Genomic DNA, 72089 nt, shown 5'->3' with positions numbered 1-72089 from the left:
TTGTAGTTCCGATATTTGTTTCTTCTGAACTACTTTGGTCGTAGTAGGTCCTTCTGCTTCTGGATGTTCTAAACACCGGATTCTGTAGACGCAGTGCTGTCCACCAGTTCTGCCTTGCCTGGGTTATTCCATCATTGTGTTAGCTATCAGACGCAAGGCAGATGTTGCAAGAGTGTTGGCCTGCATTTAAACTGTCACTAGTTTGAGTTACCATCTGATTAAGTGAATACAACTCTTGGCTGCCTGTCTCATCCTTTACAAAGTTGAGCGACTTTCCCAGATCGATCCTTGGAGCACTGTCTGAGGCCCACTTCTCTCTTGATTTGGTTAGAGTGATTGTGATGATTGTCAATAAGGCCTTCAGCCGTGAATGCAATTTGTTTTAAGAATATTTAATTATATATTGTCTCTTAATAGTGAAAATTTGATGATTGTCCTTTTTATAATATTTTAGTATCTCTTGGAGAAGTTAACTCGTTCTTAAGAATTTGATATCTAGGTCTTCAGCCATCAATTTTTTTTTTTTGAGTTATTACTATTGGGGTCTTCAGCCGGCAAATAAGTTGAATTTATGGCTAATAAGGCCTTTAGCCATGAGTGCAACTTGCTTAAGAAATTTTTTATTTCATGGACTGTGCGGCTGGTCCCGGCAGAGGTTCGAGTTCTTCCTCGGGCATGGGTGTGTGTTATTGTCCATAGGATAATTTAGATTAAGTAGTGTGTAAGCTTAGGCACTGATGACCTTAGCAATTAAGTCCCATAAGATTTAATAACAAATTATTCGACATTGTGTCTTAACAGTCAAATTTGATAACTGTTCCTTATTGTCAACCTTATTTGCAATTGTTTCCAAATAAAGTGTACAGGATTTTTTTAAAAAAAACTGAGCAACCAACAGTAACTGAGTACGGCCCTTTCCACACTGAATACTGCCTTTCCCTAAGTACCACGACTCATCCTTTTACTTGCCAGTCATAAGTTCGACTTCCATTATGTTATTCAGTAGCTGTTTGACGATCATTCTTGTTCCGTTACATTCTTTTGGTGAGTTGAGATGTCTGGGTAGTATGATCAGAGATCGAATTGGTAGTCGAAGGCAGTGTAATGGGGTTCCTGGTACATGCAAAGAGTTTAGAAATTATTTTGGGAAGTTCACACTTTCTTCAACGTTTACCATCGTGTCGACCGATTTGTATAACCTCTCCTCACTGGGAATTTTCTATTGAAAATTGAAGTTGGTACAGTCGACAATATTATCTTTAGTTACCAATATTGTGCTTTCAAATAGCCAGTGCGTATTGGTACAGTTGTGAACTATGTTTGGATAAATTAGTTTTATGTGTCCGTTTTCAGCAGTGGCTCTGGTGCAGAAATCACTGTTGAGTTTAATGAGGCCGATCATCTGGTTAGTAGGGTATGTGCCTTCGGCTACCTGTAAAAGTTGTTGAGTAAAATGTAATGTTGTTTCGTTCTTCGATGGTTCAACTCGCATATTTCTTGTTTGTCGTATGTGTGTCTATAGATATATTTTTTTTAAGCATGCGCTGATCTCATCTGCTGGTGTTGACTTGCGGATGACTGGAAGTGTTTGCCGAAAATCTCATGAGAGTAAGCATAGAACTCGTACCACCACCTCAGAGTTCCTCGCAAGTATGGTAGTGTTCTGTCCATGGCCCCGAGTGATTTTTTGTTTGCCATTGTGCATTCCACCCAGAACATAGTTTTAGCTTGGTTTAGTATTTCACTCCATCCAAATGCCCTTGAGATTTTACATTTCGAGAATAGTTCATGGGCTATATTCAACGATAGTTGTAGGAAGGGCTGGGCACTTCGTCCTCCTTCTGCAAGTGTGGCTACAATGCCGGATGATGTCAGTGCAAATGTGATGTGCTGTTTAGCACGTATTTCCCCGTACCGGCTGGTGCGTCCAAGTAAATAATTCAGCCAGTGCTGTTGGTGACCCGGGACAAGATGAAGTTGTAAATTTCCGTTTGATTGTCATTAAGGAGTAGCTTGATGTGAGCAATGTATTTAAGTAGTTCGCTGATTCTGTAACTTTTTTCATTGTAATATCGGAGTTTAGCTCACTATAGCATCTTTTCATGGTGATGAAATCCTAAGTTTTACTAAGGTCTGGTTGTTCATTGCTAAACATTTATCTTCTAGGCGAATGATGTTTCACTGACGATGTTGTCGTTGAATTCGACGGTTAGTTCAGGATGAGCTTGTCGGATTTGGTACAATATGTGATCACTCACACTATCTTTGAAGAAGTTCCATAGCTGCTTTGGATTCGACGGGATACATGTTGTTAGAATTATGGCGAATAAGGCTTTCGTTTGTTCGGCCGAGGCTGTAAGTGAAGCTTCTTCTATTGTCAATTTCCAGTGGTTGTCGTTTTCCAGTAGTCCTAAGCGTTGGCTTGCTTCTGTGTACGTCTGGCATAGGTAGCTGTCAACTGTCCTGAGATCTCTGAAACTTGCTGGTCGCTGTATTTCGTGTAGCAGCATCCGGAGGAAGAAACATTCGGGTTGTTCAGACGTGCGGTGTGTACTAGACCTGTTGCACCAGTTTTCATGATTCTTGGCTGATCTTCCACTGGAATTCCTTGTTTTCGTCGTTGAAAGATTTTTCTTGTTGTGTTTCACTGTAATAGGTAGGGACGTCAACATATAGTAATGTTTTCGTGAATTGGTCCGTTTGGCACTGTTCGTAAAAAGCTGGTAATGTTGTGTTCTGAGACGGTTCGCTCGCAGTTATTCTTGTGGTGTCTTTTGTGAAGTAAACTCTCTGTCCATTCTCCAAATGTATTTTTAGATGTCGCACAGTTGGTTCGCGTTCGTGCAAGAGAAAACCGAAAATTCGCCAAGCTGATTCGTTACTGTTGGTGTATCTCCCCATTTGATCTCTTATGTTCTGTTGCTCGCTGTCTTTGGCTATTTGAAATACTGCTCACTGCCTTTATTCACATAGTTACAGATGTATTTGATCAATTTCACTGAATTGCAGTAGTCTACTCTTACGTGTGCTTGGAACGTTTTGGAAATTAGTGTGTTGTTCGGTATTACCCATTGATTATCTATTTCCACTTCGTCACTGCTTCGTATTCGTACTATTGCTGTGAAACCCCAGTTGTTGGGTGATCGTCTTCTGTATTTGGGATAGCCATCAACTCCGATTTGTGTGTCCTCCAAGTATGATTTTGGATATTTTTGTACATTTTCCATCACTCATAAATGACGAATTAGTGATTAATGGCCCGCATGTTCGGTGAATCATGTTTTTCACTAATATGTCATATGGTTTCGGACCTTCTTGGTGATTGGAAAATTCAGTTTGGATATCCGTGGGATAAATTCTGTTGTGTAGCCATACGAGATTGTGTGAATGAGGCAATCCTCGTTTTCGCCATTCGGTTGTGTACATCCAGCCTCTAACGGTTCCAAAGATGTGGTATTTTGTCATGACTTTAAGAAATCTCATTTGCTTTTATCGAAAAACCCCCGATATTATGTCGTATCGATGAACGTGGGCTTATCCGTATCTCAGGAAGGCTAAGGGTAAGATTACCATTGTTTCCATGTCAGTCAGTGTTTCCGTGATTAATGACTGAGTCTCGAAGGTGGATATATTCTCCCGTGTACAGTTTCATCTGATTCAGTCTTATGTAAAGCATCCATTCTGCTTCTATTCTTGCATACATGTCTACCAGAAATTGTTGGAATAAGTGGCAAGTGTTGGGAATCAGATGGTATATTTCATTGTCTCTGTCATTAAGCGGTAGGCATAGACCTCCTTGGAAGTGACTTTTTTGTTTTTTTCTACGCCTGTTTCAGGTTGGATTTGTTTCACATTAAAATGATATCCGTCATTCCCACGCAGAAATATTAATGGATATTGGAGGGCATCATGTGAACGGCTTGTTTCTGCAATGTATTGTAGTCCTTCTCATCTTCGTTGTACAACTGTCACGACCTTTGTTTTCATTGTCTATAGTTTCGATGGTGACTTCAGCTGTCTGAGGCGCATTAAATCGACATTCATGTCCTCCAGATGGTCGTTTGTCGGCTCGAATTATAGCTTTATAGTCATAAAAAATCGTTCGGTCTAGTGCTAATTTGAACATGTGTTGAGTGTATTTTTGTAAGATCCGCTATACATCTTGGGCTACTTCTCCTCTCAATAAATAAAAAAAATGGTTCAAATGGCTCTAAGCACTATGGGACTTAACATCTGAGGTTATCAGTCCCCTACATTTAGAACTACTTAAACCTAACTAACCTAACGACATCACACACATCCATGCCCGAGGAAGGATTCGAACCTGCGACCGTAGCAGCCGCGTAGTTCCGGACTGAAGCGCCTAAACCGCTCGGTCGCAGTGGCCGGTTCTTTTCAGTCCACGGATATCTTTGCACCAGTGATCAGTTTCTGTTTCTTCGTTTCCGATTAAATATACTTGCAGAAATTTGTGGTCGTCGTTGTGTAGTGGTAGTACTGATCCCATGTTGTGAAGAATTTGTCCTTGGAGTGGAAAAAAACATTATCGATTACATCTCTGTTAATGTTGACCGAAGTGACACCGAAAGAAGTCATTTGGAAGCAGGCAGGGTACGCTTTTATATTTTGAAGAAAGAGTTTCGATTCTGGAGTTTCACCTGTTATGTAATGTAAAAATTTCTGCGGAGGTGCTTCCAGTTGTGGTAATCGACTTTTTCCATTCATGCGACAGATTGCTGCTGTTTTTCTACTGATTGTTTTCGCTTTGTAAAATTGGCAGATGTTATTCGTTTTTCTGATTATGACACGTTTGTATTTGTTATATTCCTTCGTCGGGTCGTAGTGGAATGCTTTGTTTGTTAGATTATACTGTTTACCTGTCCGCGTTTGTCGTAGGGTGATATTTTCATGGCTGGCTTGGTTTCGCAGTCTTTTATTATAAGACTGTGTCGCAATTCTTGATTCTTCAATCCGTTCACTTCGTTGTTATTTGGTATCTCTGCTTCTCACAGTGCTCATTCTCGTTCGTTGGGAACTTAAAAGTGCTTTGCTCTCTTCGCTGATCTTTTTGTTTTCGACATTTTGCTTCAGGCTGGCAAGATCTCCTCTTTTATGTTTGGGCTTTGTCTTAAATCTAAATCAAATCAACTTTTTACTAACAAAGCTTAAGAATACTTTACACACTTTTACACTTTACTGACGTACGAACGCACGACGCGTCTTGCGTTACATACCCCTACACTTCAGTAAGTCAAGGTTGCAAAATACTAACATGGATTCTTTACAGGCGAAGGGAAAAATTAATAGGAGCTTATTTCGGGGAAGATCAGTTTGTAATCCGTGGAAATTTAGGCAATACTAACACTACGACTTCTCATAGCATTTGCAGACTTAAATAAAGCTTTAGACAATATTGACTGGAATAATCTCTTTCATGTTCTGAAGGTGGCGGGGGTAAAATATAGGGAAAGGCTATTTACAATTTTTAGAGAAACCAGATGGCAGTTATAAGAGTCGAGAGGTACAAAAGGGAAGCAGTGGTTGCGAAGGGAGTGAGACAGGGTTGTAGCCTATCCCCTATGTTATTCAATCTGTATATTGAGCAAGCAGTAAGGGAAACAAAAGTAAAATTTGGAGTAGGAATTATAGTCCAGGGAGAAGAAATAAAAAGCTTGGGGTTTGCTGATGACATTGTAACTGTGTCCGAGACTTGGAGGAAACAGTTGAATTCAATGGACAGTGTCTTCAAAGGAGGATTTAAGATGAACATCAACAAAAGCAAAGCGAGGGTGCCGCGCGAAGTGGCCGCGCGGCTAGAGGCGCCATGTATCGAATCGGGCGGCCACTCTCGCCGGAGGTCCCAGTCCTCTCTCACGCATGGGCATGGGTATGTGTGTGTGAATGTGTGTGTGTTGTCTTTAGCGGCAGTTAGTTTAAGTAGTGTGTAAGTCTAGGGACCGATGACCTCGTCCCATAGGAATTCACACGCATTTGAACATTTTGAAAACGAGGGTAATGGAATGTAATCGAATTAAATCAGGTGATGCTGAGGGAATCAGATGAGGAAATGAGACACTTAAAGTAGTAGATGAGTTATATTATCCTGGAAGCAGAATAACTGATGATGGTCGAAGAAGGGTGGACATAAAATATAGACTGGCAATGGCAAGAAAATAGTTTCTAAAAAAACTGAAATTTGTTAACATCGAGTATAGATTTAAGTGTTAGGAAGTCGTTTCTGAAAGTATTTGTATGGAGTGTAGCCATATATGGAAGTGAAACATGGTCGATAAACAGTTTAGACAAGAAAAGAATAGAAGATTTCGAATACGGTGCTACAGAAGAATGTTGAAGAATAGATAGGTAGATCACGTAACTAATGAGGACGTACTGTATAAAACAGGGGATAAGAGAAATTTGTGCCGCAACCTGACTAGACGAAGGGATCGATTGGTAGGACACATTCTGGGGCATCAAGGGATCACCGATTTAGTACTGGAGGGAAGTGTGGGGGCTAGAAATAGTAGAGGGAGCCCAAAAGATGAATGCAGTAAGCAGATCCGAAGCATGTAGGTTGCAGTAATTACTCGGGGATGAAGAGGCTTGCACAGGATGGAGTAGCATGGAGAGCTACATCAAACCAGTCTTTGGACTGAAGATCACCACCACAACAAAAACAACAACAACAACCAATGGGTTGCCCCGCCATTGGCGGATTCCAGAACATACCAACAGGCTTCGAACGGTCCACAATGTTCCAGAACATTCCAAAACATTCCGGAATGTTTCTCAATGATCTGAGATGTTCCGGGATGTTCCCGAACATTCTGGAATCTTCCTGAATGTTCAAAACTATTCACGAACATTACAGAACATCCTGAATCATTGTGGAACGTACCGGAACATTCTGGAATAAAAACTCTCGAACTCTGGAATCTTCTCGAATACCCTGAAATGTTCTAGAAATTCCTAGAGGGTGAAACTTCTCAGCACTTAGATTTTCCAAAGCACGCCCTTCAGGTAAAAACGGGAACCTTCTTCGTGGATGGGGGATAGAGGGCAACCATACAATATAACTCCCTTCATTGTACCTGAACTCGTTTCTGAATTTTCACTGCACGCACATTGTACACTCACTTTTACAATATATACTGATTAAGGTCTATGGTTCTTTAGTGACGTTAAAAACTGAAGGGTGTAATACAATACAATCGAAAGATACGTCCATTTATGACACATATTTTGACACTCGCAAGATTATTCATTAAAAACCTAGAGATGCTTCCCATTGACCTAGAATCACGGAATTTGTCAAGAAGCGAGGATTCACAATACCACCAAAGGAAAGAATCCGAACATTGTGCATTCAGACTGTCTGTCGATTTGTCTGTTAAGATCGCTTCTCAGTAACAGGTAGACATATCGAGTTAAAATTTATGTCAAATACTAAGCTCTATAGTAACTTGGTAGTATAGTGAATGTAAGCTTGAATGCCAGTGTAATCAAAAGTTACGGCCATTTATGTCACATGTTGTAATACTCGCAAACTCACTAATCAAAACCTGTAGGGTACTCCCCATTGGTCTAGAATCGTGAAAGTTGGCAAGAAGTAGGGTTTCACGGTAGAAAAGGAAAAAATTCGAAATTTGTGAATTTGTAATTATATCCACACGAATATTTTTTATTTGTTATTAGACTGTCTGTCTGTCTGTCTGTCTGCCCATCCATCTGTTAAGATACCTTTTTCCTCAGGAATGGATGGACGTATTAAGTTGAAATTTATGATTCATACTAACTTGGCGGTGTAATAAGCGTTAGGCTCTAAGCCAATGCCATCTAAAGATACCACTGTTTATGTCACATATTTTGATACTTGCAAACTCACTTATCAAGACCACCAGGTTATTTCCCATTGGTCTACAATCATGACGTTTGGGAAGAACTCGTTTCACAGACAAAGTTAAGGGAAAAATCCGAAATTGTGAATTCGTTATAATATCACATGAAAAAATATTCCTTTTGCCGTTTGTCATCTGACTTCAGACTTCAAATTAAAACATTCTCGAAATTCTTAGAGTCCTTGGGACTGCTATCTTCTACCGTCGATAACGGGCAAAAACCGTCAACATCCTCGACACCCGGAATGGATGAACTGTCCAGGTACGTAATTAAGTCGGTGCGGAACCCTCAGTGGTGAGTCCTTCTCGCACCCGGCCAAATTTATGTCGTTATCCTTAAGACAATCTCACAGCTTAAGGTAAGTACATATCGTAGATTTTGTAATAGAAATTCACTAGCTCTCTTCAGCTTAACATCGCCATACTCCTACAACATGTCTCACTGATTTGCTGTGGGGAGAGCATGAGAGAAAATCACAAGTCAGATAAGGGCAGTTTTGGGCAAGTTGCGGAGTTGGTGTATTGGGCAGGAAAAGGGTGAGATTTCGTCTAAGCCGCCAATGGCTCGCTGCGACCAGATGGGTGACTGAGTCTGAGGCCGGCACCCACAGCCGCTACAAAGACGACGGCGGTGTCTGATGCCTGGCGGCTGGCGGTGTGTGGTCGCCACGGCGCGCCGTAATTACGAGCTCCCATCGCAATTAGCTGGCGGGAGATATTTACTGCCCGCTGCGCGCTATATTGGTCAGCGGGGGTGCCGCTTCGTCCTCTTCTTGTTGTGATCACTTTCGCTGCCGGCAGCCGGCGTGGCTGCTGCCCGCGTGCCACCGCCGCCCTAGGTCCAAGCGATTCGTCTCGGCCACCGCCTCACCAACCGCAAGTATTTCTTGGCTGCGGCGACGTCTGTGTTCCTCCCACGGCAGCCGCAGCTATGAAGATGGCTTCTTGCAGTCCTTGCACTGCCGCTACCCGCTCTCACCAAGTAGAAGGTGTCGTGTGCAGGCAGTGAGGCAAAACGAAACACGAGCAATTTTCCAGTGGAAACAGAATGCTCGTTGCAGGTGCCTGTCACGTGCTTGCGGATAAATCAACCGCCAATCAGGTCTCGACAGGGTCTATGACGTCAGTGATCAATTGACTGTGCCGAATGCGGAGCTGCAGGCTGAGTACACTGCGGAGTGCGCATGCGCAGAGCCACGAGGTTGTGGCATCGTTCTGCTAACATTGAATGTTAACCCATCCGCGCCGATTTCACTCCTATTATAGCAATAGACCGCTTCTATATCTCGTTAATTTTTATTAAGCTGTTTACTTTGTTTTCGTGACATAATGCAGTGGTTGCACGAGAACCTGATAATTTTAGCACTAACGTCCTCTCACAAGAGAGACGGAATACCTCTACGCAAGAAAGAATTAACGTTTTATAATACTTCGTCAAAGAAAAGCACTACATTGCGTGTAAATAAGAACATTAACAGATAAACATTTTTGATGAAAATAATTTCAACCGAAAAAAATGTTGTCTATTTAAGGAGAAAAATAGGTTTTGTACTTAATTTGCTCTAAGAACGAAAACGAGGTACTATGGATAAAGAAAGAAGGTGCTATTTAATGCCTTCTAAATTTGTTTCGTCTGTTTGTAAGTATATATTTTCTCGAGAAAATAAATACAAGCGTTTTCAAATGTTTGGATAATGCTTTACTTATTCTTCCTTTCTCAGGAGTGTGGAGAATTTACCATACGATCTTTGTCAAGAACGCCAATTACGAATTTTTGCTTTGGTCATTAATAAACTCTATTATTATTACTTGTTCTTACATTTTGTTACCATATTTCGAGTTTTTCGAAAAAAGTATGGTCGCTCTCACCGTTCAGGCGCCAAACTGAATAGAACACATTTCTCATAACACACCAATGTCGGCTCTGACGTGTAAATGAAAACGACCACTCGTGACATGCGAGACTCAGTACAGGAATGAAACGCCAGAGGCGCTCTAGTAGACTCACGCGCCACGGGCAGTCGATTGAGACAATATAGTCGCTCATGCAAAAGGCTTAAGCTATAGCTGTACTGTGTGCGGCGTTTCACCTCTGAGTCGGTCTTGTTTGCTTCGGGAGTAGATGTCCCGTCCACCGTTCGACCTACTTGGCAGCTGAGGGCTTCTGGTTGTAATTATCGTCTGAGGGAGAACCCACACAACTACGGACTAAACTACTAAAATATAATCCCCAGCACATAAACGATTTCTTGCTCTACTTGCTGAACAGGACCTAACTACTGTGACTAATCAGAACAAGTCGAGTATAATACCTTACTATGTTAACCACACGTGAGGGAAAGTTCACAAAAGTCGAGGAATAGCTCCACTTCTCAGAACGAATCAAATACAGTTCCTATACTGATAACTAATTCATTTATCATTCACTATAATCGCAATGAGAAATCCTGACGTAATTTACTACGCAATTGACACTGTCACACTAGGTTGGTGAAACCCCTAAATCACGTTCAAAGACGATTCTTAATAACACTGTTATATTTCCACGAAAGTCATACAAGCACGTTGACAAATCCCTGACTACTCTAACATCCATTAACATCAAAGGTCAAATATGACGTAACAGAAGTGCCTCTAATTGGTTTGGTGTTTTATATTCATTTTCAGCGGTAGATGTCAATAATCTTTTCTTTGGCATTAGTAGCATCTTCGACAGGCTTTTACTCTGCTAGGGACACTTCCAGTAAGAGGTCTGAATTCTGTTGAGGAATGGCATCCCATTCTTCCTCAAGAGGCAAATCCAGAGACGGTAATGATGTTGGACTCCGGGTTCTGGAGCAAAGTTGACGTTCTAAGTCATCCCATAGGTCATCATCTGGGTAGCTAGTCCATCTCAGGAATGTTTTCGTCCAAAACCCATTGCCTCCGAGATGCTACTTTATGACACAGAGCACTGTCATGCTGAAACAATCATCGACTCAGATATGTTCATCAGTTGCACACAATGTTGTAAAATGTGTTCATATCGATCTGCATTTAGTCTTTTTTTAAGGGCAATAAGGGGACCATACCTTAGCCACTAAAACACTCCCCTACTTTAACATCACATCTTCCATACTTCACTGTTCGCACAGAATATGCTGTTCTCCAGGCATTTGCCAAATCCATATCATTTTACTGGACTGCGTGGTTCATCATTCCAATCACCCTTTCCAATCATCTGCTGCCTAGTGACGTCGCTCTTTTCACGATCTCAAGTGTCGCTCAGTATTAATGACACAGATGTGTGGCTTATGAGGAGCCCATTTCCTTTAAGTTCCTACGCACAGTCGCTGTGCTGGCTGTACTGCTTATAGCACTTTGGAGCACACGAGTGGTTCCTTCAGCTGATTTAAGAGGAGATTTTGCAGATGCCCTCCTAAATGCTCCACTGTGCCCTTCCGTCAGTACATGACGTCTCCCATGTCTTGATTTAGCTGCGGTTGTTCCTTCGCGCTTCCACGTTACCAGCAACCAACTTTGGCAATTTTAGAAGAGTTGACATGCTCCTGATGGGTTTGCTCCTTAGGCGACATCCACTGACAACACATCCGAAGTCACTCTCAACCCACCTATTTTGCTGTTAATACTTCTCTACTAACCAGGCAATAACCTAACCTCACCCCACGTCCCTTCATACTGGTGGATCGGCTTGTCTTGACATCTAGTGGTCTATTTCATACTATATAGAGGTCTCCAGGTACTTTTGATCAGATCCTTTATCAAGAAACGTCAGTATTATGGAGAAAGGAGCAGCCTATGCTGAAGTTTCAGGTGTGTGATATAGGCATCGAGGTTAAGCAAACTTTCCTATCACCTGCCAATGTAATTCCGTCTGGGCCCCTTCTCCAAAAGGCCATATAATTCAACTGATAAATCACCTGTGATAAATATGTTATGTGACTTTGGATGGATGATAAAACCAACAGTTTAATCAAGGAAACTATCGTTTATGCGAGCCGTGAGCTAGTCAAGGACAACGCAGAATACCGATGAAATATTATCCGACTTTTAAACTGTTTACTACCGCACGACGGATCTACGTATCGATAACGCCAAGAGAAGCGTACATTTCAGATTTACAGCTGTGAATCCGACATTCACATTGGAATGAAATGGAACAGTTTTGGTCTAAGAAGCAGTTTCACGCAGTAGCGCAAGTATTGTTTTCAACACAGTACTGTAAATTTCAGAAGAATATTGTTTCCAGCTACACGGGTGGACATGTCCAGGATTGTTATTCTGATCGTGGTTGTTTATTAAATGCTATTAACTAGTCTCTACAATCTTCGTGTTTAAATGTCAGCATGGCAGAGTGTCCCATACTGGGAAAATATTTATGACCCTCTTATCTTTCTCACTTCCTATCAAGGAAATGGAAGTATTTCCTTGATACAAACATTCACTGGCTACAATGCAAGAGATACGCCCATTTATTACTGAAGCCATAGGGCTCTTTTGGACTTTAAAAAAGTCATCCTTACATCGGATTGAGTCCTGTTTAAACTGGTTATTTGACAGCTAGAGGGCTTAAACCTTGACTGCACTCGCCACCAATGCGTCACTGAGATCCTGCCAGTGTTGGCTGCCACTTAGTTGCCACTTCGGCTTCGCAAAACATTGTGCCGACCATTCCTCGAGCAGGACACGTTTCTGGATTCGAAAATCCGACTATTTTTTAAAAAAATTCCTAGCACTGGTCCTAATTCAAATCAGGAACAGATTTTTTGACACTTAGTAGTTAAAGAGAGATCTAAACCGTACTGTTTCTGTCGCGAGAGGAGCCTACAGAAAGTAGTTGACGCAATAGCGTCGCAATTTTTGACATGAAATGTCAGAAGCCAACTAATTTAAGTAACATGCAAGAGTCTGTCTGTTGCCGAGATGCTATTACATTTCACGTGATATTCTTGACAAGGGATCTGTTGAATGAGATGAACGAAAATGGGAAGCTGAGTATATAGACATGGTCCAAGAGGGGGAATCTCCTTGTGTTAGCGTGCTGAAATATGTTACACAGAGGTGGAATACTTATGGGCATCGCTCTCAGCCACGATCAGGCGAGTGAGTACCTGGCCTCTGGCGTCCTATAACCGACGGCCGTCCAGGATTATACTGACGCCATAGAGACAGTGCCCTCCGCCACACACCGTTGGGTGGCTTGCGGAGTATCAATGTAGATGTAGACAGATTGTCGACGGCCACCACTGAAAATGAACATAAAACAAAAAAATGATAGTTCTCCTACGTCATATTCATGTAATGACAGAATAGCGGTGAGTTTTATTTAGCTGATGTTTGGCGATCGTTAATGGATTTTAGAGGAGTCAGGCACTTGATGGCACACTTGTATGACTTACGTGTAAGTATACCTGTGTTATTAAGAACTGCCTTTGAACTGATTTACTAGTTTACACCAAACTGACGTGATCGTGTGGGTTGCATGATGTATTACATCAGTGTTTTTCAGTGCAATTCTAATGAATCGACTAATAACAAATTAACTAGTGATAAATCTACTAACTGTATTTGATTTTTTCTGCGTAGCAGACTCCTTGACTTTTGTTCATTTTTTCTCACTTGTGGTCAGGACAGTAAAGTTTTATACTCGACTTCTGATTAGTCAGAGCCTGTTCACAATAAGAAAGAAATCGCTTATCCGCAGGGGATTGCAAACTACTGGTCATTAAAATTACTACACCAAGAAGAAATGCAGATGATAAACGGGTATTCATTAGACAAATATGTTATACTAGAACTGACATGTGATTACATTTTCACGCAATTTGGGTGCATACATCCTGAGAAATCAGTACCCAGAACAACCACCTCTGGCCGTAATAACGGCCTTGATACGCCTGGGCATTGAGTCAAGCAGAGCTTGGATGGCGTGTACAGGTACAGCTGCCCATGCAGCTTCAACACGATACCACAGTTCATCAAGTGTAGGGACTGGCGTATTGTGACGAGCCAGTTGCTCTGCCACCATTGACCAAACGTTTTCAATTGGTGAGAGATCTGGAGAATGTGCTGGCCAGGGCAGCAGTCGAACATTTTCTGTATCCAGAAAGGCCCGTACAGGACCTGCAACATGCGGTCGTGCATTATCCTGCTGAAATGTAGGGTTTCGCAGGGATCGAATGTAGGGTAGAGCAACGGGTCGTAACACATCTGAAATGTAACGTCCACTGTTCAAGGAGCCGTCAATGCGAACATGAGGTGACCGAGACGTGTAACCAATGGCACCCCATACCATCACGCAGGGTGATCCGCCAGTACAGCGATGACGAATACACGCTTCCAATCTGCGTTCACCACGATGTCGCCAAAAGTGGATGCGACCATCATGATGCTGTAAACAGAACCTGGATTCATTCGAAAAAATGACGTTTTGCCATTCGTGCACCCAGGTTCGTCGTTGAGTACACCATCGCAGGCGGTCCTTTCTGTGATGCAGCGTCAAGGGTAACCGCAGACATGGTCTCCGAGCTGATAGTCCATGCTGCTGCAAATGTCGTCGAACTGTTCGTGCAGATGGTTGTTGTCTTGCAAACGTCCCCACCTGTTGACTCAGGGATCGAGACATGGCTGCACGATCCTTTACAGCCACGCAGATAATATGCCTGTCATCTAGAGTGCTAGTGATACGAGGCCGTTGGGATCCAGCACGGCGTTCCGTATTACCCTTCTGAACCCATCGATTCCATATTCTGCTAACAGTCATTGGATCTCGACCAACGAGAGCAGCAATGTCATGATACAATAAACCGCAATCGCGATAGGCTACAATCCGACCTTTATCAAAGTCGGAAACGTGATGGTACGCATTTCTCTTCCTTACACGAGGCATCACAACAACGTTTCAGCAGGCAACGCCGGTCAACTGCTGTTTGTGTATGAGAAATTGGTTGGAAACTTTCTTCATGTCAGCACGTTGTAGGTGTCACCACCGGCGCCAACCTTGTGTGAATGCTCTGAAAAGCTAATCATTTGCATATCACAGCATCTCCTTCCTGTCGGTTAAATTTCGTGTCTGTAGGAAGTCATCTTCGTGGTGTAGCAGGTTTAATGGCCAGTAGTGTATTTTTGCAGAGGGCGCCCCTGAGGCGACAACACAGCTAGAAGCCCTCAGATGTCAGTTAGGTCAGAGGTGGACAGAACATCATTCAACTACTCCCAAACAAAATAAAAGACCGATTGATAGAGGAAGCGGCACACTGGTGAACCATTTTTGTCAAATCGACTGGTGGACAGATTATCGAATAGAAGACAGGTGGTGCGCCTTGCGTCTGGTCGGGGGTGTTAGACGTACAGTATGGACAGCAGACGCAGCGTGAAGCACTGAACAGCCTGGCGTGCTCCGGTGGCCGGCGTGGATAGCCAGAGAGCAGTTAGCCGGGAGGGAGGCTGAGTGGCTGTCTGTGCGCGACAACTCGCTCACTCGTTTACTGCTGTGAGGTCAACCCTGCAGAGTTTGGTAATGGGCTGTCTTGAATCTTAACAGGTCAAGGCACTCGCCAAGCTAGCGGCCACCAGCGGTCAGTACGACGCAGCTGGCATGGCAGCGAGACACTCATCGTAGTTGCGAACAGTCGTCAGGGGGCGCTGACTGCGGCACGACGCTCGAAGGGCCTGCAGCCCATCCACAACACCACGTCGGCATCATCATCACCATCATCATCATCATCATCATCATCATCATCATCACGTGGCGTGGACTGACTATTTGATTTAACTAAAGTAAAATAAGACAGTTACTCTTACACATTGCGATACGGAAGAAAGAGAGCTGGAAGAACTAAATGTAGAGAGAGAAGATGTAAGGTCAGACACTGAAAGAGACGATGAGGTCACTGACATGGAATTCTGTGAAACGAGGTCGATAATCTCCTTGCAAGGTGCATCAAGGGAAAGTTATAGAGGACCTGAGAAGATCCGACTGACATGAAATTCTGTCAAACGGGGTTGATAAATCCTTGGAAGGTGCATCAGGAGAAGATAGTCCAGGATCTGAGACGGAGGAGTCATCTAGTATGCTGCACAAAATGATGAAAGTGCTGGAGGCAATTATAAAAGAAATCAACTCTGATTTAGATACTAATCTAGAATCTAAAGGACGCTAAATTCAAGTTATTTGGTGATCAGTTGGGGTCCAGGTCTGAGATGAGCATTAATTGCTAGCCTGAAAGTCGGAATGTAGAGTTAAAGACCTGACGTTAGAAATAAAAAAATATAAAACTCAATGTTGTGGAAGGAAAGAAAGCTCAATACTGACGCCAACTGCCAGACGAGGCCAGAATTCAATTGTGCTGTGAATCGCTAATACACGGCACAGTGTCACATATGTACAGTCGTTATCACACCATAATTAGTATCATCCGAGGACAGAAAGGCAATAACAAACTAAATCACAATATGAAGTATACAGCTTTTACAACCAGGACTCATCGTTTCGTTATGAGAAGCTGAAACAAATGAACTTAATCATTTCCGCATGGCTAGTGAATGGTTATTTGCAGCTTGTGCAGCAACCAGACGGCAGTTATAATAGTCGAGGGGCATGCAAGGGAAGCGTTGGCTGAAAGTGGTTAGACAGGGTCGTAGCCTACATTGAGCAAGTAGTAAAGGTTCAAATGGTTCAAATGGCTCTAAGCACTATGGGACTTAACATCTGAGGTAATCAGTCCCCTAGACTTAGAACTACTTAAACCTAACTAACCTAAGGACATGACACACATTCATGTCCGAGCAGGATTCGAACCTGCGACCATAGCAGCCGCATGGTTCCGGACTGAAGCGCCTAAAACCGCTCGACCACAGCCGCCGACAGTAGTAAAGGAAACCAAAGAAAACTTTGGAGTAAGAATTAAAGTTAAGGGAGAAGAAATAAAAACTTTGAGGTTTGCCGATAACATTTTAATTCTGTCAGACCACAAGAACGTAGGAGAGCAGTTTAGCGGGGTGGATAGCGTCTTGAAAGGAAATGAACATTAAAAAACCAAAACGAGGATAATTGAATGCACTAAAATTAAATCAGGAGGTGCTGAGGGAATTAAATTAGGGAACGAGACCCTTAAAGTAATTGATGAGTTTTGCTATTTGACCTGATGGTGGTTGAAGTAAAGAGGATACAAAATGTAGACTGATAATGACAAGGAAAGAGCTTCTGAAGAAGAGAAATTTGTTATCGAATACAGGAAGTCTTTTCTTAAAGTACTTGTATAGAGTATAGTCATGGAGGAGGGTAAATATTTTAGACCACTGTTTCTCAAAGTGGGTTCTGCAGACCCGTGAGGGATTCATGGGACGTAGCCAGGGAGTCGGCGACCCCTAAAAATCATGTTGTAACTAAATGTAATTCACAGGTGTTATACAAGAAGCAATTTTCCGTTTACTAAAAAGTAAGCAATTAGAAATTATGCTTACTACTTCAAGTGAGAGAAATTTCTTCTTTGCTAGGGCACTTTTTCAAAAGCATTAGCTGAACAGTGCCTCGAAATTTCATGGATTTTCATCTTCAAGTGGCGGAAAGCTCCCACTGCTACTACCAATTCCAGTTTTTCTCTTAAAAAAGAAGTGAATGTTGGTCATTCCTTTGCTTATAAAGATCAAGTCCCCCTCCCTTCCTCCCTTCTTAACTCTGGGATTTCTAAGAGAACGATGATAAACCCCTCCGAAAATATGCTCCTAGATCCGCCGCTGCGAGTTACTATTGACTCAAATTCGGTGCAGTTCATTGTAAAATTGACATGGAAGATGGATAAGAACGTTCCTTTGATTCAATCAATTTATGAATAGATTAAGAATATCAAAATTACATACACACAGAAAATTAGTTTTTAACGGCTTCCTTTCCAGCAAAGGTAAGAGCAACTCTTCAACAATAATATTGCGTTGTGGTCTCATTATTGTTGAAGCAAAAAATTGTCTGTTTCTTTAATTGCCCGTGAATGATCAATTAAAAATTAAGAAAAACGATTAAAACTTTGAACTTGATGTATTTTTAAGCAACAAAGAAAAGCTGCACTGGAGGTCGTTCTTTTTCCTTCATTAGCAAGATGATGTAATTAGACAAGAAAAACACAAATTAGTAGCTTGTCACCTTTTCAAGTTTTTGTCGCCAATTTACAGTTTTAACAAGTAGTGTTTTCGAAGCTAGAGGAATAATAAGGTTTATTAAGCGCATTTTCTTTGGCAATTTAACTCGGGTGGGATTTAATTTATGACGTCACCATACACACCTCCTGCCTCAAGGAATGTTGTCAATCATATTTTTCCCCTTTAACATTCCGTCAAAGAGTAGATGAGGAAAAAAAGTTTTACTGGAGGAGACAGAGTCATAGGTGTCACGTGCTTATGATATGACACATACCACGTAAATGGACAGGACAAAAGTAGATGTGTACACATGGATTTGTCATCGCCAAGCGTTTCCTGAGCTCACCAACGTACTATTGTGTGGCGATATTTGTTAAGCTCGCATGGCATTGATGGTTTCAATACTCTTCAGTAAAACGAAAACGATGTTAATGCGGATCATTCCTGTGAAAGCGAGCTTTCATGTCCGCAAGCTAGCGCAAGGGAACGTGAATGTGTGATGACTGCCTTCGTCATTGATTTACATACATAGGTAGTAATGACAGCCAGCAGCCTCATTGTGTCTTGTGTTATGAAGTCGTGAGAAACGTAAGTATGAAACGTGTTATTCTTCGAAGACACTTGGAGAAGGAACACGAGGGACAGTTGGTAAGTCGATAGATTTCTTTGTAAACCGACACAGAGTAATGAAATGAAGTAAAAGCGTAGTGTCAAAAACCACTCTGGTTGACAATACTAACGCGAAAACTACTTTGTCGTCATATCATATATCACTGCTAACTGCTAAGTCCGGGAAACACCACACAGTTGTAGAAAATTTAATCCTACCAATTACGTGAGAAATTGTGGTAAGTGATGTAGCTTCTGAGGAAATAATATCAATTCTCATTCCCGACAATATAGTTAAACTCCTTACTGGCTGATGAAAGTACAGATGTAGACGGAAAAGCAAATCTATTGATTTTCATCCACTTTGAGTGTAAAGAGACAATTTGTGAGGAACTTTTGTTCTGTACGGAGATTCTTAGAACAACGGCAGAAGATGTGTTTTGTGCATGGAATTCATGAATTCACGATAAACAACGATATTAGGTAGGACACATGTGTAGCTGACACTGCGGACGGACCACTCGCTTTGACATGTTTGAAAACAGGCTTAATGGCACTAGTGAAGCCCTTAGGACCAGAAGTGAAGTATACTCATTTCTTTAGACATGGAGAAGGTTTAGCAGTGAGAAAAATACCTGAGGATTTGAAATGTATCATGGGTGAAGTTACCAAATTAGTTAATTTCATTAAATCATGTTCTCTAAATTCCCTTTAGTCACACTTTTATGTGAAGAAATTCGTATTGAATAGTCAAGTTATCTTAGATGCTGAACCGTGTTGGGTGTAAAGACGGAAGGTTCTATGTCGTTACTTTGAGCTGCGGGTTATAATAGATTAGCTGTGCTTTTCATTCGATTTGATCCATAATGTGGAACATGTCAGCAAAACAAGAACACACAAGAAATATTTACAATTTCGTTCAACAGGCAACAATCATGTATCTATAGAATGAATTACTTACTTCCTTATTTTTATTGACCTTCTTGTCAGTAATAATTCTAATTAGTAAATTATTTTAATACCATGTGAATCTTGCCTCGGGCATGGATGTGTGTGATGTCCCTAGGATAGTTAGGTTTAAGTAGTTCTAAGTTCTAGGGGACTGATGCACATAGATGTTAAGTCCCATAGTGCTCAGAGCCATTTGAACCATTTTGAATACCATGTGAAATTTCAGATAGCATTGCAAGGGGTTGCATATCACTTTCCGGATAAACAGGGGTCCACGTTATCGGAAAGTTTGAGAACCACTGGTTTAGACAAGAAGAATAGAAGCACTGGAATGTGGCGCTACAGAAGAATGCAGAAGATTAGGTACAAACATAACAAATGAGGTACTGAACGAATTGGGGAGAAAAATTCGTGGCACAATGTGACTAGAAGAGGGGATCGGTAGATAGGACACATTCTGAGACATCAAGGGCCCACCAATTTATTACTGGAAGGAAGCGCGGGGGGTAAAAATCGCAGAGGAAGACCAAGAGAAGAATCCATTAAGCAGATTCAGAAGAATCTAAGTTCCAGTAATTAATCGGGGATGAAGAGACTTGTATATGGCAGAGTAGCATGCTGAGCTGCATCAAAGCAGTCCTCGGTCTGAAGACAACAACAACAACAACAACAACGACAACAACATTGTTGAATGAACTCTTGTCGCATTCTGTTTTCCTTAGAAAGTATGACAGCACACTGGAAAAACCTGTAGCGTATTAACTGTTTCCAAAAGACACAAACTGACATAAAACCTGATGAATGCGCAGATAGAACCATGCTTAATCTATGAAACCCGCAAAAATGATCAGCTATACGAGGACTAATCGACAAACACTGAGACTGTTCTTTTTTCCCCGTAACTTCCTTGATGGTTTCCTTTTTGGGCCTTGAATGTTTTAAAAGTAGTAGTTTTGTATGTGTAATGTCCATAGGCTGCTTCAGTTTGGTATCTGTAGGTTGGTGGGAATGCTCTATTATGTAAACGCTCTTTGCATTTCGCACACCAAACAAAGGAGGTGACGCGAAACGATCTGTACGGCGCAATAAAATTCTGTGTTCGTTTAGTCTATACACATGAAACATGAAAAACTGTAGGAAGGGTACGGTGAACGTGCACCAACTTCTTCAACAGTGCGTAGGTGGTTCGAAGACTTTAAAGAAGGCCTACTTGCATGTGTTAAGCAAGATGGGCCTGGTGTTTCGGGTTTTGCTGTGGCTGAAGTCAACGTCAGCACAGCTGCTGTGATTATCTGTGAGGATTGGCGGATAACATTACTTAACCTCAGTGATGTTCTGAGAATTTCAGCAGTGTCTTTACCATTATACAGGATCATATCCATATGGCTCGTATTTGTGCCCGTTGGAAGGAACGTCTTCATTATACAGGATCATATCCATATGGCTCGTATTTGTGCCCGTTGGGTGGAACGTCTTGACTCCCGTAAAAAAGGCTGTGCGAATGGAGACAAGCTATGACGTGCGGCGTCTCTTTGTTGTTGGAGAGGATTGTTTCTGGAAGCGTTTATCACCAGTGATGTGTCATGGTTCCACCATTATGAAAACTAGCCGGCACAGCGCGGAAACTGTCAGCTTCTCCAACACTACAATATGCGAAAGTTGTACCATCTGCAGAGAAAGTGACGATCACATTTTTTGACTGTCATGGAATGATTTACCAGCATGCTGTTCCCCCCCACACCACTGTCATTGCAGCACACTGCACGTGAGTACTGGCTAAACTGAGGAAACACATTGCAGGGAAACGACAGGAAACTACTTAGACTAGGTGGCGACTTCAGCATGATGACGTGCGGCTTTGTGTATCGGCAGCAATTGAGAGATTTATACCAAATAAATTAACAAACGACGGAGCTGATCCTCCTTGGTACACAAAACGGGTTAGAACACAGTTGCAGAAACCACGAAATAAACATGCCAAATTTAAATAGACGCAAAATCCCCAAGATTGGCGATCTTTTACAGAAGCTCGAAATTGAGCGCGGACTTCAATGCGAGATGCCTATAACAGTCTCCAAAATGAAACGTGGTCTCGAAACCTGGCAGAAAATCCAAAGAGATTCTGGTCGTGTGTGAAGTATGTTAGCGGCAAGAAACGATCAATGCCTTCTGTGCGCGATAGCACAGATACTATCGAAGACAGTGCTGCCAAAGCAGAGTTACTAAACACAGCCTTTCCGAAATGCCTTCACAAAAGAAGACGAAGTAAATATTCCAGAATTCGAATCAAGAACAGCTGCCAACATGAGTAACGTAGAAGTAAATATCCTCGGAGTAGTGAAGCAACTTAAATCATTAATAAAAGCAAGTCTTCTGGTCCAGACTGTATACCAATTTGGTTCCTTTCGGAGAATGCTTATGCATTAGCACCAAACTTAACAATCATATACAACCGTAAGCACGACGAAAGATCCGTACCCAAAGACTGGAGAGTTGCACAGGTCACACCAATATTCAAGAAAGGCAGTATGAGTAATCCATTAAATGACAGACCCATATCGTTAACGTCGATATGTAGCAGGGTTTTGGAACATATATTGTGTTCCAACATTATGAATTACCTCGAAGACAACTGTCTATTGACACACAGTCAATATGGGTTTAGAAATCATCGTTCCTGTGAAACACAACTAGCTCTTTATTCACATGAAGTGTTGAGTGCTATTGACAAGGGATTTCAGATCTATTCCGTATTTCTGGATTTCCGGAAAGCTTTTGACACTGTACCACACAAGCGGCTAGTATTGAAATTACGTGCTAATGGAATATCGTCTCAGTTAAGTGACTGGATTTGTGATTTCCTGTCAAAGAGGTCATAGTTCGTAGTAAATGACGGAAAGTCATCGTGTAAAACAGAAGTGATTTCTGGCGTTCCCCAAGGTAGTGTTATAGGTCCTTTGCTGTTCCCTATCTATCCTGGAAATGGAAAAAAAAAACACATTGACACCGGTGTGTCAGACCCACCATACTTGCTCCGGACACTGCGAGAGGGATGTACAAGCAATGATCACACGCACGGCACAGCGGACACACCAGGAACCGCGGTGTTGGCCGTCGAATGGCGCTAGCTGCGCAGCATTTGTGCACCGCCGCCGTCAGTGTCAGCCAGTTTGCCGTGGCATACGGAGCTCCATCGCAGTCTTTAACACTGGTAGCATGCCGCGACAGCGTGGACGTGAACCGTATGTGCAGTTGACGGACTTTGAGCGAGGGCGTATAGTGGGCATGCGGGAGGCCGGGTGGACGTACCGCCGAATTGCTCAACACGTGGGGCGTGAGGTCTCCACAGTACATCGATGTTGTCGCCAGTGGTCGGCGGAAGGTGCACATGCCCGTCGACCTGGGACCGGACCGCAGCGACGCACGGATGCACGCCAAGACCGTAGGATCCTACGCAGTGCCGTAGGGGACCGCACCGCCACTTCCCAGCAAATTAGGGACACTGTTGCTCCTGGGGTATCGGCGAGGACCATTCGACAACCGTCTCCATGAAGCTGGGCTACGGTCCCGCACACCGTTAGGCCGTCTTCCGCTCACGCCCCAACATCGTGCAGCCCGCCTCCAGTGGTGTCGCGACAGGCGTGAATGGAGGGACGAATGGAGACGTGTCGTCTTCAGCGATGAGAGTCGCTTCTGCCTTGGTGCCAATGATGGTCGTATGCGTGTTTGGCGCCGTGCAGGTGAGCGCCACAATCAGGACTGCATACGACCGAGGCACACAGGGCCAACACCCGGCATCATGGTGTGGGGAGCGATCTCCTACACTGGCCGTACACCACTGGTGATCGTCGAGGGGACACTGAATAGTGCACGATACATCCAAACCGTCATCGAACCCATCGTTCTACCATTCCTAGACCGGCAAGGGAACTTGCTGTTCCAACAGGACAATGCACGTCCGAATGTATCCCGTGCCACCCAACGTGCTCTAGAATGTGTAAGTCAACTACCCTGGCCAGCAAGATCTCCGGATCTGTCCCCCATTGAGCATGTTTGGGACTGGATGAAGCGTCGTCTCACGCGGTCTGCACGTCCAGCACGAACGCTGGTCCAACTGAGGCGCCAGGTGGAAATGGCATGGCAAGCCGTTCCACAGGACTACATCCAGCATCTCTACGATCGTCTCCATGGGAGAATAGCAGCCTGCATTGCTGCGAAAGGTGGATATACACTGTACTAGTGCCGACATTGTGCATGCTCTGTTGCCTGTGTCTATGTGCCTGTGGTTCTGTCAGTGTGATCATGTGATGTATCTGACCCCAGGAATGTGTCAATAAAGTTTCCCCTTCCTGGGACAATGAATTCACGGTGTTCTTATTTCAATTTCCAGGAGTGTATATAAACGATTTGGGAGACAATCTGAGCAGCCGTCTTCGGTTGTTTGCAGATGACGCTGTCGTTTATCGACTAATAATGTATCAGAAGATCGAAACAAACTGAAAAACGATTTAGAAAAAATATGTGAATGGTGCATATAGTGGCAGTTGACAATGAATAACGAAAAGTGTGAGGTCATCCACATGAGTGCTAAAAGGATCTCATTAAACTTCGGTTACACGATAAATCAGTCAAATCTAAAAGCCGTAAATTCAACTAAATATCTAGGTATTACAATTACGAACAACTTAAATTGGAAGGATCACACAGAAAATGTTGTGGGGAAGGCTAACCCAAGACTGCGTTTTATTGGCAGGACACTTAGAAAATGTAACAGACCTACTAAGGAGACTGCCTACACAACGCTTGTCCGTCCTCTTTTAGAATACTGCTACGCGGTGTGGGATCCTTACCAGACGGGACTGACGGAGTACATCGAAAAAGTTCAAAGAAAGGCAGCACGTTTTGTATTATCGCGAAATATGGGAGAGAGTGTCACAGAAATGATACGGGATTTGGGCTGGAAATCGTTACAAGAAAGGCGTTTTTCGTTGCGACGGAATCTTCTCACGAAATTCCAATCACCAACTTTCTCCTCCGAATGCGAAAATATTTTGTTGACACCGACCTACATAGGGAGGAACGATCACCACGATAAAATAAGGGAAATAAGAGCCCGTACGGAAAGATATAGGTGTTCATTCTTTCAGCGCGCTATACGAGATTGGAATAATAGAGAATTAAGAAGGCGGTTCGATGAACCCTCTGCCACGTACTTAAATGTGATTTCAGAGTATCCAGGAGGATGCAGATGCAGGTGTCACAAGTCTAGTCATAGAGTTTCTGGCTCAGTTCAACATCAGCAGAAAAATGCACCTATCGGAGCACAAAAATGGGAATATGTTCCTTTTCTTTTTGAAAGAGTGACCCAAAAATGTGGCACTGGCTGACTCATTTTACCTTAGAATCTTTAAAAAATTTCCCAAAAGTTTTGGCAAGCGAATATATTCGCCAATTTTTTAACGTGCTACTCACCCCAAGCTCCCGCAAGCTCCTCTGCTCACTCACATAGTCGATCATCCCATCCAAGCTCGGTCGCCCTTTCTCCGTCTTTCAGCCCAACTCATTGTCATGACTTCTTTGTGTCTCTCTGTCATTGTCTCCTGTGTCGCAGTCACAGTCCCCTCCGTTCTGTCCTACTACTACAGTCTTCTCTCACTGTTACTGTCTTCCTCTTATTCTCTCTTACTGCTAACATCTCATTCCTTCGTTTCTGTTGCTGCTGTCCCTTCTCACTGTTACTACAATTTCTTCTTCGTTTTCGTTGCTACATACTCTGTCTCTCATTATCACTGACTCTCACCAACTTCCACTTTCTCTTTCTCTTTATTTCTCACCCCTAGCTCTCTTTCTTTCACTCATTTTCTACCGCTCCACTGTCACTTTGTCCCTCTCTTTCTCTCACACTGCCATTGTCTCCTTAGCTGTTTCTGTAACACAAACACTGTCTACTGTCCCAGTATTTACTACTTTTCCATCTCTTTGCCTGTGCCACAGTCTTCTTCTCTCTCAGTATAAAAAAGTGCTAACGCTTTCGCAGGCCAAAATTTTTGGGGAAAATTTTAGAGGTAATGATGATGGTAGAATGAGGCAGCTTGTACACCAGTTTTCTGCTCCGTCAGGAGCATTTTCCCCTGGTTCCCTTCTTTTCCCTGTTGCAGTAGAGCATGTAACTCATATGAAAATAAATGTACTGGTAAGAAAAATGTTGATACAGTAGTTTACTTCTGTCATATGGAAATGATGCAAAACTAATTCTACACGTCATACATTCTTTTATGTGAACAAAAATTTTGCATTTGCTTGTGTTACAATGTTGGGTTTCAGATGGTAACGGAGACACTTTATAAACTATGTTTTTGCCTAACATCTGATTTTACATCAACTTTTACTTGTAGGAATAGGATAACTTTGAACATCTGTACCTTAAAAACAGACAACAATATCGAGAAAATTTTTAAGATTGTTCAAGATAGAAAATTTTAGCTATTTGTTGTGTATAAACGTCATGGAATTCTCAACTGAGTTTTAGTTCGCTGGTGACGACGATATCTAAAAAACCCTTTTTGTGTTGTTTTCCGAAAAACTCTACGTGAACTATGGTGCCCTGATAGGGTCCCATCACGTCCTCCGTAGAACACATCAAATGCAAACCCATTTCCTCCATTAACCTAAGCAGGAGGAAGTGTGTATTATTCATACTTTGACTCTATACTGTAGGGTAGTGACACTAAGATGATCATTTTTTGAATATATAAATGGTCCCTAGCCCAAGGGCTATCCAAAACACTCGACCATATCTTTTGTCACCAGTAAAAGCCAAGGTATGAGCACAGGAAAATAGAGTTTTTATGCGCGGCGCTTTGGGACCTATTGCTTACACATGCTATCTCATGCAAACATCTACATCTACATGGATTCTCTGAAAATCAAATTTAAGTGCTTGGCAGAGGGTTCATCGAACTACCTTCACAATTGCTTTGTATTATTTCAATGTCGCGAGCTCTAATTTCCCTTATTTTATTATGGTGATTTTGTCCCTATGTAGGTCGGCGTCAACAAAATATTTTCGGATTCGAAGGAGAAAGTTGGTGACTGAAATTTCTTGAGAAGATTCTGCCGCAACGAAAAACTTATTTCTTTTAATGATGTCCACCCCAGATCCTTTATCATTTCAGTGACACTCTCCGCCCCATTTGGCGATTATACAGAACTTGCTGCTCCTCTCTGAACTTTCTCGACATACTCCGTCAGTCCTACCTAGTAAGGATCCCACACCGCGCAGCAGTATTCTGAAAGAGAACGGACAAGCGTAGTGTAGCCAGTCTCTTTAGTAGATCTGTTACACTTTCTAAGTGTCCTGCCAATAATATGCAGTCTATGGTTACTCTTCCCCACAACATTTTCTTTGCGTTCCTTCGAATTTAAGTTGCTCGTAATTGTAATTCCTAGGTATGTAGTTGAATTTACGGATTTTAGATTTGACTGATTTATTGTGTAACCGAAATTTAACAGATTAATATTAGCACTCATGTGGATGAAGTATCACTTTTCGTTACTTGGGGTGAATTGCCGATTTTCGCACCACACAGTTCTCGTTTCTAAATCGTTTCTCAATTTGTTTTGATATTCTGATGACTTTACTGGTCGATAAACGACAGCGTCATCTGCAAACAACCTAAGGCGGCTACTCGGATTGTTTCCCACGTCGTTTATATAGATAAGGAACATCAACAGGCCTATAACACTATTTTGAGGAACGCCAGAAATCACTTCTTTTTTGGTCGATGACTTTCCGTCAATCACTACGAACTGTGACCTCTCCGACAGGAAATCACGAATCGAGTCACATAACTGAGACGATATTCCACAAGAACGTAATTCCACTACAGAACCGCTTGTGAGGTACAGTGTCAAAAGCCTTCCGGAAATCAAGACATACGGAATCAGTTTCAAATCCCTTTTCAATAGCACTCAACACTTCGTGCGAGTACCGCATCCGCCTTACAGTCCCTATATTGTACCTTGTGTTTTTTATTTTCATTCTCATCACTAAAGGCAAAGCTTCGGGGCATTCTATTTGAGAACTCTGAAGCAGTGCTCAAGAAAAGTAGGGTGACTCAAGAACCTGACAGTGAATGGTCTGTACCGGTGTCTTAGAGGACTGGCAGAGACTCTATGAAAAGTCTATTCAAGTGGGAGGGGAGACTTTGGAAAACTCATGTGAACACTGAAACAGGGTAATAAGCATCCTTGAAAAAAAAAATTGTCTCAGTACTTGTTGACCAGCCCTTGTATATTACTAAACAGGAGACTTGCAACGATCTTTAAACTAAATCTTCGTCTTCGCCTGATCATGGCTGCCTCGTTTTCGTTTTATACGCATTTAATGCAAGGATTAGTTGACGAGAGCGCTTTTGACCGCGCAATTGAGGGCCCCAAAAAACAAACAACATCATCATCACCATCATTAGCTGACGATTCGCTTGTCGCAGATGCCAGTACACAAGCTGCAGTGCATCAAAACAATACTTTCAGCATCCTGAAAATCATAGGGAGCAAGTATTATTTTCTACTAAAGGATTAGAAAATATTTGAAATACACAATATATGCTCTACGGTGGGCAACTTTGTCCGAGATTCACATTAGATTAACCACTCAGTTACAAGCTATAAAATTCTGTGCCAGCCGGCATGGCTCGAGGTATTGCACTCATTGGTGCTGTCCTACCATTAATTTCTTTGTTTATTAATCACTCACTATTAAACTATGTTGACATGAAAATAATGTTCGATTATCGAAAGGATACTCAGGTAACCATCAGGACGAAGGTACTTCCTTCCTTGCTTGCTTTGCAGTCATACGAGTATACGGGCTGTAGACGCATTTTGCGCGTTAAGATTGCTTTAGTGACGTTTTATGGCTTTGGATCTGCCTACTTATACGCCACGGTACTTGCGACTGAATCGCTGGATACAAATGAAATTTATGTTTCCGGCACAATGTTACCTATGTTTAATATGCTTGGAAACGACTTCATATGTTCGGATGTCTCGTCGGAGCTGCGCCAGCAACAACAACTTGAACGAGTGTGCGGCCAAAATAATCAGCGAGAATGTAGTGAAAGCTAATGAAATGTCGCATCCGACATGTCACAAACTGATACACATCTCTCCGGAACACGAATAGTTACTCCATCGAGAAAAATTATTCGTAGTGAAAGACTTTATCTGACGGTAGCCTGTGACCGCTGGCTGTAACGTCTGCTGGTCCAGTTTATCTAAGTCACCTACTAAGCCTCGCCGCCTCGCGGGACGACTGGTACTTTGTTTGCCGCCCCAGGGACTGGAATTTCTGGCTCGCCGCCGGTCCCTGCTCTTCGCTGATTAATGGGCGGTTGAGTTTCTATCCGAAAGTAAGAAGGTTTCCAACTCACAGACCAAGTGTCCCTTCTCTACATCGTTCAAAGCTGCGCTGCTACTTTCCTCCGGTATCAGTAGCACAGCTCTGTAACGAAGTTCTTCATTAGTGAGAAATGTTTGAGATAAAACTCCAGGCCATACACAATTGCGTCTGCCCCTTTTTACATATTTATAACGCAGTCTACTCCGTCGTCTCATTTTTAAATCCGTAATTAATAATTAGGCCTTTACAGTTGCAATATTAGATGACCACGTCAAGTAATCTGCAGTTGAGGTCACGAAGTGCCATGGACTAATGTTTTCAGTTTTTTTCCTCGTTTCGAGAATTAAATTTCACTGTGCAGAGGAGTGTGCGCTTATACGAAACTTCCTGGCAGACTGAAACCGCTTGCGGAACCGAGACTTGAACCCGGGACCTTTGCATTTCACCGGCAAGTGCTCTACCAACTGAGCTACCCGAGCATGCCTCACGCCCCCTCCTCACAGCTTTTCTTCCGCCAGTACCTCGTCTATACTTTCCAAACTTCACGTAAGTTCTCCTGCGAAACTTCCTTGTACCTCGTAACACGAATAACTTTTATAATCCTTCGAAATATCTGCATTTAATGATGAATTGAAACTTTGAAATGGTTTGACACTAGTTTCGGCTCCAACTTTAAACGAAGTATTCTGAAACGGCTCAAGTATTCTAAGCTCAAACGTTATAACGTTCACAAAGAAAGTAAGTTTCTTTCAAAGAATCAACACAGAATCATAAATAAATCCATTCTAGTGAAACGCAGAAGTCTTTATTCATATACGACATCAGACAATAGCTGCTCGTGAATAGTTATACTTTGTCCTCCTAGTTATCCGAAAGGGCATTCGACACTGTACCACATCAGAGATACAAGCATATCATCGCAGCTATGCTCGTGATTTTTTCAGTGGATATTAAGTAACAGAACCCGTTACGCTAGATGACACAATGCAACAAAAACTGAAGTAAATTCGGGTTTGACATACGGTTGCGACGCGAGGAACCATACTTGAACCTCTAACGCTATCAGTAAACGTAAACTATCCATCATAGATGATCAGCAGCACTACAAGATTTTTCGCTGTCGGTGCTGTTGTCTACAAAGGAAATCCTCATTGGACGTTCGTGAGAAAATGCATAAACAGGCAGATAAAATTTACGCTTGGTGTAATGTATGGAAGCTGTCTTCAGATATAGGTAAATGCAAGTTAATGCCTATAACAAAGATAGAGAATCCGATAACACGTGACTATAAATGTATGATAAAAGTCTGAAGTTCATCACAGAGTGTAAGTACTTAGTAAGCAACATGTAATGGGACGATCACCTAAAATCAGTGTTAGAAAGGCGAGTGCAGAGCTCAGAATTTCTGGAAGAGTTATGGGAAAATGCACTTCATCTCTAAAGGAAGTCACATTAAAGGTTTCAAATTGCCCATTTCCAGAGTACTGTATCTGCATTTGGAATCCTTATGACGTAGACATGACAACACATTGAAGGAATTTAGAGACGCGCTGCTATGGTCATAAGACGATATACCACATGTGAGGGTGTAACAGAAACAAGCCTTAAACGAGAATGCTTGGAAGAAAGACGACGTAGTTCTGGCAAAACCCTGTTGGTACATGCAGAGAACTCCGTTCCGAAAAAGACATTGCGAACAACATGCTGCCACCATTGCCCCATCGTGGAACTCGCATAGTCATCATGAGAATAATACACTGGTGTGCAAATTAAAGTAACTTTCGCTTGATGATACTGCCCAGTAACGCAACTACATGGAACGTGGACCGTACATAGAACGAACTCAAAAAAACTCAAAGAAAGACGCAGTGAGACAAACAGAGATGACACTTTTATAGAAAGCCATTAATACACCGAGGTCACCGCAATTTATGATGGACTCCTGGACATTATAAAACGCAGAACATGGTTCTCAGTAGGGTGTGTAATCACCACAGAGAGCAATACACGCTCTTCAAGGTGAGTTGTAGGGCACTACCAGTCTGAGATAACCTAGAAATGTTTAGTCAGCACTTTCAACTGCTGCAAAATGCCACGATTGTGCATGTTACATTTCGCTGGCAGCAGCATCAACTCGAAGAATAAACAATAATCCAGCAGCGACTCAGTAGCGCTGCATGCTTGGCGGTAGCAGTCACCACGGGACAGGACAGTGCTTTTGTGCTGGAGTTCTTGTTGTTCTTCGTGCTGGAGTTCTTGTTGTTCTTCGAGTTTTACTGTCCCTGTTAATACATATAGGTCAAACAAATATCGCACTCGACTAATCTGGGAGCGCTATATCTAATGGGCACGTACAATTCCGGTCTCAAAATCATTTTGTTTGTAACGGGATACAAACCGACTCTTTCTGTCGACACTGGGCGTCGCTTGAGAGACGTGATCAGCGCTCTTTGTTTAAACTGACTACAGCTAGACAAGGATTCCTGGTGAGACGGGTATACGATAATATCAACAGCAGCAGAAAATTATACAACGGGAGTAGGATTCGTTATGAGTAGGAAGGTAGAGCAGACAGTGAGTTACTGTGAGAAGTTCAGTGATAGGGTTCTTCTCATCAGAATCGACAAGAAACCAACACCGACAACAATAGTTCCGGTAGGTCGCAAGCAAAGGATGAAGAGCTAGAGAATGTATATAAGGATATTGAACGGGTAATTCAGTTTGTGAGGGAGATGAAAATCTAAAAGCCATGGTTGATTTGCTTGCGTTTGTAGGTGAAGGGATAGAGGAAAGAGTTACAGAAGAATATGAGCTTGATAGTAGGAATGAGGGAGGAGAAAGACAGAATCCTGCAATAAATTTCAGCTAGTAATAGCGAATACTCTGTTGAAGAATCACAAACGAAGGAGGTGTACGTGGAAAATGTCGGAAGACATGGAAAGATTCCAGTTAGATTATATCACGGAAAGGCAGAGATTCCAAAATCAGATAATGAGTTGGTAGGCGTACCCAGGAGTGAATACAGACCAAATAACCATTAAGTAATGACGAAGACTAGGCTGTAATTGAGGCACTAGACAGGAAGACGTAGTGCACAATGAAGCGGGATACGGAAGTACTAAGGAATGAAGAGATGCGCTTGAAGTTCACTGAGGCTGTAGAATTCCGATGATGAATAGCTTCGTAGGTAGTTCAGTTGAAGAAGAAAGGATATCTCTAAAAAGGGCTATCACAGAATTTGGAAAGAAAAACATAGGTAAAAGGAAGGTAACTGTAAAGAAACCATAGATAACAGAAGACATACTTCTCTGGATGGAAGGAAGAAGGAAGTAAATAAATATTCAGAGGAATACACGTCACTTAGAAATTAAATAAATAGGAAGTGGAGGGGAGCTAAGACGAGATGGCTGCACAAAAAACGTGAAGAAATCTTAAAAAGAATTGATTGTTGGAAGAACCGACTCTGCATATTGAAAAGTCACAGTCACCTTCGGTAAAATTAAAAGTACCCCACCGTTAAACGCAGAGGAGATAGCGGATAAGTAGAATGAGTACACTGAAGTCCTCTGTAAGGGGAATGACTTGTCTGATGATGTGACAGAAGAAGAAACAAGGGTCGACAGGCAAGAGATAGGGGACCCAATATTAAAATTTAAAAGAGGCGTTCTACATCTACATTTACATACATACTTGCTGGCGGTGACGTGACGATATTTAAGATAAAAATAAATATCGTCACGTCACCGCCAGCAAGAAAGACCCACCAAATCTCACAAAGAAAAATTGATACAGAAAAATTAACAAACCAGTAAGAACAATTCACAAATAGAAACTTTCATAGAGGAAGGAGACCTTGAAAAAGCAACAGACCAAATAGAAGACCTCCTAAAAAATTCAGTGATACAAACTATCCCCAAAACAAGGACGGCCAAAAGATGGTTATTTGCTGAATGCTACAGCAAAAGGAACACTGTTCTAAGAGCCCTCCACAGACTAAGAAAGCAGCATGACGAGGAAACATACAAACTGCACGCAGGAGAGAGGAGAATCTACAAAAAACTAATAGAAGAGAAGAAAAAAGAATACATAGAAAGAGAGGCAAAAAGAGAAGTGGATGAAGCAGAGAAAGACCCATACATAGCAGCAAGACCAAGAAAAATGGCTCATACACCAAATATAGACCTGAAGGAATGGGAAGACCACTTCAGTATGATATTGAACAAACGAGGACTCAAAATACCCCCATAGAAAGAGAAACAACATCAAACTAAGGAAAAAGACAATATATGGGAACCTCTAAATGAAGAAGACGTGAAAGAAGTAATAAAAGCACTGAAGAACAAGAAAGCAGCAGGACCCGATAATATATAAATGAACATATAAAAGATGCAAAAGAGGCCCTCCAACACATATGGACCAAACTGTTTAACAAATGCCTGGAACTTGGAAGAATTCCGACACAATGGAGACACTCGACAATAAAAGTTCTCTACAAAGGTAGAGGAGACCCAATGGACCCAAACAAGAACAGAGGCATAGCCCTGGAAAATACTCAATTCAAGATGTTTTCAAAGATAATAACACAAAGAATCCAAGCCTCTGTGGACAGTCATCTCCCAGAACGACAAATGGGTTTCAGATCTGGAAGATCAACACTTACGGCAGTCAGGCTTCTACTAAACAACATCGATGAAGCGCCACAAAAGAAACAAATGTTCTACACAGTGTTCATAGACTTTACCAAAGCCTTTGACCTATTGGAAAGAGATCTCATAGTCCGAAAACTGGAAAACACAATGGGAGAAGATAGCGTATGGGCAAGAATAATCAAGTCAATCCTCGAATACAAATTAATTACAATATCAGACAACTTCTCTTTTTCGAACCCCATTCTGCAATCGAGCGGAGTCTTACAGGGTGACCCAATGAGCCCTTTGCTGTACATTCTTGCCACTGAAGAAGTACCCCGAATTGGAGAAAATGAAGAAGATGTGTATGTATATGCGTACGCTGACTACATAGCCGTAGGTTCAACAGATATACAGAAACTGCAGAGAATCATTGAGAAAATAGACGGATGGTGCAGTGAACACAAACTAAACATAAACATAACAAAGACAGAAATGGTAATTTTCAGAATAGGAGGCAAAACACTCAAGAATGCGGAAATAAGCATCAGACGACAAAAAATAAAAATCTCATCAGACTTTAATTACCTAGGAGTGACATTGCAACCAACAGCCAAATGCTTCACAAAACATACAACAGAACATGCAGCCCAAGCATAATAGCAAAACAGGGCATCAAAAACGTTCGCCTACTCAGTCTAGAAACCGCCATGAAATTATTCAACACAAAAATCTTGCCAATCCTGGCCTATGGGATTAAGGTTATATGGGACCACCTGACAGAAAAAAATCTAGAAACACTAGAAAAGGTAAAATCGACCTATCTAAAAAGAGCACTAGGTCTCTCAAAGACAACAAGATCTAGACTACTGTACCTGCTAGCGAGAGAGACATTCCTAATTGAAGACATCAGATTTCGATATATGATGCCACACACCAGGGCTTCCAGAAAGCAACTGAAGATCGTGGAGGACAAACGAGAAAAAATATGGCCAGAGTTCTATGGCACCGAAGCAATGACGAACCGCTCATGGACAGCACCAAACTTCGAACAGCGACATGTAGTAACTAGACTTTCTATTCACGTCCTTCATCATCTAATCTGCAAAAACAAAACTTATCACGACCCAACCACAACATGTGTATGTGAACTGTGTAACGAAGCCTGTGAACGATATCACATAGAACTGTGCTGTAAAAGAGTGAAATCGATAAATGAATATGCAAATATGTAAAATGTAAATGTAAAATGTTAAGCAAAGTAACTGTATATGGCTATTTGGCTGCAATTTTATTAAATTAAAAAAAATTACATACATACTCTGGAAGCCACCATATGGTATGTGGCGGAGTGCATTCTGTACAATTACAATTCATTTCCTTTTCTGTTCTACTTGCAAACAGAGAGAGGGAAAAACGACAGTCGCTATGCCTCAGTACAAACGCATATCTCTCTTATTTTATCTTCATGGACCTCACGTACATTGTCGTCAGTAAAACTGTCCTGCAGTCAGCCTCAAATGCCGGTTCTCTAAATTGTCTCAATAATGCTTCCCGAAAAGAACGTCAGCGACCCTCCAGTGATCCTGATTTGATTTCCCCAAGCATCTCCGTGTTACTTACATGTTGTTCGAAAGTACCGGTAACAAATCGGCAGCCTGCCTCTGAATCGCTGAATGATTTAAGATCCAATGAGGCAGAAGGAATAGTTAACATTCGAACAGTACTTCTAAAATCGTTCGTGTGTAGTATATATGACAATATCAGACTTCCAAAAAAACATCATCCACACAAGACGGACGATAGCAAGAACCGAAGAGTGCGAGCACTACCGCATAATCAGCTTAACAGCTCGCGCATCCAAGTTGCTGACAAGAATAATAAATAGGAGAAAGGAAAAGAAATACCAAGATCTGTAAGCTGAGTATCAGTTTGGCTTTAGGAAAGGTAAAAGTACTGAACAGGCATTTCTGACGTTACTATTGATAGTGGAAGCACGACTGAGGAGAAACGGAGATATGTTCAAAGAAATCGTCAACTGGAAAAGCGTTCGACAGTGTCAAAGCCTGAGAAAATTATGGGTACGTCATAGGGAAGGACCGAAACACACAGTATGTACAAGAACCAAGAGGGACCAATAAGTGTGGAAGACGAAGAACGAAGAGCTCGGATTAAAAGCGGTGTAAGGGAAGAATGCAATCTTTCGCCCCTATTGTTCTATCTATATATCGAAGAAGCAATGAGGAAATAAAAGATAGGTTCAAGAGTGGGATTAAAATTCAAGGTGAAAGAATATCAGTGATAAGATAAGCTGGTAAAACTGCTATCATCGGTGAAAGTGAAGAATTATAGGATCTGTTGAATGGAATGAACACTTTAATGAGCATAGAGAATGGATTGAGAGTAAATCGAAGAAAGACGAAAGTAACGAGATATAGCAAAAACGAGAACAGCGAGAAACTCTACATCAGAACTGGGGGTCACGAAGTAGACGAAATTAAGGAATTGTGCTTCCTAGGCAGCAAAATAATCTATGGTGGACGGAGCAAGAACAACATAAATAGCAGACTATCCCAGCCAAAGAAGGCATTCCCGGCCAAGAGAAGTATAGTAGCATCAAATATAGGCGTTAATTTGAGAAAGAAATTTCTGAGAATGAAGTTCGTAGTACAGAATTTCGTGGTAGTGAAGTATGGACTGTGAAAAATTGGAACAGAAGCGAATCGAAGAATTTTGAATATGGAGTTACAGAAGAATGTTGAAAATTAGGTGCACTGCCCAACTTAACTCCTGATTGTCGGTCTATAAAGTGTGCATTGGCAGTGCTCCAAACAGAACTCTTTCTTTTTAGGGCGAACATTACTGCCACGGCCGTCCATTCATAAACTGAATACTGAGTACCTCAACTCAGGTGGGGAAAGAGCCCTCGAGGCGTAAGTCACGGGTCGACGTCACCATCTTTTCCTTCAAGAGAACAGCAGTAACCCCAGAATTAGAAGCGTCGGTTTGAAACACGAAAGGGCGTCAAGACTAGCGGATTTCTGAGGGCCACATTAATGATGTCAAAGGCGAACTGCTGACTTTCTCCCCAAGAAAAACTTACGCCATTATTACGCAAATTATTCAACGGGGTGGCCAGTTGGGCGAGACTAGGCACAAACTTCCTAAAGAAGTTTGCCATGCCCATAAAACAGGCGATTCGCTTATTATTCCAGGGAGGGAGAATCTTTGCAAATCCCGACATCTTCCCTGATCTGTTCTAATGCCTTCGACTGCAGGCAAGATTTATGTTAGATGGCTTAACAGTCAAGCTGGCCGCACGTAGGCTGATCAGAACCTGTTCCGGCCGTTGGATGATGTAAAGAAAATGGTTTTCTACTTTTAAAAAACCTTTTAAATAATAAAACATGACCTATACAAGGAATCTGATTACCCCTGTTAGTCATGGGCGAAAAAAAAAATTGGAATAGTCTTTGTCAGAACGTGCAGAATCTTATGTGAGACCAATAAGACGTCAATTTTAATCTAAATATGGTATGCCAATGTTTACGAAATAAAAAAAATAAATTAGGTAATTCAGTACAATTATTATATAGATGCGATAAATCACTTTAACGGGGCCAAAGTCAATATAATTCCAGTAAACCTGCAAAAGTAAAAACAAATTATTGTAGGGGAATACATAGACATCGCGCATCTGCTAGATGCCCACGATGCCACGTTTAATGAACAAAGTAAGAGCATATGGACTATCAGACCAATTGTGTGATTGGATTGAGGAGTTCCTAGATAACAGGACGCAGCATGTTATTCTCAATGGAGAGAAGTCTTCCAAAGTAAGAGTGATTTCAGGTGTGCCGCAGCGGAGTGTCATAGGACCGTTGCTATTCACAATATACATAAATGACCTGGTGGATGACATCGGAAGTTCACTGAGGCTTTTTGCAGATGATGCTGTGGTGTATCGAGAGGTTGTAACAATGGAAAATTGTACTGAAATGCAGGAGGATCTGCAGCGAATTGACGCATGGTGCAGGGAATGGCAATTGAATCTCAATGTAGACAACTGTAATGTGCTGCGAATACACAGAAAGATAGATCCTTTATCATTTAGCTACAAAATAGCAGGTCAGCAACTGGAAGCAGTTAATACCATAAATTATCTGGGAGTACGCATTAGGAGTGATTTAAAATGGAATGATCATATAAAATTAATGGTCGGTAAAGCAGATGCCAGACTGAGATTCATTGGAAGAATCCTAAGGAAATGCAATCCGAAAACAAAGGAAGTAGGTTACAGTACGCTTGTTCGCCCACTGCTTGAATACTGCTCAGCAGTGTGGGATCCGTACCAGATAGGGTTGATACAAGACATAGAGAAGATCCAACGGAGAGCAGCGCGCTTCGTTACAGGATCATTTAGTAATCGCGAAAGCGTTACGGAGATGATAGATAAACTCCAGTGGAAGACTCTGCAGGAGAGACGCTCAGTAGCTCGGTACGGGCTTTTGTCAAAGTTTCGACAACATACCTTCACCGAAGAGTCAAGCAGTATATTACTCCCTCCTATGTATATCTCGCGAAGAGACCATGAGGATAAAATCAGAGAGATTAGAGCCCACACAGAGGCATACCGACAATCCTTCTTTCCACGAACAATACGAGACTGGAATAGAAGGGAGAACCGATAGAGGTACTGAAGGTACCCTCCGCCACACACCGTCAGGTGGCTTGCGGAGTATGGATGTAGATGTAGATGTAGATATACGTAATTTTGTTTTGAAGCTGACAGCCAATGAAAAAATTGGTGCAGTTTTCAAGCAGTAGTGGCGAACAGCATCAGCTGGTAATATTCGTGGCGTGAAGATAATGATGGTTCAAAGGTTCAAATGGCTCTGAGTTCTATGGGACTTAACATCTATGGTCATCAGTCCCCTATAACTTAGAAGTACTTAAATCTAACTAACCTAAGGACATCACACAACACCCAGTCATCACGAGGCAGAGAAAATCCCTGACTCCGTCGGGAATCGAACCCGGGAACCCGGGCGTGGGAAGCGAGAACGCTACCGCACGACCACGAGCTGCGGACGAAGATAATGATGGATCCTCCCGTTTCATTAATATTCCAGTTACGGCGGTGGTCCACGTCTCCGTTGTAGTCGAATCAGCTGGCAGCACTGGCGCGATAATAATAGTTCCAGTATGCGCGTTGTCGTTACGCGTGCGACGTTTTATTATTAAAAGTTAATTAATCACGCGGTGCGGGTAGATCGGAATTATGCAACGTCTTTAGCATTTAAGATATATATCCGGTTAATGCCAATACTTCCTACAGTTCTTTCACCGTGTTGCCACAGGAAAACAGTCACATGTATTTTTCACTATACTGTCCTTTAAATATCAGTTCAGTTACTTCGTCTTCTTTAAGACAGTTTGGACGATATAATAAATGTTTTTTGATCAAATCACAGCACTGTTCTTTTACTTAACATTTTGGTTTGATCTACTTTCACGCAATTCTAACAGTTAGTGTCTCTACACGACAGTGGTGTCTGGTTCATGGCTACTTGTCACAAGTTCACACAGTTTGTAAAATCGTCACTGCAAACACTCGATGTACTTTTCAGCTTTTACTGTTCACTTAATAATGCACAATCTCCTATTAACATAGCGGACGCACTGTAATTAATTGTTCCTCCGCGTATCACCGTCTTTCACGCCGAAATTTGCAACGTTTGACACCTGCGAACCGACCACGTACCCACAACCACTCGCACGCTCTCTATCGATAGTCGTTCGCTCTCTCTTTGACACACTACTTCTCCGAGCCTAACCAAAGATTTACGAAGTATATAGAACCAGAACATTCATATTCGTTCAATGTAAAATATAAAGCAGTAGCAAAATGAATGAAGAAACAATGTGACGTATTAACAAATAAAGAATATTTGACATAAATGATACTATGACAAGGTAACGCACAAAAGAAAAAAAATATTATCGACTTTCGGGGAAATTAATGTCTTTACATGTGCCCCCCATTTTATCATGAGATGTTACACAGTACATGTTATGATAAAATGTCCTTACAAATAAAAGCCATATGCTACAAGTGATTTCTTTGTGTTTAACTTTGGCACTTTGTCAATTTGCATTATGAATTGTCAATCAATATTAAAAGAGATGAACTTACCTAACAGTAAAAATTTTTTACATAACTTTCACATATTAAGCAAAACATATATCTCACTGAAGCAAATAACTAATTCATTACACGACGGAAATTTGACCATAATGAAAAGAAGAACAAACATTATGTGTTCAGTCCAAGAAATAATATACAGGGTGATTCAAAAAGAATACCACAACTTTAAAAATGTGTATTTAATGAAAGAAACATAATATAACCTTCTGTTATACATCATTACAAAGAGTATTTAAAAAGGTTTGTTTTCACTCAAAAACAAGTTCAGGGATGTTCAATATGGCCCCCTCCAGACACTCGAGCAATATCAACCCGATACTCCAACTCGTTCCACACTCTCTGTAGCATATCAGGCGTAACAGTTTGGATAGCTGCTGTTATTTCTCGTTTCAAATCATCAATGGTGGCTGGGAGAGGTGGCCGAAACACCATATCCTTAACATACCCCCATAAGAAAAAATCGCAGGGGGTAAGATCAGGGCTTCTTGGAGGCCAGTGATGAAGTGCTCTGTCACGGGCTGCCTGGCGGCCGATCCATCGTCTCGGGTAGTTGACGTTCAGGTAGTTACGGACAGATAAGTGCCAATGTGGTGGCGCTCCATCCTGCTGAAATATGAATTGTTGTGCTTCTTGTTCGATTTTTCTGGGCTGCGAACAAATGCTTGCTGGATGCGTGCTACATTTTCATCACTCGTTCTCGGCCGTCCAGAACTTTTCCCTTTGCACAAACACCCATTCTCTGTAAACTGTTTATACCAACGTTTAATACACCACGTATCAGGAGGTTTAACACCATACTTCGTTCGAAATGCACGCTGAACAACTGTCGTCGATTCACTTCTGCCGTACTCAAGAACACAAAAAGCTTTCTGTTGAGCGGGCGCCATCTTAGCATCAACTGACGCTGACGCCTAGTCAACAGCGCCTCAAGCGAACAAATGTACAACTAAATGAAACTTTATAGCTCCCTTAATTCGCCGACAGATAGTGCTTAGCTCTGCCTTTAGTCGTTGCAGAGTTTTAAATTCCTAAAGTTGTGGTATTCTTTTTGAATCACCCTGTATAGCTACAATTATACACTATGAACCTGAATATATACACATACGTGTTCGTATTTTCCCCACACAAAGTCTTGTCATTATGTTATTTTTGTTTTTTTTAAGCTCTCTCTCTCTCTCTCTCTCTCTCTCACTTCATGTTTTAACCATTTAACCACAGCATCATATTTTTTATTTACCCGCACTGTCACAGATACAAAATAAATATGGTATATATATATATATATATATATATATATATATATATATATATATATATATATATATATATATATATATGTGTGTGTGTGTGTGTGTCTCATCTTTTGGAGTGATTATTCCCCAACTGTGAGTCATATTAAATATAATTTGCAAAATTGCAGATTACCATATCATATTGTCTGTGTTCTTTAATATAAATTGGTTTAATTTGTCACAATATGGTCACTAATTAAAATTTCATGGGCTGACATATGTATACATACAGTTTATCGTCTTACCATCTCATAAGCATTTGACTCTGTTCAATAGTTATAGATCATATTCTGCTTCTCACAAAATTATTTACTAACCAAATACCCAATTAAGATTTCATATTCCTTGCACTATAAGGCTTTAAATCCACTATATTTTTAAGAGCAAACTTCTTTCTCGATTTTGGGTAAACCAGATAAAATGCATTTGGGTGGGGTATACCAGCTACCCCAAATGGACCTTTGTACACATTAAAGAATTTAGCAATCTCACTATTTATTTCTTTAGACTTTTCATATGTTTTAACTAAAACTAAATCCCCTATTTTTAATTCAACACCTTTTACTTTGTCATCATGTCTTTTCTTCCTTTCCAACAGTTTCTTCTCTACTAGTTCTCTTACTCTTTTCTTCTTTTCGTCCCAACTTAATTCCTCCTTAATAGGGAAAGATAACTTTTCCTCCACCAAACTATCCTGTCTCTCACCTTTCATAGTCTCCTGAGGAGTAAACCCTGTTACATCATGAACAATAGTCTTCATAACCTCTTCAATATTTCCTACTATATCTCCCCAAGAACTGTGGTTACTGCTACAGTAGGTACGGCCGAATCTGCCAATCTCCCTCATATAACTGTCTATGGTGTTCCCCTGTGGGTGATATGTAGAAGTGTAAATTAGTGTGATTAGTAAGACCTTCTTTCCACTTCTTACATTCAAACTGTGACCCATTGTCAGACAATATGGCCTTAGGTTTCCCAAACGTCACAAAACAATCGCCTTCCAATTTGCTCAAATTGGCTTTCCCAGTAGCTTTACATAATGGATAGAGTTTTAAAAATTTAGAAAATACTTCTAAGACTACAAAAATGTACCCGAAACTTCCCATAGTCTTCGGCAATGCACCATAAAGATCCACAGATAACAGTTCCATCACATCATTCGGTTTAATATTTTGTACACGAAGTTTACATGTTTGATTTGTAACTTTTGCTCTTTGACATTTCTCACAGGTTTTGATTCGGTTGTTCACTCTCCTTACCATGTTGTCAAAAGACACACTTTCCCTTAATTTCTTTACACACTTCTTAGCACCTACATACCCAAAGCTTAAATGTATATAATCTATTATCTCATGTATATATTCCCGAGGCCAACACACTTTCCAGTCATCCGAATTTTCATCAGTTCGCCTAAACAATTCCCTATCATGAATTTGGTAATATTTTGGCAATTTATTGTTACTATCCTTCCTTTCCAACTCACGTTTCACCATCTTCCATATTTCATCCTGATTCTGGTATATTCTCATGTTTCTACAAATCCCTTCAATTTTCTTTTACCCTTGAGGACCTTTTGTATAAAATAATTTTACATGTTCCTCATCCACATCGTACCCTACCTCATTACCTTCACTCAACGGTAACCTGGACAAAGCATCTGCAATTTTGTTCTGTGTGCCTTTAACATACTTTATCTCAAAAGGAAACTGTTTCAAGAACAAAGTCCATCTTCTTAACCGTCTATGTACCAGCCAAAACTTTTTGAGAAATATAAGGGCTCTGTGATGAGTATAAATGATAGTTTTATTTCGCCATAGGTAATATCTAAATATTTGAAATCCCCAACTATTGCCAATGCTTCACACTCAGTGTAATTTCTCTCATACCTGGTCAATTACCTACTTGCAAAGGCTATGGTCCTATGAATTTCATTTTCCTCATCCCCAAAATTTTGAAACAATTCCACTCCAATACCGTACCCACTTGAATCAGTCCCCAAACAAAATGGTTTACTAAGATCAGGATGGTGTAAAATCATTTCCTCTTTCAAAGCTTCCTTAAGTTCATTAAAGGCTTTCTGACATTCTTCTGTCAAAACACAGCTCACTTTAGGACTCAATAATTTATTCAAACATGGGTTGTTAAAAGCTTGCCCTGACACAAAATTATGGTAAAAATTACACATACCCAAAAATGATTTCAATACTTTTCTATTCCTCGGGGATAGACACTCTTTAATTGCTTTCATTTTGTCTGGATGGACTTTAATACCAGTAGTTCACAGAATTCTACCCAAAAACTTTATCTCCTTGCGAACAAATTCACACTTTTTGAGTCTCAGGGCCATGCCCCCTTTCCTTAAGGCTTGAAACAACTCATTTAATAAACAACAATGTTATTCCCATGACCCAGTGGCAATTAATAGGCCATCCACATATAGTGTTAGTTTGAACTCAACTCTGGTCCTAATACTTGATCAAGAGCTCGTATAAAAACAGATACACTAACATTCAGCCCAAATGGGACAATAGTATACTGATAACAATTCCAGTTTAACAAATGCTGTATACTTCCTATATTCCTTGGCAAGTGGCACCTGCCAGTATCCGGAGGTGAGATCGAGACTACTTAGTTTACTTTGTGATACCGCTGTAAGGCTAGGCACAAATTGAGACGCGTATAGTGCGTGTGGCGCGACGCAGCGCAGCGCGCATTTTTATAACATCACAGGTTAAAATGGGACCGCGCAAATTGCGACGCGGCGCGACTGGGGCGCGACACGCGCCTGCGCCAGGTCGCGCGTCGTTGTGGTTGAGGCACAGTTTCTCGCGCCGCGCGTCGCGCTTGCCTCGCTAGCACCGTGGGAAATTTGAGGCGGGGAGCGGAAAAGTAGCCCGGCCATATGCTCACATCGGAACGGCGCATATCAGCAGTGGTAGTATTGCCAATACGATAAATTTTGCCTTACTGTGTACTGAATTTTATTGCCTTTGAGTAGTGTTTCGTTTTTCGCCATTTAAACGCTGCAGCTTTCTTCGTTAGCACGTTATACCTTTCTGTTATTTATATCTGAATAGTTTTGTTTTGTTTTTCTTCTGTCAAGAAAAATGTATACTTCAGTAACTGATGAGCCATTGGCCGTTGGAATTGCACCATATGCCTCCGCGATGTTTTCAGATCGCAAGAAGGGACAGAGGGTAGTGAATAAGGATGCAAGGAATATTATAAAATCATGTGATTAAGAATCAAGACAGGAAAGTAAGTCAAGGTTATATTCTCGCTGCCTAGTAAGCTAGCGTATCTGCACGATCTGTTACAAAAATTTAGACAGGGATAATCTCCACAGGTGTGATCCCTTTGTTCTTGTGGTAAAAAGCGTCCAAGATCTGAAGTATAGAAGTTTCACTGTGATTACTCTGATATGGATGTGATAATGTAATACGACACACTGTACTACATGCATGTGAACTACATATTTCCACTGCAAGCTAGAAACAGTCGAAAAGCAGTCACATATAACAATGTTTCAATTGGTTCGCCGTGATGAGAAAAAGCATTTCAATTGTTGCATGGACATTATCAGCATTAATAAACTAATTAAACAACAACAGGCTACACAAATGAAGAAAATGGTCGGTATTATTACAAAAGTAGGAATATCGTAAAAGAGTGTTATGATTAGATGTATTTAATTTGTTGAAATGTGCTGCTGACAAAGGCAGATCTACTGTCATGACAATGTTTTTCGAATTCCATCTCACAAGGCACACATGGCTAGCTTGTGCATACCTGTAGCGCATTATCCTTCGCTGCTGACAATACACTGACCATTGTGTTGTGCGACAGATCAATTGTTTATTTTTCTCAATAACAACTATTTTATTCGCGATCACGCATTGTCAGTTTGGCAAGCCCTAGGTGACTAATCAGGAACGCTCGTCATTATTTTAATACTGCTCAGATCAAGAGAAGGAATAAAATCCTTTGGTAAGTTTCCATTCCCGTCGCTCAGTGTTAAAAATACGATGGGTTACAGGGACTCCACCAAAATTCCAACAGAATTTCCAATCTCTTTTTGTGTGAGTTGTTAACCTTTTCTCATTCGAAGAAGCATCACCATTTATGAGTAAAGGCCACATTTCTCTTGGTGACTGGTTTAATTGTACTTCCTTTGTCACAATGTAATTTGCCAAACTCATCTCACAGCAGCTATTGAGACAGAAATCCGAAACGGAGGGCCTCATTAAACAAGTAATTAGCAATCACAGAGCTCAATAGCTTACGAAAAACCTCATAGTATCGGTTTGCAGTAACATAAAAGAAGAAATTTCATGTTTATTTTCGTACTAGGAAGCTCTTGTTTCGCTAGCTGTCGATAACTCTTAAAAAATTACAGTCACTGGAGTGAGATAAATAAAAAAAAGTATAAGTAGTGATATATCGCCATAGATAAGAAAGTTCCGTGTGTTTAATAATTGGCAAAACACTCTCCTCCTTGTGTGCTATCATTCGCCAAACTTTCGCTTCGATGTCTCGAGCGGTTTAGGAGATACGAGAGATGTTGCGAGTATTTCATTCTCGCGGGCGTGAGATCGGAAGTGAGCGCGCTACATGGGATCCATTTTCTCGAGATCGGAGGCAGATAGAGATCTCCTCCCAAGTCTAAACAAAAATTCAGCATGTTAGCTAAATTTCATACGCAGCAACATACGGCTTAATACGCACCAAACGCAAAATCATAGCGACCCCTAATTTTCGTTGCAAACTTTTTGAGTTTTGCGTAGTGTCTTACTAAAATGTGTACATCACAATAAGAATGGTCATTAGCGAGGTGATGGGCACTTCGTCACGAAGCTGACATATAACGCTACAAGTAAGGCAGAAATCATATATTTTCAGAGAATAGATTCTGTAAAATCGTTTGAGAAAGATAACAGGTTGCGCGCGCTTCGGTTCTGTCAGCGCAGAGCGTCGCCAGACGGCGCGTGCGAAGTATGGTGTACGCGTCGCAATATGCGCTGGACCCGCGCGACCCGTGCGGCACGTGCGTGTCGCGCTGTAGTGTGGTGTCACGTCACACGTGCCAGACGCTTCTCAATTTGCGCCTAGCCCTATGGTTGAGGTACAGTTTCTCGCGCCGCGCGTCGCGCGCATCTCGCTAGCACCGTGGGAAATCTGAGGCGGGGAGCCGAAAAGTAGCCCGGCCATATGCTCACATCGGAATGGCGCATATGAGCAGTGGTAATATTGCCCATACGATAAATTTTGCCTTACTGTGTACTAAATTTTATTGCCTTTAGGTAGTATTTCGTTTTTCGCCATTTAAACGCTCCAGATTTCTTCGTTAGTAAATTATACTTTTCTGTTATGTATGTGGATGTAGATCTGTTATTTATATCTGTATAGTTTTGTTTTTCATCAGTCAAGAAAAATGCATACTTCAGTAACTGATGAGCCATTGGCCGCTGGAATTGTATCATATGCCTCCGCGATGTTTTCAGATCGCAAGAAGGGACAGAGGGTAGTGAATAAGGAAGCAAAGAAAATCATAAAATCACGTGATTAAGAATCAAGGTGGGGAAAGTAAAACAAGGTTATCTTCCCGCTGCCTAGTATGCTGGCGTATCTGTACGATCTGTTACAAAAAATTTACAATTGCATAATCTCCACAGGTGTGATCCCTTTGTGCTCCTGGTAAAAAGCGTCCAAGATCTGAAGTATAGAAGTCTCACTGTGATTACTCTGATATGGATGTAATAATGTAATACGACACACTGTATTACATGCATGTGAACATCACTTTTCCACAGCAAGGTAGAAACAGTCGAAAAGCAGTCACAAATAACAATGTTTAAATTAATGAGAAGAAGCATTTCAATTGTTGCATGCACATTATCAGCATTAATAAACTAATTATACAACAGGCTACACAAATGAAGGCTCCTCCTTATGAGCTATCATTCGCCAAACTTTCGTTTCGATGTCTCGAGCGGCTTAGGAGATACGAGAGATGTTGCGAGTATTTCATACTTGCGGGCGTGAGATCGGAAGTGAGCGCGCTACATGGGATCCATTTTCTCGAGATTGGAGGCAGATAGAGACCTTCTCCCAAGTCTAATAAAAAATTCAACATGTTAGCTAAATTTAATACGCAGCAACATACGGTGTAATACGCACCAAACGCAAAATCAAAGCGACCCCTAATATTCGTTGCAAACTTTTTGAGTTTTGCGTAGTGTCTTACTAAAATGTGTACATCACAATAAGAATGGTCATTAGCGAGTTGATGGGCACTTCGTTATGAAACTGACATATAACGCTACAAGTAAGGCAAAAATCAAATATTTTCAGTGAATAGTTTCTGTAAAATCGTTTGAGAAAGATAACAGGTTGCGCGCGCTTCGGTTCTGTCAGCGCAGAGCGTCGCCAGACGGCGTGTGTGAAGTATGGTGTACGCGTCGCAATATGCGCTGCACCCGCGCGACTCGTGAGGCACGTGCGCGTCGCGCTGTAGTGTCGTGTAACGTCACACGTGCTATACGCGTCTCAATTTGCGCCTAGCCTAACATCCCCTCCATACTCTCTGGCCTATGGTTTCTCTCCTTACCACTTCATATAACATTCTGGCATCAATAACTAGTCTCACACTACCATCTTCCTTGCCCACAACGAGCAGAGGTGAATTATATTCACTCTTCCCGCGCTCTATAACACCAGAATCCAACATCCTCTCACTCTCTTTATTGACCACTTCCCTTTTTCGAAAAAGGTTCATGTAGTTTGATATCCAACTTACATTCAAAATTCTTTACTCTTCGCGGTTTGTCAGAAAAAACTTCTCTATTTACCCACAAAACTTCTTTCAGTTCCCCTTTCTGGCATTCATCTAACCCTTCAACTTTAGACATTTGGTTCTCCAGTTCGTGTATAAGTCCATTTGTATCCTCCTCACTTCTATAATCCAAGTTCAGCTTAACATCATCCAGACTAGTCCCTACAGGGATCGTCTTCACTTTCAAATGCCTTAATAAGTGGTCCTTGTCATTGACCAATCCATCAAACTTCACACTGATCCTTGATCCATCACTCTCAAAATTAACTCTGCCAACCAATCCATGCCCAATATAATATTCACTGTTAACCCAGGTACCACAAAAAATTATGTACTAGACCTATGTCCCCAATCTCAAATTCCAGAATTATTTGATGTTTAATAACCCTGCTTAATTTCCCTGTAGCACACACTATCTTCAAACCTACTGTTGATACATCCATCACTTGATTATGCTCCTTTATGTTATTAAATAAACTTTCAGCAATAGCACTAATTTCACTTCCTGTATCCGAAAGAGCTTTTTCTTCTCCACTATACATTCCAGTTCTCACAAAAGGTTGCTTAATCCTATCATCCTCATCACTACTCTCATCGCATAACAAATCCTGCTCAATTTCACTATGAACCCAGTCATCGCAATTCAACTTTGAATTTTTATTCCCTTCTAAACATTTCTGAAGAGCACAAACACCTGCTCCCTCCTTATCATCATCTGCTATTCCTACATCTCTATGAATAATAAAAACATTAAGTTCTTCCTAATTAATTACTCTCTCTTTATGGTTCAAAGCATGTGTATTCATCACTTCTCCATTGACCTCAGAATTTGATCCTTGTCCTACCTTAATATCTTTTCTTAAACCATCACATTCATGGAAAACACCCTTTTCACAACTTTCTTTCTCTCTTCCCCTACTGCAACCGTTACTCATATTCTCCCCTTCACTATTATCACTAACATTTTGCAATATCTTCTGTTCCTTTATCACCTTCTTTGGCTGCTCTACATATTCTTTAACTCCCTCATACATCTGGGAAAATCTTTCCATACATGGGTCCCCTAATTCCTTACCACCTTCACCATTAACTTAAGGTCCAATTTCTTCAATCACCAGACCATGATGACTACACACCCTATCACCATAATCATTACAAATGCTATTACACATCACTGTATCCCTTACATTACCATGGTAATTTGAAAATTGAACAGCCCCTAAACTATGACCCACCCCAACACGGGCCATCACTGTAGCGGGGTTCCATTTACCTCTTGTGATTCCCCTACTGTCTGATAACCTTGGCTATTTCCTCTGATATTTCCTCGGCCTTGGCCTCTTCCTCTACCTCTAACATTTACTTGGTTCACTCTTCATATTCTATCCTGATTCTCATGCCTGTTTTCATTAAATGAACAGCCCACTTGCCACCTATCTACATCCCTCACTCTGTTCAGAAAATCTTTAATAGTATTGACATTTCCTATCAACCCATATCTTCTATTAGGAGGCAACTTCCCTATCAATACTTCTATAGTGTCTTTGTCACTCCATGGGCTGTCCAAATGTTTCAGTTTACCGATCCACTTCTCACAATATTCTCTCATATTCTCCCTAGTCCTCCTATCATACCATGGAGCCTTCTTAAAAGCTTCTATGACATCACTATGTTTTTCTTTCGACCAGTACTCTTTCAAAAACGCTGACACAAAATCATCAAATGTTTCATATTTTTCTGGTGCATCAGCTCCCCAATGTAAACCTTCTCCCTTTAAACAAGCACTTGCCCTCCTTAGCTTATCTTTTTCTGTCCAATCTGTAGTAAACGGACCCTTCAAACTATTCACAAATCACACAGGATGTACGTCTCCATTAGGATCAAAATTTATATTGTTGAAACTACTTCCATCCTTTATCTGTACTACTATTGGTGATAGAGTAAACCGCTTATCCTGTACCGTCTTTTCAAAACTCCCTACTCTAGTCTCAATCTTAGAAGTGGTCTCTTTAATATCTTTCACTTCTGTCTTAGTCTTTTGCCTATATTCATGGAAAATTCCTTTGCAGTAATCATTAATTTCCTCCTTCCCTTCCATACATTCGGTAGCTTGGGCTTTAATGTTTTTATCCAAGCCTTCTACACTTTCCTTTACAATGTTTTCAAATTTCTGCTGCTTCTTATTTAACTCAAACTCCGTCTCTTTAAAAGTCTCTTTAACATCATCTTTAACTTTCTCAAAATCTTTGTGATTAACTGACTTATAATCCAAAATTTTCTTTTCCAATCCCTCTTCCAATTCCTGTTTACATCCCTTCAGACGCTGTTCAAACGTTTCACCCAGCCTTTTAATTTCTTCACCCATTTCTTTGCTAACAGCTTGTATATCCACTCTCATCTCTTTCTGTGATCTATTAATAGCTTCTATCTTGCCACCCAGTCCCTTATCCATTTTCCTTCATATTAGTTAAAAGCAATGCTAACATACTTTCTACTCCTCCCTTATCATCTACAATTTTTTTGACACCTGATTCTAATTTAATGGCTGTCCCCGTATCTACTTTTTCTGTAACAAATTCTGTGTCTTTTTCCTCATTTTCTTTATCTTCCCACATCTGAAAGCTTGCTACTCTTTCTTCCCCTTTGATCGTCATATTGCCCACAAAATTAAATATAGTTAACCCAAGCAAAACACAAAATTACTCTATCAAACTCTGAGCTCGGACTCTAAGACTGCAAAAATTCCACAAGACAGCATTGAAACAATACTGCCCTGTCGCTAAACGGTCGCCATCTGTAAAGAAACTGGTTCTCTACTTTAAAAAAAAACCTTTTAAATAATAAAACATCACCTATACAAGGAATCTCCACATATCTTTAGAAATTCACCGAATGACATGAGCTCCTATATGTGCTCGGTAAATGTGCTTTAAATTCAGACTCATGTTTGAAGGCTATAAATAGGTTTAGATTATTCCTCACCAACTGTTTTGGCATTGTGCAATATGTGTGACTCAAAGTCCTTCAACGTCGATGTGGCGACCAAAATAGAAATATATTCTAATTTTATCGTAGTTTTCAGTGTTAACATAGTCGAATATGAGCACGATGTCTGACTTTACTTTTTACAGTGGAGGGACATCACTGCCTTCAGTAAATGTCATATATGTCACACCATCGGCATCTTTCAGTGTCTCCTATAATAGCTGGCATTGGGGCTGAAACATTGTTTTCAAAATACAGCAGCCAAGTGTGTTTGCAATGTCCTGCCACAGTTGGACGACCCCACAATTTTCCACACGTATATTATCGGGAAGAAGAATCTCAATCTTCTCCTACTCCTTCTGGTCTTCCAAGCATCGAACGACCAGTTGCTTACAAAGAAGTCCTTGTGATGAGAATGTTCAACCCACCCTACCATGACACCGAGTATATGAGGTATTGGTGTGTAATGGGCTTTTCAGAGCAAAAATTTATAATAATAGTAATAGTAATAATAATAAATAGCCTCTATAGCACAGTCAATCAACTGAGCTCCAGTAGCTACATTTGGATCAAACAGGGTTTCTCCACACACATCTTTTCACAGCTATATGTAGAAACACTAGAAAGTTTCGTCTATCATTCAGTTTGACGATGACTGAAGAAGTAGAAATTGACTATGACATAGAAGTTTACTGTTCTCATGCTAGTTTTCAGTATTCTGTATTTACTTGTTTTCATTCTACAGCAGAACGTGATGATGAAGTAGTTGAGGCAACTTGTTACTTTTGTGGCATTGTAGAAATTGTACCTGAAGATGCTGTCAGCGATTACACAGTAAATAATTCCAACTGAGGAACATTATAATAAAAGGTAAGGAAGAACAACACACGATTAGTGATTATGTATGTTTTATCCAGCAATCATACATGGGATGCACTACATCACCATTAAAAGAAAAATGCACTGGTTCATTTATTTTGCGTCGTGCCAGTGCATATTTAGGAAACAACGGTTTCTTGTATGCATAAACTTTAGAACATTTATCCCTCAAACTGACAGGGGCTTCACAGTGCTCACATATAGCATGCACACATTTAGCACAGATGGCTACCATGTCCATCGACATTGACTTCGGCATGGCACTGATACATGAACTGAAGCACTTTTCTAAATTATCCACATGCACGCTATGCACACAAAGATAGTTCACAACGTCATTGTACACACCTTGAATACATAGCATCCAGCATCTTCAACGTGAGTGATGACGCCATAATTAGACCAAATAAGTTAATAATGGTCGAGTGCTGTCGATAAGTGGACAGGTTATTTCACCCAGAGTGTGGAGTCATTATACATTGTTTTGGTGGATTATGTCAGACCAGTGTGGCAAAGTGTCTAGCGGAGAAAGTATGTATAATAATAGTCATCTGCGCACTGATGTAGAGTATATCGTGACATAGTTCATCCCACCCTGACTTGGTAAACTGCGCTTTAACACTCCATCACAGTTTCGATCGCCATCACGACACACCACCCACTGTCTACTGGTGCTCGTACACCAATATTTAGACCCTTTGACCCACTAGCTTTTAAATTATACATTGACGTGAAAAGCAGTAGCTGACTGGGAGCAATAAGCATCTTCTCATTCACAACATGTACACTCTGTCCTTGAAGTATCACCAGAATATTCTGAGGTGATGCTTATGTCAGAGTCCAGTAATGACCTAAAACATGCTCTTGAGGAACCCTGGTGCACTTCTGTGAGTTGAGCATGTCTCAAATGATGAGCAGAGCAGACAATAGAAGATCTCTGTCCTACTCAAACACGCTGACCAGGTGTGTTACAGGAACCCATGTGCTGCTGTTCCCAACATGCTGGAGGTCATCTCAGCTGTTGCACAAAGAAGATTAACCGTTACATGTAGGACAAAGAAATGGAATTGGATAAAGAAGAAGAAGCAGCAGCAATAGCAAAGACATGTAATTAGTTTTTAGTCTTCCACTTATTCCTGTTCTTCTAGGGCATGGTTACTTATGATCTCAGCTGCTGCTGCTGCTGCTGTTACCATCTTATGACCCTTACACCGACAGGGGCTAGTGCGGTGCTTCACTCTGCTTATATTCCTGATTTCACAATCACGTGACCAGATGCAGTGTTGCCATTATTTCCCGCCAATTTTCTCGTCTAAGGCCCTTCCGGTGGCTGAACTGTGAACAAGGCCAGTGGGACCCAGTGAAAACAAACAAACACACACACACACACACACACACACACACACACACAGACACAGAGTTTGTCACCAGTTTCCAGGTGAGGAAAAGAAAGGGAAAGGAGGAGCCCTGTTTCCAAGACTAAATAAAAATATTCAAACTGAATTTTATAAATAAACAATATATCTTCTCCAATGTAATGTACATTGATTTGAATTTACTGTGAAAATTGGAATTTAACTCGAAAGTTTGAATTTCCAATTTATGTTTTAATTTCCCACCGATTTTCGATTTCTCACCAATAGGGGGAAGGTTGGGGATTTCCCTGAGGTTGATGGGCCAATTAATTGATCAATTTAACGAGTGACAAATTAATTAATTTAATATAAAAAATGTGGAATCTCCATATCTACATCAGGGGGCAGGGACAAGGTTAGAGGGGGTCAGCCAGCTTGAATAAATTAAAACTGTGTTCATATCGGCTGTGCTACACTACTACTGATGTTTTTTTAAGGAATGCTCTGTAGTTACCATGGCATTAGCATTCCTGTGACAGCTGACGATGAATGTCAACACACAGTAACCCAAGTTCGATACCTCAGTATCTGTTTCAGACCCAAAAACGTGTCGAGTTCTTTGTATATGAACTTCGATTTGCGACAGCATTGTTTGTCTCCGGACATACTCTTCGGCTGACATACTCGTAGGAAAACGCTGTTTCGGGCGGTTAAAAAAATACAAAAGTGGTGATTTTTATGTGAGAAACGACGAAACCAGCGAAAAAGTTCGAAGACAACGAATTGCAGACCTTATTGGATGAAGATGACACTCAGACTCTACAGGAACTAGCGGAACAATTGAATGTGACGCAGAAAGCAGTTTCTCTTCAGTTGAAAGCTACGGGAAAGTTGCAGAAAGTGAGAAAATGAACTGAACGAAAGATAGCAAGTAAATCGAAATCGAAAGATCACTTGTGAAATACTGCTCCCCAGATACAAAAGAAAGTCGTTTCTCCATGGAATAGTGACAGGTGATGAAAAAGTATATATTTTTATAATCATAAGCGTCGTAAATCACGGGTGAATCCAGGTAAACCATCGACATCCACTGCAAGGCCGAATTGCTTTGGAAAGAAGACAATGCTGTGTTTGGTGGGATCAGAAGGGTGCCATCTATTATGAGCCGCTAAAATCTGGTGAAATCGTTAACACTTATCGCTACCAACAGCATATTCTCGATTTAAGTCGAGCATTACCTGAAAAACTACCACAATATGGAAAAAAGCAACACATATTACTCCATGATAACGCCCCACCACACAATGCAAAACGGGCCAGGGAAACGACCGAGGCGTCCAGTTGGGAAATAATACGGCATGCGACTTATTCTCCAGACTTGACTCTGTCCGATTATCATCTATTTGCAACAGTGGGAAACCCTCACGCTGAACAACGCTTCAGTTCGTATGAAAATGTACGAAAATGGCTCGCTGACTGGTGTGCTGAAAAAAACTGTTTTTTGGAGTGGCATTCATAGCCTGCCAGAGAGGTGAGAGAAATGCATAAATAGCAATGGAGATTACTTTTAATAAAATATTGTTTATTAGTTTCAAACAACAGACGTGTAATTAGTGCAACCAAATTCCGGTTTCATAATTCTACACTTGGTATTTCAAACATCTTCACAAGTAAATAACGAAGTTTAGCAAAAATTTATTTTGAAGTTACTTCACATATTACTTATGAAATTATTTAGATCTTGATAGCATACATTTTCCAAAAGAATACAAAATCAAACTTACAACAAGAACCTTTAAATGGGCGCCGTCATAGACAATCACAATCCGGCAGGACCAGTTGTCATAACAGGATCACCCAACAGGGCTCGTAGACATGGGTAGGAGGGTATTTATAATTAAATCACTGCAACAGACTAAAAACTGAGATTATATTTCAAATACAAACACAGCTTCAATACTTTTTTAACCAGAAAGCTAAAATGCTTGCAAATATTAAACCATTGCTCAGCTTGGCTTGGCATCGATGGCCACAAATGATTTAAACGTTGAATTTAAAAAAAAATCCATCTCTGTAAGAAAATTCCGATATACGTCAGGAAGAACTATAGTCCAGACGGTACTGATCATAAAAAAATGTAGTACAATTAAAAATGATAAGTCAGGAGCAAATACCTGCTTCATCTTTAATAACTGTAAGGAATGTAGGGCGTCCTCGACCATCTTTCCATTAAAATTTAGACAGATTCGGTTAACCACTATTAAATGAAAAATGCTATATAACGGCCCTTCAGTGCCAGCTGACGTATAAGAAACTACTTGATGGAACAAAGCACTGTAATGACTCCAAAGTCTGATTCAAATTTACAACTTAAGAAACGCTAATTTTTCTACATTACTAAGGTGTTCTAATCAATTTCCCCAATATGGGGAAGCCACATAATTCTTAAGACTATAATAACTACAAAGTAGAACTACTTTGCTCTCTGAAATGTTATAAGAGAATATATTTCAACTGCTCTTATTAAACGTAATGACACCTGAACACAAACGCTCAAAACGTTCGCTCGACAGCTAAGTCTGAGTTCACAATCAGATTATAGTCACGAATACCGAGCACGTAAAGGCTATCATGCATACGCTTTGCGTTGCATCCTCTCAATGTGACAATTTTCACAAGAAAACAAATTCGAGCGGAGTCGATCATCATTTAAATTTGCAGGGTTTCCTATACTGCAGTGGAACAAGCTGCTGCTGTTGCTGCAGGTTTTACAGTCAGTCTAAAACTGAGTCAGACGCCTGCAGACCACACAAAAGTTACAGTGCCGTGTTAGACAAACAACACAACTGCTCGCCAGAGCAATTGTTGTCTTGACAAATAGCCAGATGGATTAATATACGCACATTACTGGTACAGGTCGTTGACATCAAAGTGCATGAAATCCAGAGCACGGCGTTCCACCAACCAGGGCCACAGCGTACATTCCAGTAAGCGTGAGGGTGACTCTGTTTACGATCGCGGTCGGCCGTCCACCTAAAATCCGCAATCACAGCCACGACACAACAACTTGCCCCGCTCATCCCACTTGCACTCGGTATTGCTACTCATTTCCTGGTGGCTGGCCGTGCCGTGATGCCACCATCTCATCTGGCCGCTTACACCTACCAACTTGCTCCCCCTCTCCCCAAGCGTGGGTCTCAGTCAAAGATAACGACTCCTGCCGAGAAACAAGCTCAACTGGGACAAAACATAAGTGTAACAGATACTTGGCGTTTAATAATGAATATAGAAAGGTGTAAGATATATGAGAACACAATTATTCTATATTACGGGTAACGAAGTGTAAGACTGGAAAAAAGAACATTCTGCTGAGAAACTCCTTCCACCACCGCTGAAGCTTATCTGCAAAGATAGTCATCACAGGGCTTTTCGAAATATATTAGTTAGTGACCTAATTAGTGCTTGGATGATAATAATATGATTCTTCATCACGTCAAGTCATTACACTGTATTGCACTTAAATGTCAATGCTTGATTTCTTTCCACAACTCAGAGATCCATTCTATGAGATTCATGAACTATCATACGACGTTTTATGCAATTTACTGCAACCGATGTCCAGTGTCGAAGGTAGATGTTCAAGACGTGCTGCTGGTTGTACACATAAGGTAACAATACTGATGGATCTCGTTATGGGGAATATGTATGCATGGGCAGCTCAGCAGTCGGTACTATAGATTTAGTGGTGAGTCAAATAACGCTATATTTTATACCAAATGTATCTGGTTTACACAATGATTATGACAGCTACAATACTGACTGGAGATATGAGGTCCCTGCTGGTACCTGATCAGTACACGAACTGGTGGTGTTGACCCCTGGTTTCCAGAATTCGAAGATCTCCGCCTTGGGCTGAGATTGTTGCGAGAACAGGTCTGACGTTATTTAGCACTGCTGACGTTTATCGCCAAATTCTTCAGCCATCAACAGGCCAGGCCCTGTTAGTGTGGTTGTCTGAGGGCCCGCTTCTACGGGAGCGTTCTTGGGATGTCGGTATTACAGCTAGCTGAGAAAACATTTGGAGTAGTACACTGAGGGATCTTAAAGAATAGCGATGTAGTGGAAGATGGGTAGACGACATTAGAAAAAAATATATAGAACAACTTCGATGCGCACAGGAAGTATTTAAAAGTCTAGAAAAGCTTTAGCAGTACACGTCGAATTGCTGCTTCTGTTGGTGAAAGTCATTAACTTTCATGATAGCACTCCGTCAAGCCATAAGCCCTGTTATGCAGCGTTATGAAGATTTTCATTATGATATGATTTTTGTTCCTTGCGGGTAATGGCTACGTTGGTTACACTTTACAATTAACAAATGTGCACCGTTCTGGTCTGAGGCTCTAAATCGGGTAACTTTCTTCTATTGAGGATGATGATGATGTTCGGTTTGTGGGGCGCTCAACTGCGCGGTCACCAGCGCCCGTAGAAAGTCCCATTTCTTACACTGTCCAGTTTCTTTTCACAGCACAATCGAGTCACTCTCAAAAATGATGATGAAATGATGAGGACAACACAAACGCCCAGTCCCCGGGCAGAGAAAATTCTCAACCCGGCCGGTAATCGAACCTGGGACCCAGTGATCCAGAGGCAGCAACGCTAGCCCCTAAACCACGAGCTGCCGACCTTCCTTCTATCGGCGGTACTGAGCTCTTAGAGTCATCTTAAACTGACTTTTTCATTTCCCAGTAAAATGCTACATACACTGATGGGAAAAAAACGCAATACGAAGGAGTTTTGCAAAATAAACTAAAATTGGTAGGCGTGTTTCTACATTTGAAAGATTATGTCCATTCAAATTTAGCGCCATTCGCGTAAGAGTAGCATTAGTGCCGCCAGTATGAGGATGCAAATCAGGTGTGCTTTAAATACACGCTGTAACGGTCGTGAGCGTTAGTTGCCTCTGAGATTGGACGTGGTGAGTTGATGTTAGTGAAGAACGTCTTTAAGGTGACGAAGACGCCACTATCAACACTTCAATGAGTGAACGAGGTCGTGTAATAGGGGTACAAGATGCTGGATGTTCCTTCTGCGATAGTACAGAGAGAGTTGACAGGAATATAGTCACAGTACATGATTGCTGGCGGAGGTGGTAACGGGAACGTGCGGTTGCAAGAAGACTGGCTCCGGACGGCCACGTGGCAATATCGAGAGGGAAGAGCATAACGCTCGGCATCTGGCTCTGGCGTATCGTACTGCATCTGCAGCAGCAATCTGAGCAGCTGTTGTCAGCACAGTGGCAACGAACTGTTACAAATACATTGGACCTACATCTAGAGTTACAGACAGGGGTGCGAATTCATATGACAGCGGGAGCACTGTTGTTACCACACGCACCCTCAGTACAAATCTGTACGTCAGTCTGGTGATTCTATCTGCAGTGCTGTCATTAATGAATAGTATTTCTAGGGCTGTTTTCCAATAGGATAACGCTCGCTCACGTATCGCTGTTATAACCCAATATGATATACAGAGGGTCGACGTGTTGCCTTGGGCTGCTCGATCACCAGACCTGTCTTCAGTCAAGCGCATGTGGGACATCATCGAACGACAACACCAGTGCGATCCTCAACAAGCATTAACCGTCCATGTACTGGCCGACTTAGTGCAACAGGCATGGATCTCCAGCCCACAACCACTATTTGACTTACGATAAAATATCATCCATATAATTCCGAATATAGCAAGGGCAGATAAGTGAGAAAGCTACCGCACAATGAGATTAATCGTTCATGCATCCGAGTTGCTCAAAAAATATTTTATTAAACAATAGAACAGAAAGCTGAGGATCCGTCAGATGAAAAGTTTGGTTTCCGGAAAGGTAAGGATATCAGAGAGTGAATTTTGATGTAACAATTGATAATGAAAGCAAGACTAAATATCAATCAAGACACGCTCAGAGATTCTGTCTACTTGGAACAAGCTTTTTGCAATGCAGAATGGCGCAAAATGTTCAAAATTCTGAGAAAAATAGGAGTCATCTTTAGGGAAAGACAAGTAATATACAACATGTACTAGAACCAAGAGGCAACAATAAGAATGAAAAAGCAAGAATGAAGCGGTCGACTTAAAAAGGGTGTAGGACAGGAATTTAGTCTTTCGCTCCTGCTGTTTAATCTACACATCAAAGAAACAATGACGAAAGTAAAAGAAACGCTCAGGAGTGGGAAGAAAATTCAGTGTGAAAGAACATCAATGATAAGATTTGCTGACGGCATTTCCGTTCTCAGAGAATGTGAAGAAGTGCAGGACGTGCTGTTCAAATGGCTCTGAGTACTATGGGACTTAACTTCTGAGGTCATCAGTCCCCTAGAACTTAGAACTACTTAAACCTAACTAACCTAAGGACATCACACACATCCATGCCCGAGGCAGGATTCGAACGTGCGATCGTAGCGGTCGCGCGGTTCCGGACTGAAGCGCCTAGAACCGCCCGGCCACCACGGCCGGCCAGGACGTGTTGAATGGAGCGGACAGTACTAGTACAATGCATAGACTTACAGTAAACCTAAGACAAAGTTATGAAGAACAGCAGAAATGAGGTTAGCGATGGGCTTAACAAGCTTGGGGACCACGTAGTAGATGAAGTGAAAGAATTATGGTACATTAAAGCAGAATAACATGACGGACGAAGCAAGGAATATATATATATATATATATATATATATATATATATATATATATATATATATATATATATATATATCAAAACGGATAAGAGGATTATCTCAGGGAAAAAGGGCATTCCTGGCCAAGAGAAGTCTACTAATACTGAAAGTCTTCTTTTTCAGCCACATTACGAGGCCGGGGTGGCCGTGCGGTTCTAGGCGCTACAGTCTGGAACCGCGTGACCGCTACGGCCGCAGGTTCGAATCCTACCTCGGGCATGGATGTGTGTGATGTCCTTAGGTTAGTTAGTTTTAAGTAGTTCTAAGTTCTAGGGGACTGATGACCTCAGAAGTTAAGTCCCATAGTGCTCAGAGCCATTTGAACAATTTTTTTCAGCCACATTTTATGGAAATACAACTTGTTATGATGAATTTTGCTTCATTTAGTTCACCAGATTGCTTTTGTGCTACTAAAAACTAAACAGAAACTCTTGAACACCCAATGATACCTCCCGACCTCCGTGTCTTACTCAGCCCACAGGCGTCACTGGTTGCGAGTATGGAGGGCATTGGTCAGCACACCTCTCTCCTGGCCGTTATCAGTTTTCGTGAACGGAGCCGCTACTTCCCAGTGAAGTAGCTCCTCAACTGGTCTCCAAGGGCCGAGTGTATCCCACATTCCAGCAGCACTCGGCAGACGGGACGGTTACTCATCCAAGTGCTAGACAAGCCCGACAGCACTGCAGTGATCTAACACGAACCTGTGTTGACGCTGCGGCAAGGCCGTTGGCTCTTTTCTGCTACTAACTTAATGCTCATACTTGGGAGAAGGACTGCGCAGGGAACCAACTTCTTTGAACAGCATCCTATGACACCCCTGATGCATAATCCTAACCATTGAAATGCTCTGTGATTTATAAATATGTGGATGATTGGAAATTTACACGGGATCGTAGAATCACAATAGTTCTCTCGGCTCTCCTTGTATAGGAGTGAGAACGTTCGTTGTATTTAGTTTTCAAAGCTGAATCGTGGCCTGAGTTGGCTGGAGACAATGTCTGTCCTGCTCTTTTTAGAAAGTGCGTTTGCGACTGGTAAGGTAAAACAACGTGCAAGCTGTGGAAATTTCCAACGACCTCTTTTTCAGATTTTGTACAGTAAACTTTTGGGAGCCTTGAGAAACGGGTGCTGGCGCTTTTAGCATCCACCCGATTGGACAAAGCACCTGTCGCCGCAGTGTTGTTTCTTAGCGGTTGGTAGTCCTCCATTCCTGCTCATCGATATGACACCAGACCACATCTTCTGGGGAGTTTTAGAAATATTCTGAGTTGCTTAGTCGGGGATTGATGGTGTGGTGCTGCTCTGGAGCGCACGTGGGCTAGAATACTTCGGTTGAGTTTCTGGTTACTCGTTTTGTTTTATAACGTAGGTAATCCATGCAGTATTACACTTATCGAGGGGGTAACGCAACTAAATTTTGCTAGTGTCTGTTTTATCGCTTTGATCTTTTTCCGTTTTACTCTACAGGATATCTTGAGCAGAATGAATGGTCATAAGCCAGATTTGACGGCAACGGCTCGAAGGTCGTAGGCATTATTATAATTTTCATCGTAATGGTGAAGTTATCTTCTAGTGAAATTCTTTCCCACTTTTAGGGAGTCGATTTTCGTGCGTTCACAAGAGCACCTGTACCTCATCTTTCTTTTGGAAAATCGATACTTCGCTGAGATTTTTTTAAGAACCCAATCCTCTATAAGTAACTTTGTTTTATAAATGTTGCTAAAATCTAGAAAAGAACATTTGATCATAAATGTCCTGTTCCATGGAATAAACTTCATTAGTCTTTTCTCCTGCGAGTGTGCCGCGACTACCACCTACTGTGTTTATTGATAATGTTTCCCTGTCTGAGAAATATCTTCGTGAACGATTAATGAAACAGTTTCCCTGATCACTGGTGCTTAAGTCAGGTTGATTCCGTTGGGCTTTACAGATAAACTATTGGGCCAAATTACTTTAAATCCTCCTAATGTTTTCAGACGGCCTTGCTCCCTGTAGAATTTGCAAATAGAGGAATTGTCTGCTCATTATAGACAGCATCAGTGCATGAGGTAAATATTATAGAATGAATGGCGGTCATCGGCATCAATCATCGGCATTAATCTGAAGAAGAAATTTCCAAGACTGTACGTTTATAACGACATTGTATGGTAGTTAACTATGGAATGTAGGACAACCGGAAAAAGAGAGAGTCCAAGTATTTGAGAAATGGTACTGTTGAAGAATGCTGAAAATTAGATGAACTGGTGGGATAGGGTATGTACTATGAAATCCTAACATAAGCCAATTTGCCACACCAAGGGACACTTGTACGACATGGACCAATGTTCGTAGGCTTGTTTCTAAATCTAAAATATGATGTCTACTCAAATATCGTGCAAGTCGCAAAGTCGCATAACAGTGGAACTATTAGCGTCACTATGATGATGTAAAGCAGGATTGACTTAAATACACGCTGTAAAGGTCGTAAGCGTTAGTTACCTTCCAGATTCGAAGCGGTGAGTTAATGTTGATCAAGAATGCCTTTAAGGTGACAAAGAGCCCATTATCAACACCTCAATGAGTTTGAAGGAGGTCGCGTAATAGGGCTACGAGAAGCTGGATGTTTCTTCGGCGATACTGCAGAAAGACTTGGTCAGAATGCACCCACTTCACGTGACTGCTGGCAGCGGTCGTCACGAGAATGTAGAGCCGCAAGGAGACCGGGCCTCGGACGGGCACGTGGCACTACCGCGAGGGAAGACTATCGTGTTCGACTTATGGCTGTGGCGCATCTTACTGCATCTGCCGCACCAATTTGAGCAGCAGTTGGCACTGCAGTGGCAATGAACTGTTACAAATCGGTTGCACATTGTAACGTAATGCCGAGGAATTTGCTAATTAACAAAAATATTTCCACTAACAATTTGCTTACATCGTTTGAAATCGTTGTGAAGCACAATTACAGTTAAATAGAAGGTTTCTCGCGTTATGTTGTGCAGATTTTTTCGCGGTTGGGAGTGGAGGACTGACGAGACTGAGGTGAGCACCATTTATTAACAAAAACATTCCTTAGAAGAATCTAGTACTCTTGGTAAGCTACAGGGCTGCCGGCCTCTCTGTTGCAGGATCATCAAATCAGGCGGACACGCTGGCCACCACGGTTTGTCCAGTCATACGTACCGATTTCTATCTGCAACTAAGGCACGTATAAGGCAACGGCCCACTCGCAATATTCCCAGAGCCTTTAACCGCAACAAATAGTAGTTAATCCAACAGCGTTACAGACAGACTATAAAGGTACTGCGGATAGTTAAAACTATTTTCAAATGACAAAAGCAATTTCATTTCCTTTAATCTGTCAATAACTTAGCAAAAATTTTAAATCATCTGTTCTGACAGACCGATTGACAAAATCTGAGTTTAAGGAACAAAATACACGTAAACCAAATACGATGGACTTACAGACCTGGGACATCGACCACTACAAACCACACACGTACAACTACTAATGCCCACAGCGCCGTCTTATCATGCAGCATTGCACTTTACCTCGTTACTGCCCGAACATCACAACCCAAACAAATGGCATAGCAGTATCTGATGAATAAGCGCAGCCTAATGTAAAGCTATGCTAAAGAAAACTTGCCTAATAGCCTTACTTTTGATCTTCTGATTTCAACTATCGTAAACCAAAAAGGTTAAAACAATGATTTAAATTACAGTGGTACATCACTTCTAAGATTAAATAGGCACCAGCGATTCAAAAACTTTTTTATTTTTTATTTTTTGAATTGTATACACACTGACCAACAGTGAAACAGTAGACTGGCATACCGCGTCTGAAGGCGCTTCGGTTTTATGTAGAATTATGCGGAACACCACTATGACACCCTTAACGTTTACTCTCAATGATTACAGAGAAAACTTTCGCTGCATCGCTCACGCTTCAATAATTCAGCGAAACTGGATAGCCCTTTGCGCAGACAACACACACTGTGTGTAACTACATTCTCATGTAAGGGCATAAAGCAAACCCGCCAGCCCCTTAACGCCGTGAGCAAAATAGAAAAAAAATGAACGACGATGAAAATCCGACACAGTGTTCTGGTTGTAGGACACCACTACCGCAAGTACTTTCTACGTTATGGAGAAATAACAACAAAAATTGATCTTAACGTGAAGAAGCCGTCTGGTGATGAACCTACCGTTCCGAAACCGGTAACAGCGCCATTTTCGTAAATAAATGGTATTATACGAAATGTCTGGTTGCTTTTACCTTCTCTGTAAGGATCAACCTGTATTAATCACGTTCTATTCTGTAAACCATCGTGCCCCCCTCTCCACCCACCCTCTGCCGGCGCCAATGTGGGTGGTAATTTCTTCAGCTCTTAACGGTCACAGTGATGGGTTCACAAAGTTACTAATAATATTAGAATACCGGAAAGAATAAAACCGATCAGCTATATTGTTAAGTATTCTAAATCCACGAAATGAGTTCCAATTCCGGAATGCCACACACACACGGCACCTGCGAGATTAGTCACGAATATATCTGAGACAGAAGCAGATACCTTGTGAGCAGTATATCGTGATGGGCCATCAGACACTGGGGGAAATGCTGATTCTTCGGAAGATATAGCGTTTCAGTAGTTGTGATTGACTTTGTCTTTGGCATATCCTAGCCGGCAGAGTCGATGTTCATCACAGAGCCTTTTCTTGTCAGCCACATTGTGATGGGCACTGGTGTCGATAGTGGTGTAACGTAGTCAATTGTATCCGTTACACATCGCTAGTTCGCTGCTACATTGGAAGCTGCGCATGCCTTTTCCGGCACACGGAGGCATAATCTTGCTGTTTCGTTCAGTTGCTTCCAAACGCTGCCGTTCACGTGTCTTTGTGTGAGGCGAGGGTAGTCGTCGGTCAGATTTTGTGAGGAAAGGTCGTATTCAGTCGAGTCGCACGGAAAAACTTACGAACGGGTTGCAGACGTTCGTCAAATATGAATCTGTAAGTTTTCTGTCGACTGGTAGGGTAACAGTGAGTGATTAGTCGGTTTATTCGCGGAGGGTGTACGTAAATACACCCTAAATAAGCAGATAAATCAGTACCGTTATTCTTAGCCAGTGGCACCCATTGATGGGCTATGTTACTATATCGACCTTATTAAGGCTACAGGGAACTGTTGTAGCGTGGTAATTTAATTTGAAAAACTAGCATTCCAATGGCAAATCTTAATGTGGAAGTCCAATTACATTTAAGTGCTGGTATGAGCATGACTGGTTCTAGTCATTGCTAGGAATATGTTATATGCGAATTCAGCGAACAAAGTAAATGGCACGAACTGTTACCCTTTCAAAGATGCCTTTTTCACTTAAAAATTGGAGAACTAAAGTATTTCTAAAAAAAAAAAAAGAGAAAGTTTTCGTTTTAGGCAAAGTGGTCAGGTTTCATATGAAGCGAGTTTTCTCCGTTAACCATGTTTGATCGACGCCGAGAAAACTGTTTCAATTAAAAATCATCAGAATACTGCGGAATGTGGATTACAATATATTTGTTTTGTAGCTGCACCTCCCGGATCTTGTGTCAAACCACAGTCATCGACCAGGGAAATAGTCACAGTGCTCTAAAATAAGCTGGTTTCGATAGATTATCCACTGACAGACATCGCGTCAGATGTCTTGATGTAGAAGTAATTATTACTCTGAGACTGATTTCGTTTCTAAAAGAGGAAAGAAGGAATAAGGGTCTAAAGAACCATTTCTCATACTACTAATCCACAGTTACTTTAACTGCACATTTACGTGGAAACCACTGTCGTTTGTTGCAGTTCGTCGAGGTTAATTCTGAAAGATTCGAGCCGTCAGTAGCAGTATGTGCAGGAGAATAAGCGGAGAAGAGCGTTACGTATTAAATGCCAAGTATTTATGCCGTTTATTTTCCCATGTTTATCTAACTGCGTTGCGTATGTTTACAGAAAGTGGGCCTTTGTGTGCAATAGAAACGCAGCAATCAATATTTTTACTATCAACGTGTCAGCTCTGCTGTTTCCTGTAGACGTAATTTCGCAATGGAAGTTTTGTTTCGTTGCATACTTCTCAGTAACTTGTGTTCCAGAATTGTGTGGGATGTACATTGGTGTGGGCAATAAGTGTGTGATTTTCCCTGGAAAACGTCGACAGTCTTCCTCTTCTGTGTCTTTTCTTGTCTTACGCAGAGCTGACGTTTCTCGCATATTTATTCCAGTTTTCTTCGTACTGCGTGTCATTCTTCGTCAATAGCTTTTCCTTTTGGTCCTCTCGACTGCAGTCCACCTCCCGATTTTAGGGTTTCCTCTGTCCATAGAGACTTCCACCGCCATCTCTATTGCACTCCTGCAAGTGTGACTTTTATCTCTTCTCAAGACATGTCCATGCCACTGGTCTTATCTCTTGCACTTTCTTGGACACAACTTTTACTGTTCCCCGGATTTTCTCGTTTGAAATCTGGTCCATTCTGATGACTCCACAGGTCCACATAACCATCTAGCCTGTTGCAGTGGTTCTTAGCTGTTGCCAGAGCCTCTGTTACGTGCAATAGTGCGACCTCACGACTGTCTTACGTGCTTTCGCCTTGACTTTGACACTCATATTTTTGTCACAAAGAACTTCAGACAATTTGTTTCATTTCTTCCATCCTGCTTGCACTCTGCTCTACCTCAGAATCCAGATTTACAGATTTGATCCGTGGTACTTGAAGCGTGCTACTCTCTTCAGGTTCTCCTCGTTCATTATGTCAGTGTCACCTTCTCCGTTTCCCAGATATAATTACTCAGTTTATCTTCTGCTGATTTGAAGCCCTCTTTCCTCCAGTGCTCGTCTCCAGTATTCCAGTTTGCAGTTCACACATCACTGCTGGTGCTGCGCAAAACAATATCGTCTGCAAACATTATGCACCATGCAACTTGATTTCGAATTCCTACTGACAGGGCTCCTGTAAAATAAATAAATAAATAAAACAGAATTGCAGGGGCAGAGTGCGGATCCCTGATAAAAGCCGACGCGAATTGGTACCATTCTGTCAGGCCTACTTACGTTTGTTCTTGCATTATGGTTTATATCTTGTACGGGGAGTACATACTTTTCTGGTGTTCGCTTTTTTTTCAAACATCTCTATTTATTGCTGAGGCATTCTCTCTAATGCTTTTTCTACATGTAGTTACTGATTCTCTTCTCGATGCTTTTCCATAAGGTGGCGGGGTGCGGAGGTCCATCTGTCGTTCCTTTTCCTGGTGTAAATCCAAAGTTTGATTCCTCTACTCATGTTTCAATTCAGCCATTTTTCTATGGAAAATCTCGGGAGTAGAGTAAATACTGTGCGGATCATGGTCCTTGGAAACACAAAAGTACTGTTCACGTTCGTGATGTATGAACAGTATCATGAAAAACTAAAGCTCACCGAAAAGCAGGTATTAAACTAGAAGGAATCCAGTGCTCCTTGTTTTTGGTGCGTGAATTTCTAAATGCAAGGTATAGCAGGAGGAATGTCAAAGCTTGTAATTGTGCTGGGTAGTGTGACGTAACGGTTAGCTTTGCTGGCTGGTGCTCTGCGGATCTTCTGTTCAAACACAACAGCCGGCAGTTTTTAGTACTTACAGGTTCTCCAAATTCTTAATGTTAATATGAAGAGTAGCAGTCTCCGTTCTGGAATTCAGTTCTGTCCTGGCCGTACGTTGGTGTTCATCATAATTATGCTTTCAGTGTTAAGTGTCGTTTTAATTGACGCAGTTTTCGGATCTCGACTTGATCATGCTTTCGATGCGACCGTATAGTCTGTTGTGATGATTAAAACTTACCTCAAAATACAAATGAATGAGTCATTTAGCATTGTCAGCTGATTTTGAACGTAGCTGCAAAACAAGCTATCCTGAATGATTACAAAGCAGTAAAATATCCATATATTTGACCCAGGAACAGCTAAATCCAAGTGGAACTTTGTGTCATATGCGAGTATCAGTTCAGAACAATTGTGACTGCATCCACGTGAAACTTTATATCTTGCACGAGAAGAAACATGGAACCATGAATACTGGATACTTGGCGTTGGGGGAGGTAAATTATTTGAGAGTACACAGTAATGAATAATCAATAAAACCGCATATTTACACAAAAACCGTCGATTACATGAGACGAAGGCAAAAAATGTAGAAAATAGCAAATCTATAATGATGTTCTTTATTTTTTTTCACCATTGGGCCTGATCTAGAGAAGTAAGAGCAATTAGTCTATCGCTACCACAATTTTTCTGTTGTTTGCTTTCTAACTGACGACGGTACCTTGTAGTATTTCCGGACTTTTTGTGGTAACAGTAGCTTGATATTCCCAAAATAACTACTTGCAACTCCACAAGACTAATTAATAGTATTGGAAATCGAATTTCACAGTAAGAAATTACTTAGTAAAGCCATTATCGCAATATCTTAAGTACTGTACCGATGGACTTGCTGCCAAAAAAGAGTTGATTCTCCAGTTAATGACATTGAAGAATTGTGCGTTTGCCGGTATTCAGTTCTAACATCTAGCCGACAACACTCTCGAATTTCACGTCACATTCAGAGCAATTACTAATTTATTCCCTACGTTGTCAGTAGATGTACTCGAAATAACATTAGCCTTTCCCAAAGAGTCATATTGATTCACAGACGGAACACTGTCAAAAACTGAACGTGGAACACACTGCGGCAACCGGAGGGCGTTGGTTAGAAATAGCGCATCTAGATTAGCTTGATGAATTTATGATGTAGCTTACAGTCGCTCCCAACACTATTCGTAGCTACCCCTCAGCCTCTGAAGTTATTTACAAAAATACAAATGAATTTGCACATGTAAATCTTCTTCCTCTTGGCCAGATCAGCTACTGAAGCGTGGTTTTACTCCCGCCATTACAGTACTTTATACATGGCCGAATCACGACAAATGTTTGAAAATTCTGTGATCGTCAACAGTTTTCCTGAAGTTGAGTAACCTAGATAAATGTACCTGATATTCTCTTGTCAGCTGAAAACACCTACAGCCGTCCTTACTATGTTATTTATTATATTGATACCAGTTTCAATGCTTCAGTGCAACATCTTCAGGCCTTAACGGATGCAGAGGTGGTTAACTCCAGTCGTGGCCAAGATTTTTGAACTAGTTTATGTAAACTACCTGTAACAACGACGTTGTGTCCCCAGCCATCAACTATCAAGTTTTTAATAGTATAAATTAGCATTTTTCTTTTCTTTTTCTGAGCCATCGTTATAGTATTATATATTGTAGTATTCATAAGTATGAAGTAATAAAATTGTTATCTGAAATACTCTGAACATCTTTGTAGCAATGAGAGAATGTTAATAGCTTCAGCAGTGCCTCGTTACCAGTGTGATGTATCGTTCAGCTCCTGTGGCGCTGGCTACCAAATGATCAGTATAAGCCTATTTGGATGACCAGTTGAGTTCAAATTTGTTTATCATTCCACTTCCTTAATAGCCGTGTAATAGCTAAGCTAATTTTAGTAACAAAATAATCCAACAAATAGTTGCAGCAAACGGCTTTGATGACACACTTTTGATGCCTCACATAATAAAGAAGAAAACGATCATAAACCAACTGCTGCATAGAAAATGAAACTCACTATTTGCATACTATTCAAAGGCAAACTCTCCTGCAAAATAACAAACATTTTCAGACTGCACAACATAGCGTTCATAACATATATCAAACTGGAACACGTACTGAGACACAGCTTAAACACACGGAAGATAATCGCAAAGAATCAGACATTTATAAAATTACGTGTAGCGCATGTAAAGCCCCTTATGTACGCCAAGCTCGGAGAGACTTCCAGAAAAGATACAGTGAACATGTATATGCCTACAACAAAAATAGTTACAATAAATAGCCATCCACAATAACCATCAATAGCAATATCCATCCAAATACAGAACGCTGTAACATCAAATGGTTTTGATGAAGAACCAGATATTTTAATTCGTGGCACAGTACATTGTAATATGTTTCTAAATGAGAAGTTATAAAGTGACGATATTACTGTAATTTCTTCAATAACTTCTCCATTGTTCAATGCTAAACTTATTTAAAATATTGTCTTTAACAATAAAAATTATCTTTACAATTAATCATAGTATCTAGGCAAATACATCAAGACAAAATAGGTTTCATCTTCACTGTATAGCATGTTACTATTTATTATCTTAGCAAGTGAAACTAGTTTATCTTCACACTAAACTCTTTACAATAATGTACACATCTGTATGTGAAAGTATTAAGCCGTCATGTGTCTGTCATTGTGCCCTGTGTGCCAGACAATTAAATTTCGAATAAAAAGCACTAATTAAGTTATCTAAAAATGGAAATCACTTAATACTTCGTACACGCTAAAATATATGTATATTTCTGTACAGAATTATATTTCGGCACATAACATCATTGTCACGCACGTCAAATGAACTAAATCACACTTCATGTTCATGTAGTGTACATGTAAGTCGAATGCACCTGATGACGGCAGCATGCTGCCGAAACAAGTCATGCTAATTAAATGTTAGAAAAGATTGGAACAATAGAAGTTGTTTCATAAATTTTAAATACAGTCGCAGTCCTAAAAAGTATTCCATATATCATAGAGAATTTTAAGTAACATAAACCCCCAAATGTGGGCTTTCCATATAAAAGGCTGTAATTGCGATAAATGAATGTTAACTTGCTTATATAAAGGTTTCGATAAATAGTGAAAGTGAGGTTTTGTTACTCGAATTTCCTAACGAAAGACTTATGTTCAACATTTAGTTTCCTATCTACAGTGTTACTACTGTAAGTATCCTAGTTCATGAGGACTGCGCTACTGTCTTTGTCACTATATGAACCTGTGACGCTGCAACTAAAACCAGCCTTATCACATGCCGAGCTGCGCACATAAGCACTCGCACAAGGCAAATTAACAAAGTTCATTAAAATAATATTCATATCGATCCCTTCTTTGCAGCTAACACACTGACGCACTTAATCTTAAAATATTAAATTTATTTTGGTGTTTGCATTACTTTAATCACACATTAACCATTCCAAGAAAACCGGAGAGATAAGGGACAATGGTAGCCACATTTCTTGCGTATTGGAGCGCTGGATCGCGGAATTTGATCTCTGATATGATCATTATGAGAGAAGTTATTATTTTCATCAAAATGGTAACACACGTTAGAGCCTGTTAAAAATCTATACAGTTAGTATTACACTGCCATATATAAACTGACTGCCACTGTTTTCGCATCCTTGGAGTGCTGAATGAAACGAGCTTGCCCCCATTAGAGGGCGAGATATATGCTGATAGGCCATCGCGATCTCATGTTATTATTCTGTGCAGTATCAGACTGTGCCAAGGCATGGACTGCGATACTACTTGCAGCGAGCCACAGATTTGAATGGACCCTTGGGAGAAGGTGGTAGAAATCACAACTCAAATAAAAGATTTAAAAAATAGCACAAAGAGTTAGATTCTGAAATCAACACAGAACAAAGTACTCTTAACCAACGGCAGCTTCCACCGACGTAGACACTTTCGCAGGAGGACATAATTATATAAATAGCATTCACTTACGGCTATTCTAGTTTAACCGAAAATATTTCGGAGAGAGAGCACTGAACCAACAGAACTGGGTTCAGCAACAAAGAAGGGGAGGGGAGGGCTAGAATTCAGTGAGCCTTAAGTGGCTGCTACTCTTCCACAGTATCGCGAAATACTTGCGATCGTCAGACGACTGAAATGGCGATCGATTCCGAGCATCATCATTAGACTGTGATCGAAGTCACTAACCGTTAAACTTCAGCGTAGCATGGCGGAGCTTACCTATGGACGATAGGTGGTCGCTGGCGAGACGACAGTCGGTGGACGTTCTAAGAAGACTCTACAGAATGGGTCAGAGCGGCGATGCTCAGGGGTTTTGTTAGCTGGTCAGCATGTAAGCAAGCCTGTGGTTGGTGTCCGGCGTCACTTGCCTATGTAAGTTAATTATTGCGGGCCACCTTCCACACTCACTCATAGTGCACATGTCTTGCGGGTTCGAATCCTGCCTCGGGCAAGGATGTGTGTGATGTCCTTAGGTTAGTTAGGTTTAAGTAGTTCTAAATTCTAGGGGACTGATGACCTCAGAAGTTAAGTCCCTTAGTGCTCAGAG

The 72089-nt window shown here is 41.3% G+C and overlaps 1 protein-coding gene across 1 annotated transcript; it reads right to left on the bottom strand.

Annotated features, from left to right (window-relative positions):
• Positions 1-15532: 15532 nt before the first annotated feature.
• On the bottom strand, positions 15533-50410 carry LOC126117356 (uncharacterized). The gene is made up of 3 exons (XM_049915042.1): positions 49826-50410; positions 49540-49729; positions 15533-15672 (listed from the first exon to the last, which is right to left on the bottom strand). The coding sequence occupies exons 1-3, from the start codon at positions 50408-50410 to the stop codon at positions 15533-15535; spliced, it is 915 nt and encodes a 304-aa protein (XP_049770999.1).
• Positions 50411-72089: the final 21679 nt, after the last annotated feature.

The sequence above is a fragment of the Schistocerca cancellata genome, chromosome 1 (genome assembly GCF_023864275.1).
Source record: "Schistocerca cancellata isolate TAMUIC-IGC-003103 chromosome 1, iqSchCanc2.1, whole genome shotgun sequence".
Taxonomy (NCBI): Eukaryota; Metazoa; Arthropoda; class Insecta; order Orthoptera; family Acrididae; genus Schistocerca; species Schistocerca cancellata.
The sequence above is the reverse complement of the archived record's forward strand: the minus strand, read 5'-3'. Positions and strand labels throughout refer to the sequence as shown.

Bases quoted from the DNA above. Each gene is read 5' to 3' on its own strand.
- LOC126117356 (XM_049915042.1), bottom strand. From the start codon at position 50,410: ATGGATAAGGGACTGGGTGGCAAGATAGAAGCTATTAATAGATCACAG. The intron at 49,730-49,825 runs GTACATCCTGTG...GCTTGTTTAAAG, and splicing joins ATTTTGATCCTAATGGAGAC to GGAGAAGGTTTACATTGGGG. The intron at 15,673-49,539 runs GTAAACTGAAAC...ATTTTACTTTAG, and splicing joins ATATTGTGAGAAGTGGATCG to TTAAATCAAATAGTCAGTCC.